This window comes from Lynx rufus, unplaced genomic scaffold (assembly GCF_022079265.1).
Source record: "Lynx rufus isolate CCGP_SWC_20201006 ecotype Redwood Valley unplaced genomic scaffold, mLynRuf1.p SCAF_20, whole genome shotgun sequence".
Taxonomy (NCBI): domain Eukaryota; kingdom Metazoa; phylum Chordata; class Mammalia; order Carnivora; family Felidae; genus Lynx; species Lynx rufus.
Window position 1 is genome coordinate 8,840,256 of NW_025814835.1, and position 72,089 is coordinate 8,912,344.

Below are 72,089 nucleotides of genomic sequence, written 5' to 3' on the forward strand. Positions count from 1 at the left end.
CTGTTTTTTTCACCTGTAAAAAACCTTTTCATGTTTTTGTCTGAAGTTGTACAGGTTTGTCTATTTTTAGTTGATTTGGTAGAAAACATTTATGTTTCGGGAAAATCCTTTGACAGACCTACATCTTTGTCTGTCCTTGATAATTCTGGCCTATTCCTACATTGTTAAGTGCCCTCCCTTCCGAAAACATGAACTTTACCAATTTTGTGTGGCTAGAGCATCTGTTGAGTTGGTTATGTTTTTCTCTTTCATTCTCAGTGTAGTCTGGTATTTTTTAAAGTTATTTCTTTATTTCTTTACTTATTTATTTGAGAGAGACAGAGATAGCACTAGTGGGGGAAGGGCGAAGAGAGAGGGAAAGAGAGAATCCCAAGCAGGATCTGTGCTCAGACTCACGAAACCATGAGATCTTGACTTGAGCCAAACCAAGAATCAGATGCTTACCCTACTGAGCCACCCAGGTGCCCCTCAGTGTAGTCTAGTACTTTTTAATTGAATTATGCATGTGTTCCTTGAATAAGCCCTCTATGTTCAAGCCATATTATTTCAGTGTATAGCTAGATACAATTTCCTAATGTTTAGTAGATTTGCATCTGTTATTTTGAAATTCGTCAATACTTTTCTGTGTGTTTGTGTATGGCATTGCTTTCGCTCAGATTTATTTAAATGTTCTGTTTAAAATTCTTTGCTCCAGAGAGCTTTTCTTTTATATTTTAAGACAGTAACTTATTTTCCCACGTGGAATATTTTTGTTTTTAAGGCAATGAAATCAGTTAAGTCTACATTGTAAAAAAGGGGAGAAAAAAGCAACCTAACTCACTAAATATAAATCTTAGATTTGCTATTTTCTAGCTCTGTAAACTTCTGACATTAACATACTAGCCTATTGTAGGTATGGGTGTCTTCTGATAACGAAGTAAGAAAACGTAGTTAAAATTCCCCATCAGCTTTTCTTTTTTATTTGTTCATTCTTAAAAGAGCAAGTAAAGCTATAACCTGGCACATTTTATCAAGTGACTGGGTAGAAGTAGCCTGGCAGGAGATAAGACCATGGACAGTCTCACCAGCGTCTAATTTCAAACCTTATCTGTGCTGCTCACTAGCTTGTGGTCTCGTGGTGCTTATTATATATATATCTATATGCCTCAGTTTGCTTACTTGCAAAGCATGCAAGATAATAGTAGCTTGCTGGGGCGCCTGGGTGGCTCGGTCGGTTAAGCATCTGACTTCGGCTCAGGTCATGATCTCATAGTTCGTGGGTTCGGGCCCCGCATCGGGCTCTGTGCTGACAGCTCAGAGCCTGGAGCCTGTTTCCGATTCTGTGCCTCCCTCTCTCTGCCCCTCCCCTGCTCGTGCTCTGTCTCTGTCTCAAAAATAAATAAACATTAAAAAATTTAAAACAAAAATAGTAGCTTGCTCACAGATTTTGCCGTGTACATTAAAATGAGTTCATATTTGCAGGGCACTTAAAGTAGTCCTTGGTACATCGTAAGAACTACCTATGGGATTGCTAAATAATTGATAAACAGGATGCATGGGTACCTTTTCATGTCCCTTGCCTCCCCACCTGATGATGCTAGCACCACCTTTTCAAATCCTAACTGTAATGTAATTTCAAATGTATGGCTTTAATGTACTTGTCAATTTCTATAGGCATATGTATAGCACACTTTCTCTCTCTCTCTCTCTCTCTTTTTTTTTTTTTTTGGCACTGAGATGAGTTGCTTTCTGACTCTGTTTTTTGGTTTGCTTAGTATTTTAGACGTAAAATAATTTCCTTCTCTAATCACATCTCTCTGCTCCTTTCTGCCATTATTTGTTACTGATGCCGTTGGCTCTGGGTTATTCCCCTCCTGTCTCACTTTTCTCCCGACAGACACAGTAAGTGTTCTGGCCCTTCGTGTGACTTCCAGGTATTCACAGGGAATCTTCGGTGCTGAAGAGCAGTGGCTAGTTTGGAGAGAGCCCCTATGCCTTTCTACTGAGGCTGCATCTCTGCCCTTGTTTTATTTTGTTTTCTTCCACACTTGGGGAGGGCATCATGAGGCCCATGAAAACTCTTCATCTTGGCATTGCTTCTGATTAGAGATTAAAGAAGCTGCTTGTCTATCCGGTCAGTTCGATCCTCAGATAAAACCTGGGGGAAAGCACTTCTACCATGAATAATGTATAGGGGTGCACAAACGTAGTACACCAAGAACTAGTTAAAAGTGTGTAAAATGTATTTATTTCCATTTCTCGTTAAAAATGACTAAGTCTGATGACATGTGCAGATGAAATTCTTATATATGAAAGATCACTTTTTTTCTTTATAACTAATGATCATGTTTAGATTAAATGTGATGCAGAAGTTTGTTGTCATTGAGGGAATGGTATTCCTTTTCATCTGATATCATGCCTCTAAATAGAGAAATGCCACCATGATAGGGAGTGTGGGCCCCCCATATGTCTCTGTAACTCACATTTTTATAAACTTGTGCTCAGGCTCATCCTACATGTGTTCCACCCTAGGAATAGAAATCTACCCATGAAAACTACCTTGCCTGCATTAGCCATTTTCAGAGTAAGGTATAATTATCTTTCATTGTCTCTTTCCTGAACTAAAAATAGTTCCAGCTCTTCTAGAAGAACCTCGGAAATTTCAACTTAATGGTAAAAGTCAGTGAAACAACTGAGAGAGGAGTTCTTAGAGTAAAAACAAAAACCACTTTCACATAAAGAATAATCAAAGCCTTCTATGATATGCCAATAGTTGCAGAAAAAAAATCTATTTTGAAAAAGAAAAAAGAGAAGCTTTGTCATTTCAGTCCTTACATGGTACATTCCATTATCGAGTCTTTTTCCAAAGTGTTTTCACCAAAGTTTGTTTTAATCTGTAGTCAGATGTCAGGACTGTTTCCATAGGTTTTGAATATTGGGGCTCTTTATTCATATTCAGCCTTATAAATGGAGTTGTCAGGAAAACACGGAACACAGCATCTCACAGAAAAGCAGGAGCCAAATTCATTTCATTAGCGAAAAAAGCTTTTTAAATGATAATACTATGTGTTGGAATCCCCTTGGTTACAACTATTTTCATTTTTATTTTTTACTTATTTAATATAATTTATTGTCAAGTTAGCTAACATATAGTGTATACGGTGTGCTCTTGGTTTTGAGGGTAGATTCCCGTGGTTCATCGCTTACATACAACACCCACTGCTCATCCCAACAGGTGCCCTCCTCAATGCCCATCACCCATTTTTCCCACCACCACCACCACCCCCCCCCCCCCGATTACAACTCTTTTCAGACTGGACAAGGAATGTACCTTTGGGGCTCCCCCTGCCTTTTGAAGTACAGTTGATATTTAGGTGTCTGTTTGAAACAAGTGATTTTCTTTAAGACTCTCTCAACCTTTAAAAAAAATTACTGTTACCTTTTTCAGTTCATAATTCAGTTCATAGCAGAACATAATTTGTTCTCTTTACAAACACACAAGTAGCTTTTGTTTTAACAGCTCCAAGAACTAGACCTAATGACATTAATTAGGCACCTCCTCGCCTTTTAATTTTAGGAATCGGAAATGGGCTTGTAGGGCCTAAATAAAGGCTCAATGCAGTCCTATGTTTTGACCCTCTGACCCCCTAGCTGCAGGTTCTTTCAGACAAACCGATGTGTGAGTCCGCACCCCCAAAGTCGGCCAGAAATAATGTGACAGGTGATGAGTATTGATCTGGGCTTCCAGAAAATGATGGCTGTACTTCCCTTTTACCAAAATCACCATACTTGAAGATAGTTTTCGTCACTATCTACACCTTTTCACATTTTTACTCAAAATTTATTAAGATATTCATGTAAGTGAGTCTGTATACTGATTCTAATGGTTAGGCTTTCCATTTCGATCTCTGGGAGGGCCTGTTTTGTAGACCATATTTCTCATTAGGTAACTCCCGGCTTTTACTGTTGCTAATTTCCTTTCTGTCTTCCTCCTCTTTGCTTTTCAGCGGGCTTTCTCTCCTGACAGTCTTGTTCCACAGAGCCCCTCCTATGGGCTCCTGTGCACATCTGCCCTCCTCTGACATGCCCAGGGCTCCAAGACTGTTCATTCTCTCCTGCTCTTTACCCACAGCCCCAAGTCCCCATGCCTCCCCAGCTGATTTCACTTTGTTTTAAAAATGAAGTCATGAGATTAATACATTTGGTGGATATCGTTTACAAGAGAATTATTAACCTGAAGAATTCATAATTGATAAACTTTGGGCTACACCCAGCTTCCTGGTGCCCTTAAATCCTATCTCAGGCACCTGCCTTGTCTGAAGGAGGCGACACGTCCATGCACAAAGGGAAGCTGTGCACATCTACTCTACTAGGTACCCATGAACGTGAGTCATTTTCTCTATTATTTCTGTCCACTGCTATTCATTTCTTCTTCCATTCTGATTCTTGAAGCTTTAATTTCAGACTACTCCAGACAGGAGGAGTGGACTGTGCGTCTTTGCAAAAAACTTTAGACTCTGCTGAGGGACCATGTGTACGGATTGGGTTAGCAAGTTTGGCAGAAGAGCGGTCATTTGGTCCTACTCTGATTCCAAAAGGGCACATCTGAATATATGTCTGAAACACGATACTCCAATGTGTTGTTTGTACATGGTCACATTAGAATATATACAACCTTTGCAAAAACTGTATGTATGTGTATGTATGTATATATATACAAGAGTGAGTTGGAGAAGGTAAAATGAGCAGCAGAGACTAACTCTCCTCCTGATATTCTTAGTTGAGAGAGAAATGGCCCAAAAGAACAATCTTTGGAAAATTCTAAATAAACTCAAATTCAGCCCAATAAAATATTAATGGCCTAGATGAACATGAAACTATTACATGTTCACTATCACATTACTATCACCATTATGGCCTTTCATTGCTCCATCTTTTGATGAAATCAAACTCAAGTAAAATAGGTTCCTTCTACTCTAAGGTTTGAAATGAATTTGTTTCAGCCCCTCTGTGGTATGGCAATCTATGAAATCATAGCATTTCCAACCATAACACTGCACCTAGACAACTACTGATTAATAGCACTCTCTCTATGTTTTGAGGTAGAATTGACATGATATTTCAGGTGTACAGAATAATGATTCAAGATGCGTATATACTGGGAATGATTACCACAGTAAATCTACTTAACATCTATCACCGTACTAGTCACAGAAATATTTTTTTCTTGTGATAAGAACTTTTAAGATCTATTCTCTTAACAACTTTCAAATATGCAATGCCGTATTATTAACTTGGGTTGCCATGCTGCATATGACTTAACTTATTTTCTACTTGGAAGTTGTACCTCTTGACCCCTTTTTTCCTCACCCTTTACCCCTGCCTCTGGCAACCACCAGTCTGTTGTCTGTATCTATGAGGTTGGCATTTTGTTTTGTTTTTAGATTTCACATATAAATGAGATCAAATCACATTTTTCATTTTCTGACTTATTTCACTAAGTGCAATGCTCTCAATTCCATCCATGTTGTTACAGATGGCAAGATTTCATTCTTCTTTGTGGCTAGGTGATATTCCATTGTGTATATATACCATATTTTCTTTATCCATTCATCCATTGTTGGTCACTTAGATTGTTTCCATATCTTGGCTTTTGTCATAATGTTGCAGTGAACATGGGGGTGTATATATCTTTTCCAATTAGTGTTTTCACTTTCTTTGGGTGAAAAAATACCCGGTAGTGGAATTATTAGATCATATAGTAATTCCATTTTTCATTTTGTGATGAGCCTCCATACTGTTTTTCATAGTGGCTGTACCAATTTACATTCCTCCCGACAGTGTGCAAGGGTTTCCATACCCTGGCCACTTTCTCCATACCTGGCCACTTATTTCTTGTCTTGTGGATAATAGCCATTCTAACAGGTGTGAGGTTTCATTGTAGGTTTGCTTTGTATTTCCCTGATGATCAATGATGTTGAGCATCTTTTCTCATACCTGTTGGGTATCTGTATATCTTTGGAAAAATGTCTGTTTAGGTCTTCTGCCCATTTTTTTAAGCATATTGGTTTTGTTGTTGTTGTTGTTGTTACTGAGTTTTATGAGTACTTTATATGTTCGGATATTAACCCCTTATTAGATATATGATTTGCAAATATTTTCTTCTATTTGATAGGTTACCTCTTAATTTTGTTGTTAGTTTCCTTTGCTATGAAGAAGGATTTAGGTTTCTGTTTAAAGCCCCACTTGCTCATTTTTGGTGCCTCTCCTTTTGGGGTCAAATTTAAAAAATCATCCCCAAGACCAATGTCAAGATGCTTTCACCTACCCGTGTCTTCTTCTGGGAGCTTTATGGTTTCAGGTCTTACATTAAAATCTTTAATCTATTTTGAGTTAATTTTTGTGTACAGGGTAAAATAGCGGTCCAGTTTTATTCTTTTGCACATGTCTGTCCAGTTTTCTCAGCACCATTGGTTGAAGAGATTGTTCTTTTCCTGTTGTATACTTGTGACTCCTTTGCATAAATTAATTGACTCTATGTATGTGGTTTATTTGGGGGCTGTATTCTTCTTTAATTGATCTGTGTGTCTGTTTTTATGCCAACTTTTTTGATTGCCATAGCTTTGTATACTTTTCTTACGAGTGTAAAATAAACTGAGTAAAATAATATATCCAATAAAATAGCTTAATAGATACTCTGATGTAGGAAAAAGACTCTGACCTTAAGCTTCAAATTGTCTCTAATTTTTGTGATGCATTGTCCATCATAAGAGAAAATGCACGTAAACAACAGACTAAGAAAACAGAGTCAAAAGGATCCAAAATGGTGGAATTTCCTTCCACTATACAATAATTAAGTTTCTTATGCTTATGGATGATAACAGATCTCCAATTTTAAAATTTCGGCAAAAATCTAGATACCATTGAGCTATTGCACAATGGCAAGAGAACTGAAAATATTACAATTGGAAATGGCAATGCTCATGATCAACAAATCAATAGGCAAGTCTAATAGCAAACATACATATCTGATGAAATATCACTTTCAACCACTTTCTGAAAGGGCTAAGATGAAAAATTGTAACATCAAATTTGGTAAGAATCTGCGGCAAGTGCAGCTCTTATACGTTGCCAGAGGAAGTACAAAATGGTCTTATCACTTGTAAAAATAACTTTTCAGTATTTGAGAAGACTTAAAATATATCTACCTTATGACCAATGAAGGGAAAAAAGAAGAAAAAAAAACCCTCCTTATAGTAGAATCCAACTACTGTAGATGGAAGGATGGAATAAATGATGACAATACATAGAACAAATGATTTACTAACAGGTGAGATATTGTTGAGAAATAGCATACTCATAGAGACTCAGATATCTTCCCAGATACTAGTTTTTAATTAAAATTAAAAAATAGTAATTTTAACGATAAAACAACTGGCAGGAAACACTCTAACAAATTATCAAAACCTATCATCACCAATATTGGGAGAAATTGATATCACGTACCTCCAGACATTATATACTAAGAAGGAGACACTGTTGATTCAGACGAATTCTGTCAAGAAAGTGGAATCCTGATTTACATTTTGGGATACTTTATATATAACTCTCCTATAATCCAAAAAAAAAGTCAACAAGCACAAAGAGAGACTTAGGAACTGTTCTATAGTAAAAGAAACTATACAGAAAAGTCAATTAAATGCAATATTAGATGTGAATTGGATCTTGAACCGGGGGAAAAAAAAAGCTGTGGTCATGGATGGTCATGGCAGAGAATGTATTTCTCACAAGAACAAGGACATTCTCTGCCATGACCACAGTGCAGTTATCAGTTTTAGAAACATTGAGACAATTATTATGTAATCCACAGTCCATATTTAAATTCCTCAGTTGTCCCAATATTAACTTGCAGAGTCACTTTTTAGTCCTTTTTAATTCAGTCAATATATATATGAAAAGAGGCATGATGCTTCCAATTTATTCATTTGATAACAAATGAACATTTAGTATCCATATTACATGTTTGTATTTGTGTGTATATAGTGTGTGTATGTGTATATATATATAGCATGTGTATGTGCATATATAGAACATGTACATGAGAGAATGGACAAAATAGAAATGATGGATTTTGTTAATACATATGTGAGAGTTTCTTTTACTGTTCCTGCAAGTTATCTGTAAGTTTGAAATAATAGGAAGAAATAAGTTAATATTTTAAAAATTCATCAATTTCAACAATATGTGGCAAGAGTAACACATCATAACAAGCCATCTGTTCCACGTAGACAAGGTTGGATTACCGTTCTAGGAATCATTAAATCAATTCATTACATTCAGAGATTTAAGGAGAAGAACCATAAACACCTTAATATATGAAGAAGGGCATTTGATCAAATCCAATTGACATACCTAACGGAATTTAGAACAAAGTAGGATAAGAATGTAACTTCCTAAATGGGATCCATACGCCTTTAGCAAGTTTCCTATTTCACGATAAAAATATGGTAGTTGTGTGAGGAAGAAGCAATCAAGCAGAATAACAGAGGTCCCGGAAAGTCATTGGTGTGTGTGTGTGTGTGGGGGGGTGGTGTGCAGTGTGTGTGCATGTGTTTGTGACAAAAGTGCCACTGTCACATTGTCTTTTCAATAAATTGTACTATTATAGTTGTTTATTTTCCTGGGAAAATAACCCAAACTTTGCTTCTTACCATACACCTGTTTAAACTCCTTTTGAATTGCAGACCTACATTTGAATAAGCAACAGTGAATCTCTTAAAAGATAATATAAGAAAATATTCTCAAGGCTTTAGATTCTCAAAGTAATTCTTTTTTTCATGTTTATTCATTTATTTTAAAAGGTTGATACTTTTTATGATATCCAAGTTAAAACTTCTCCTTATGAAAAATCACCACTAACAGAGGCAAAAGTCAAAGCTATAGAGGAGAAGATGTGTGTGATTGGTAATACAATTTAGAAAATAATCTCATACATACCAATAAGAAAGTGATATGGGACATGAGAAAAGTAGGCAAAAGCCTTGAAATTACATTTCAAAATAGAATGAAATGCCCAATAAATATATAAAATATATAAAAATATGATTGATGCCATTAGTAAACTAGGAAATAAAAATAAACCATAATGAGAGAGCACCACACAAATACCAGCATGACTCATGTTAAAATGGTTGCTAGACTTTGTGCAGATGAGAACTACGGGAAGTCTCATGAGTTGGAGAACTGTTTGATCTTACTTACCAATGTCAGATACTCAAATACTCGTATGACTGACCGTGTGACTTCCCTCCTTGGTGTTTATATGATAGCAACTTGAGCATATATGTACCAAGGGAACCTGCACAAGAACTCTCATAGCATAATTACTTCCAAGCCCCAAACAGAGCAAATGAAATGTAGAAGACATAAATAGTGATAGAGTCATATACTGGGATGCTCTATAGCAAGATAAATAAAAGAATTATAGCAACATGCCATACTGGATAAATCTCATAGAAATATTGAGCAGAAGAAATACTCAAAGGAATATAGACCGTTTCATTCATGTTTATATGAAGTTCAAAGAAGACAAAAATGAATGGTTGGGGATGCATACTTAAGTGATGAAAATAAAAGAAAAAGCAAGCAAGCGATTTCTAGAAAGGTTAGGAGAGTGAGTGCAACTTAGTGGTTGGATTCTGTGGGAAGAAGCTGTAATCCAGCATGAAAGCTGTATCCACTTCTTGATTGGGGTCCTGTGATAATGGTGTTCTCTGTGTGTTCATTTGTTAAATTGTATACTTTGACTTATTTTGTAAGATGATTTATTTTGAGAGAGAGACGGTGAGAAGGGGAGGGGTAGAGAGGGAGGAAGAGAGAATCACAAGTAGGCTCTGTACTGCCAGCACAGAGCCTGACCCAGAGCTTGAACTTATGAACGGTGAGATCATGACCTGAGCGGAAATTGAGTCGGACGTTTAAGTGACTGAGACACCCAGGTGCTTCTGTACACTTTGATTTAAAGTTTTCCTCGACTTGTGGTATTTGTCCAATTAAAAATTTAATAGTTACCAAAGATTAGCTTAGCAGAAAAATTCTGATAAATGAAGAAGCAAAAGTAAGATGAATTTGGATAAAAATCTTAAGTATTTACTGATTATTTTTTAAAAAAGAAAACCCAAACTCATAGATACAGAGAACAGATTGGTCGTTGCAAGAGGTGGGGGCTGGGGGAAGGGAGAAATGGGTGACCTGTTTTTTTTTTTTTACTTTAAATATATTGAATAAAAATAATAATAGTTAAAAAAAAAAAAACCCAAAACCCAGCCAGCCTCCCAGCCCTGCCCTAGCAAGTAACCTTGAGCTCTGTAGTCGGCCAGGGGAAACATTGCCTATTAGATAGGTTAGTGCTTGTGATTGGTCATATGCCTTGTACCCAACACCCAAAAAATTAAATATAAAATAACATAGCAATGCTGAAATAAAATTTCCAGCTATATTTAATCTAAGGGACAGTCAAAGCAATCTAATGTTTTTATTTCTCTAGTTCGGGTTGGCCCTCAAAATAAATTTGAAAAGTCAGAATTAGAGATAAAGAATTGATAGAAAACAGAATCATTATTGTTAACTCTCGACTATACATATATACATGAGATTCATGTGCCCAGGCTGGAATTATAGGAAACAAGAGAAATGATCTTGATAAGATAAGCATCTCTTATATAGTCTAAACCCCAAGTCAAAATACACAAGCTTAAATTTAGACGAATCTTGATCAATATTTATACAAGCTTGTTGATTTAATATCACGTGGCTAGGAGCTAAACTGTAATTTCTTGAACTTTGTTATATTGGTTTTCAAATATTTTTCAGATCTAACTTTTAACAGAATATCAGATCACACGATTGATTAATAACACTGTAGCAAGCATGTCCAAATGTGTACCTATTTTATACATAGAATTTACAGTAGAAGATTTTGATTCATTTGAATTTTTTGGATTAATGTTTATATTGCATATGTTATGAAGTATTACTGATATCAAAATGGCACAACATTTAAAAGGAAAACATAGCATGAATGGTGACAATTTAGACCGAAAATATTTTAAAAGTTAATGATTACCTTATGTTTAGGGTCAAAGAGTAGGACACGTTTTCCTTGGCTGACTCGGGTACATGTAATTGCTCTGTGATTGAAAGCCGTAATTAGCTCCTGTAGGATTTATAAGACAATGAGGTAAATTCAGTGTTTATTCTTAAGCTTTTTGGGTTTTTGCTCCAGGCTATTTTACTTGGTATTCATTTAGGTGGGATTTTAGTGAATTCGGGAATTCAAATTAAAAATATGAATTCATCTTAAAGGTATCATTATATCATCGGTGTGGACATCAGAAAACACAAGTTAATTGTGAGCTAACAAAATTCTGTTGTTTTAAGGCATTCAGGTTTGGTACTTTGACTTTTTCTCTTGATATGTGTCATATATGACACCCAGAACTGGCCCGGCAACCACAGGAAACTCATACAGAATGGAAGGGAAGATCATCACTGTGCATCCTGTGCCTTCAGTGTCTTGATCAGGCAGTAATTATGTAGAAGGAATTGTCTTTGCTCTCTCAGCCCCAACTTGAATTCTTCTCATGATTCTGAGTTCGCCTCAGTTGCAGCAATGCTATGAGAATGTCTTGTACTAAGTAGATTTTCTGATATTTGCACTGATTTGTTCTTGTTCTGAGTTTTGGAGCTACAGAATAGGAATTGAATATACATTAACATGATGGCTATTAAAATATTTGAAGGAGCACATTCCCTAGGTCTTAAATCTCCTCTTTTTCTCGGCATACTTGGAATGAAAGGTATTGAAAGGCTCATAGTTATGTAGTAAGGGAGGTAACTTACTGATCGTTATTGCATATGGTGCACACACACACATCCCACCAAAAGTTGCAAAGCAGATTTTGAAAGAAATCCATTCAGTTGCAAGAGTGATATGATAAAGACTGAAGTGATAGCATAAAGAAGCTTAAGTCATAAAGTTCTTAAAGGATGTTTCAAGAACCTCAGTTACAAGAAGCTGCTGCTAGACTGGGAACAACATGGCGTCAAGATTAAGACACGCCTTTAAATAGCTCTTGGTGGATGTAATGGCTTAAAATAAGCAAGCTCTGTGCAGAGACTAGTTCAAAGGGGCACATACTTTGGGTCCAAGTTAGGGAGAAAATGCAAAGTAGTATTTACCCTTTCTTTTGCATGATCATTTGTTGGAATCCATAATGAATAAAAAATCATTACACACTTAAAATACATGGGCTATAGAAGTGCTAGCAAAGCAAATCAAAGCCTTCCTAGTCTGCTTTGTCCTTGGTTCAGGCAGCTGGTTCTCTACTGCGTGGCTTGTCCAGATGCAGAAACATAAAGTGTAAATGTGCGTCTCTATTAACTGCCAGATGGTGTTCCTTCACGATTTTTTTCATTTTTCTGTTTGAGATTCATGATGTGTTTTCTTGCTACATTAATCTCTTAAAGTTCTTCAAATTAAAAAGAAAGACAAACTGTATTTGTGTGTGGGTGTGGATGGATGGATGTGTCTGTGTCTGTGTAATAAATAGTCAAATAGCCTCTGTTACCAGCATTTTCCTGGAGGCTTTATTTTAGGACTGTCTGACTCGTAATCCACCCCTGCATGAATCTGCAGTTTAATGTCACTCCAATAGTCTGTCCAGCTTTGCCTTCTTATGGTCTTCTACTTCATTCTTAGACTATGCATTGACACTCTTATCTCGTGTTAAAAGTCCTCATGGCACTCACAATAGAACCGGTTGCCTGTCCTTTTGGTGGCTGAAAGTTTTGAATCTGTGTCTTCCCTTCAACCATTGGATAGTTTGTTCCCTATTCTTCATAATGATAGTAAGATATCAATAGCAATGAGTAAGATTAGATCATTAAAGGAATTTGCACATCCTATATATCACAGTGGCAAACATCAATTACCAACCGAGTTTGGAATTTATGGGGAAGCAGAAAATCCACATGCCTATTTCTTCACTGGATTATTTGGGTTTTGGGTATTGAGTTTGATAAGTTTTTGTAGATTTTGGATACTAACCCTTTATCCAATATGTCGTTTCCAAATATCTTCTCCCATTCTGTAGGCTGCCTTTTAATTTTGATGATTTCCTTCACTGTGCAGAAGCTTTTTATCTTGATGAGGTCCCAACATCATTTTTGCTTTTGTTTCCCTTGCCTCTGGAGACATGCCAGGTAAGAAGTTGCTACAGCCAAGGTCCAAGAGGTTTCCTCCTGTAGGATTCTGATGGTTTCCTATCTCACATTTAGGTCTTTCATCCATTTTTGAATTTGTTTTTATGTATGGTATAAGAAAGTGGTCCAGGTTAATTCTTCTGCATGTCAATGTCCAGTTTTCCCAACACCATTTGCTGAAGACACTTTTTTCCCTTGGATACTCTTTCCTGCTTTGTCAAAGATTAGTTGGCCATCCATTTGTGGGTCCATTTGTGTGTTCTTTATTCTGTTCCATTGATCTATGTGTCTGTTTTTGTGCCAGAACCATACTGTCTTGGGATTGTGATGCCGCCAGCTTTGGTTTTCTTTTTCAACATGACTTTGGCTATTTGGGTTTTTTTCTGCTTCCATGCAAATTTTAGATTGTTTATTCCAGGTCTGTGAAGAAGTAGGTGTTATTTTGATAGGGGTTGCTTTGAATATGTAGATTGCTTTGGGTAGTATAGACATTCTAACAATATTTGTTCTTCCAATCATGACCATGGAATGTTTTTCCATTTCTTTGTGTCTTCTTCAATTTCTTTCATAAACTTTCTATAGTTTTCAGTGTACAGATCTTTTACCGCTTTGGTTAGGTTTATTCCTTGTATCAAATGGTTTTTGGTGCAATTGTAAATGGGATTGATTCCTTGGTTTCTCTTTCTGAAGCTTCATTATTGGTGTATAGAAATACAACAGATTTTTGTATATGCATTTTCTATCCCATGACTTTACTGAATTTGTGTATCAGGCCTAGCAATTTGTTGGTGGAGTCTTTTGTTTTTTCTATATGGAGTATTATGTCATCTGAAAATAGTGAAAATTTGACTTTTTCCTTGCCAATTTGGATACCTTTTATTTCTTTTTGTTGTCTGATTGCTGAAGCTAGGACTTCCAGTGCTATGTTGAACCACAGTGGTGGGAGTGGACATCCTTGTCTGACTAAAAGGAAAAGCTCTAAGTTTTTGCCCATTGAAGATGATATTAGCTGTGGGTTTTTCATATATGATCTTTATTATGTTGAGGTATATTCCTTCTATCCCTTCTTTGTTGAGGGTTTTTATCATGAATGGATGTTATACTTTGTCAATGTTTTTTTTCTGCATCTGTTGAGAAGATTATATGGTTCTTACTCTTTCTTTTTTTTAAATGTAGTATATGCACTGATTGGTTTGCAAATACTGAACCATCCTGGCAATCCAGGAACAAATCCCACTTGATCGTGGTGAATGATTCTTTTTTTAAAAAAAATTTTTTTTAACGTTTATTCATTTTTGAGAGACAGAGAGAGACAGAGCACGAGCAGGGGAGGCGCAGAGAGAGAGGGAGACACAGAATCCGAAGCAGGCTCCAGGCTCTGCGCTCTCAGCACAGAGCCTGATGCAGGGCTCGAACGCATGAACCTTGAGATCATGACCCAAGCTGAAGTCAGACGCCTAACTGAGGCACCACTGAATGATTCTTTTAATGCACTGTTGGATTCAATTTGCTAGCATTTTGTTGAGAATTTTTGCATCTGTGTTCATCAGGTATATTGGCCTGTAGTTCTCTTTTTTAGTGGATTCTTTGTCTGGTTTTGGAATCAGGGTAATGCTGGCCTCATAAAATGAATTTGGAAGTGTTCCTTTCATTTCTATTTTTTGGAATAGTTTGAGAAGGATAAGTATTCACTCTAAATGTTTGGTGGAATTCACCTTGGAAGTTATCTGGCTCTGGACTTTTGTTTCTTGGGAAATTTTTGATTACTGATTCAATTTCTTTGCTAGTTATCAGTCTATTCAAGTTTTCTATTTCTTCCTGTTTTAGTTTTGGTAATCTACAAACAGGAATAAATTTATAAATTCCTAGAAACACATGTTTATAACACATATTATAAATTTATTCCTGTTTGTTCAATTTGTTGGAATATAGTTTTTCATAATATTCTCTTATAATTGTATTTCTGTGATGGTGTTATTTCTCCTCTCTCACTTGTGATTTTATTTAGGTCCTTTCTGTTTTCTTTTTGATAAGCCTGCTTGGGATTTATCAATTTTATTAATTCTGTCAAAGAACTGGCTGTTAGTTTTGTTCTACTGGTTTTTTTGTTTGTGTATGTGTGTGGGTGTTTTTGTTTGTTTGTTTTTAGATCATTTATTTATGTTCAAATTATTTCCTTTCTTCTGCTGGCTTTATGCTTCATTTGTTCTTTTCCCAGCTCCTTTAGGTATATGGTTAGGTTACATATTTGAGACTTTTCTTGCTTCTTGGGGTAGGCCTATATTGCTATATACTTCCTTCTTAGGACCACTTTTGCTGCATCCCAGAGGTTTGGGACCATCGTGTTTTCATTTTCATTTGTTTCCATGTATTTTTAGATTTCTTCTTTAATTTCCTGGTTGACCCATTTATCCTCTAGTAGGATGTTTTTAACCTCCATGTATTTGTTGTCTTTCCAAATTTTTACTTGTGGTTGACTTCAAGTTTCATAGTGTTGTGGTCAGAAAATACATGTGGGATGATCTCAGTCTTTTTTCTTGTTGAGGCCTAGTTTTTAATGGGATCTATTCTGAAAAATGTCCCATGCACACTTGAAAAGAATGTGTATTCTGCTTTAGGATGAAATGTTCTTCATATATCTGTTAAGTCCATCTGGTCCAGTGTGTCATTCAAAGTCATTGTTTCCCTGTTGATTTTGTGCTCAGGTGATCTGTCCAGTGGGGTGTTAAAGTTTCCTACTATTACTGTATTATTTTCAAGGAGTCCCTTTATGTTTGCTATTGTTTTATATATTTGTGTGCATAACTACAATTTCTAGATCTTGGTGGATAGTTCCTTTTATTATGACATAGTGCCCTTCTTCATCTCTTGTTACAGTCTTTGGTTTAAAATCAAGTTTGATATAAGTATTGCTACTCTGGCTTTCTTTTAATATCCATTTGCATGATAGACATTTCTCTACCCCCTTACTTTCAATTTGCAAGCATTATGAGGTCTAAAATAAGTCTCTTGTAGGCAGCAAATAGATGGGTCTTGTTTATCTATTTTGACACCTGTGTCTTTTGATTGGAGCATTTAGTCCATTTACTTTCAGAGTGATTATTGATCTGTATTTAGTGCCATTTCATTACTTGTTCTGTATGGTCTCTGGAGATTTTCTGTTCCTTTCCAGTGTTTTTGCTTTTGGTCTTTCTTTACCACTCAAGGAGTCCTGTTTAATGTTTCTTGCAGGGCTGGTGTAGTGGTTGCAAACTCCTTTGTTTTTTTGTTTGGGACACTCTTTTTTTTTAAATTTTTTTTTCAACATTTTTATTTATTTTTGGGACAGAGAGAGACAGAGCATGAACGGGGGAGAGGCAGAGAGAGAGGGAGACACAGAATTGGAAACAGGCTCCAGGCTCCGAGCCATCAGCCCAGAGCCTGACGCGGGGCTCGAACTCACGGACCGCGAGATCGTGACCTGGCTGAAGTCGGACGCTTAACCGACTGCGCCACCCAGGCGCCCCTGTTTGGGACACTCTTGATCTCTCTTTCTATTCTGAATAGATAGCCTTGCTGGATAGAGTATCCTTGGCTGCAGATTTTTTCCCATTCAGCATGTTAAGTATATCATGTCATTCCCTTCTGGCTTGCCAGTGGAGAAATCTGCTGCTAACCTTATTGATCTTCCCTTGTAAGTTAGAGACTTCTTTTGTCTGCTGCTTTTAGGATTTTTTCTTTATCTCTGTATTTTGCAAATTTTACTGCGATGTGTCTTGGTTTTGGGCTGCTTTTGTTGATTTTGATGGGAGTTCTCCGTGCCTCCTGGATCTGGATGTCTGTTTCCTTCCCAGGTTAGGGAAGTTTTCAGGTATAATTTCCGCACATAAACCTTTTGCCTCCTTTTCCTTCTCTTTTCTGGGAGTCCCATGATGAGAATGTTATTAGGTTTGATGGAGTCACAGAATTCCCTAAGCCTACTTTCATGATCCAAGAGTTTTCTTTACCACTGTTGTTCCATTTCATTATTTTCCATAATTCTCTCTTCTATATCACTTATTCCTCTGATTCTCATATCCTTGTGGTCATTACATCCAGCTAGTTTCAAATTTATTTATTTACTCGGTTATCACATTTTTCCATTTCCTCCTGATTCATTTTTAGCTCTGTGGTCTCTACAGTAAGGGTCTCCTTGATGTCTTCCATGATTTTCTCAATCTCAACTAGTATCTTTATGACTGTTGCTTTAAATTCTGGCTCAGGCATATCATATCTGTTTCCATTAGATCCCTGGCCATGACCTTTTCTTTTTCCTTCTTTTGGGATGGATTCCTCTGTCTTGGCATTTTGACTCAGTTTCTGTCTTCTTCTCTGTTTTAGGAAAGCCTATGATATTTCCTGCCTTTGAGAGTAATGGCTTTAGGAAGAATAGGTCCTATACTGTCCAGGGCCTGGTGCTTCAGGAAGTGTCACTGGTGTGTACTGTGTGCATTCTGGGGTGGTCTTATGAGCTCCCTGTCTCTCGGGTCAGCCCCCTGCAGAGCTTCTCCTTGCCTGGAGCGGGGAGTGTTTGTACCGTGGCCAGAGTGTGGTGAGTTTTAATTAGGTGTGCTCTGGTCTGCTTGTTAAGAGACCTGATGGCATTTACACTAGAGCTGAAGCTTTGTAGAAGTCTATGGTCAGTGCATGCAGATGTGTGTGTGTGTGTGTGTGTGTGTGTGTGTGCGCGCGCGCGCGCACGTGCTTGTTTTCTGGGGGAGGGGTTGGCTTCTCTGGTTGTTAGGCACACTTGCTGGGGAGAAGCAGTGCCAGCACAGTGCAGCAGGGGCAGGACTCGGTGTAAGCAGGTTAGGCAGCCAGTGTTGATGCTGTGCTGTTTACTGAAGTTAGATTAGGTGAGGGGAAGGGGAGAGAAATGGTGCCTACCAGGTTCTTTTGGATGACTACATTTCAAATAACAAGATGCCAGAGCAAAGACAAGTCCTGTTGAGTGAACCCTGACTAGCCCTGCCATGCTCAGCAAGGCTTAGGTTCATAGATAATTTTAAAAAGGCACACACAGTCTTAGTTTTATAGATGCAATATGAACACAAAAGGAAATGTAAAAATATTGTGGTACTTTCTCATTTTATTATAAGCCATATACAATGTAGTAAGTTGGTACAGATGGCATAGTATGAAGCACGCAAGTTGTATCTAGATTTTATGGCTTACAAAAAGAAGATTGTGCACTAACAGAACATAAATTTGCTGAATTTTCAGAGTGACGCAAATGCTCCATTGTGGTTTTCACTTATCTGGTAGGACTTTATGGTACACAGATAGAACACCACCAGTGAGAAGCCTGCCTCTTGGGGAGAAGTAGGCATGCCTGGGACGTCAGACTTTAGCAGTGTTCTCCATCTTAATGACAGTTGGAAGAATGCAGCTTCTCACAGTCAAGGATTACTTCTGTAGATTTGTGTAGCTGATGCTCAATTTGGGAAAGATCGAAGCCCAGTTATTCCTGGCAGTTCTTCCTTAGGAAACCAAAAATGATTTCCTGGCTTATGCATTAATAGGCTAACAGTAAGACGGTGGTTTCCCAATTTTGGGGGATGTACACCAGTCTGGAACCCCCAATATTGTGGTATTGCTCACGATCTTAGTCTTATTGGTAGCATCTAGTGTGGAACAAAGTGCATATAGGTCATTCGTGGTGGAGATTCAGTGTGGTTCCTTTACCATAGATGTGTCCGTGTAACATCCATAACAGACATATAGATTTGGGTTTTTTTTTTTCTTGTGAGGAGACCATAAGAGTAAGTGAGATTAACTTGTCCAAACAGCATCCTAGGAATTATGAGAGCTAGGACTTGATTCTCTGACTAAATGTTTCACATACTGGGGCTTCTGTAAATGCAGCATCCATTCCTGCGTTCATCTGGTCATTTGTTTGCTTGGTCATTATATATTTGCTTACTTATTTATTTGCCGATTTGTATTAAGCTTTCCCAATGTGACTACTGAGTACTCTTGATAAAAGTTTTTATCAGGGTAATAGTATGGTGATTGGGTTCGTTGAAAGAAAAATCACAGTCTGCAAATCCTGAAAGGATTCATCCTAAAATATACACATATTATAGATACATTTTGTCTAATTAGAATGTGTATGCTGCTTGATTGAAGATTTTCAGATGAACCTGTGGAGAGATTCTATTCCGTGCCTATGATCTCTAGAATAGGTATTTAGGGAGAAATCATCAGCAAGCTTGTCTACGTTCCTTGGGCACCCAGCTGTTGGTGAGAGAAACCAGTAAGCTGTCCTCAAAATCCATTTCTGTAGCACTCTGCCAGATCCTAAGATGTCACATAGGAACTGGGAAGTTGTACTGCCAGCTAGGGCTGTGTGTGGGTGCCCAGCCATCAGTGCACAGGCCTGGACTCGGACCAAATTTGCCCTACTTTTACTGGTTTTTTTCGACAGCATTAAATGGTGCCATAGTTAGAATGTGTTGAGTGAAACTTATACTGAGGGGCTGTATGCACAAAGCAAAAAAGATAACCTGAAAAAATACATTTGGACAATATGTAGGAACAGAATTAAACTCAATTTTCATAAATGGCTAACACATTCATTTATCATGTATTTCTCTTCAAATACTGGAACTCAATTTCTTCCACAAGATTCAACATGCAGAAATTTGGAGAAAAAAAGATTGAGAATGTTTGAGAGGCAGTACATTTCAAAGGCAACCTTTGGGGGGAACTGAAGAAACTATATTAGCTGTACAATGTTGAAGCAAAGAAAAATGATCTCAGAAGAATGATAATCTTTGTATTTCAATAGAATTTTAGAAGCAAACGATGTAAAGACAACTTCTGAGGTAAAATGCTTAATTAGGAAAAGGTTATCAAACAGACAAAATTTTTCCTGTGTGTAGGCTACTTTAAGTTTCTTTTATGCATAATAACTTCGTTAGCAATAGTCAAACCCTTAATTTCTGGGACACTAATCATCTGCTTCATCAGCATCGAAAGCTTTCTCTGGAAAGCCTTTCTCTTGGGACTCACCCCTCTGCTTTCCATACTCATTGTGAGGTTGAGCGGCGGGGGGGGGGGGGGGGACTGGCCATCACATTATAGAAGCAAACACACAGAAGAAAGAGCAGATATAATGCCAATTCATCCATTTTGATATCTGTTGCTATTTTTGATGAGCTACCTAGTAATGAGCATGACTGACAACATGAATTTTCAGACATTTTTATAACTATCTATTTGAAATTAGTGGAAGAGATCACTTCTTTGAAGTCAGTTTAAGAAAGAATATTGTCTAATAAAATATGAAAAATATCCTTTACATTTCTCATCAATGATGCTAAGAATTCAACCCAAATAACGGTTCCTACCTGTGGTTTGAGTCTGCACATAGGAATCAAAGCATCTGTTGTTTACAGCCAAGATATTTTTACTCAGAGAATATTAACAAAGTTAGTACTTCTTCAAAAATGGTACAAGTTGCAAACATTTTATTTTATACTGCCATAACATTTTAATGCTTCTCAATATAAAAAAAACCTGTCATAAATGATTTCCAAAAATTGGGATGGCTTTTCATACTGTAAGGAAACACTGCTTAAGCAATGAAAATTGTCCATTTTTAGTATTAATTCTAATGAGCTAGCGAATATACTTGGGCACCAAGTTCGAAAAGTCATGTGTTAGTAAGCACTAGATTTAAAAAGGAAACTGCAAGTTCTCCTGAGATGTCAAGCAACGTTATATATGCACAAACGATAAAGATATATCCACCGTGATTGCAGGAGTAACGGGCTACACAGGAGACGATGTCCCTTGTCATGTGACCACCATTCCTTCATCCAGAAACAATGGGTTTATTTTTATTTTTGAATTTTCAAACTTTCTTGAGATATAATTGACATATAGCATTGTGCAAGTTTAAGGTGAACAGTGTGATTGACTTGATCCACGTATATATCATGGAATGATTACCAAAATAAGATTTGTGAGCACGTCCTGGTGGATTAATTGTCACTAAAGCAGAGCAATGACTCGAGCTAGTCCATTGTGTTCCAATGGATACAAAACAAATTACTCCAAAATGCGTGCCATAAAACAAATATTTATTTTGCTCAGATTCCATTGATTAGAAATTCAAGGAGAGGAAAAAAAAAAAGCGTGAATTCTCTCTGCTCCATGATTTCGGAGGCCTCTTGAAAGGCATGAAGACTAAGGTTATGGAAACTCACTCATGGGTTTGTTGCCTGGAAGTTGCTTTCCGGGACACCTCAAACAGCTGGAAGCTTGGCTGCCTGGGCAACTGTCATTGTTTGGCGTGGTCTCATGATCCCTCCAAGGTGGCTTCAGAGGCAAGATATCTTACATAGTGACTCGGGACATGTCTCAAGAGACAGCACGTTAGGTGGAACCTGTATCACCTTATCTGGCCTAGCCTTACAAGCCATACACAATATCGTCCAGTGCTTTCTCTTTGCTCCAGGCACAAAGCCTGGCTCATATTCAAGGAGAGAAAAAGTGGACTCCACTCTTTACCAAAGGTGTGTCAAAGAGCTTGTGGAATGTTTTCAAGCTATCTTACATTGCTAAGACAAAATTCATTTATAGTTACAAAAAAAATGGGAACACAGACATGAGATGTTTTTCAGTCTTTATAACGTGCTCTTTTTCACTCTACCAAAAAAGCAAAAGTAATTGCATGACATCACTGACAATCTTGAGATAAAAAAGAGAGGCAAGTTATTCTGAGAGCAGAAAGCTGTGATTAGATCACGCACAGAAAGAAGGGTGCATTTCTATCACTCCTATTTAGGACTCGAACGGAAGGATGGGAATCTCCAAATTCTGCTGGAAAATTAAAAAAAACATTTCAAGAAAAGCAGAGGCCTTAGAAGTCAGGAGAAGTAATATTTGATCCTCATTTTCTGTTTCCCTGAACAGAAAATAAAGGCAATTTATTCAAAATCCTTCTGGCAGATAGAACTCCTTGCTTTCTGACTTTTTTTTTTATCCATTGCCTTTGAAAAATGTATTTATCAATTAATCTGTGCCCTGCATACTGGACTAGAGTTTCTCCTGATCTTTGGTGATAAATTCCCATAAAACCCAAGGGAGATTGGTTAACATACGTATCAATAATTTGTCTCCAAAGTCACACATTGCTGTGTCATTTTTCAACGTCCCAGACTTCACCTTTGTGTCCAGTGCTCTAAAGTAGATGATCACAACTTTATGTGACTTTCAACAAAAGATGATGTAGATCTATATCCTGGTCACTTCTAAGGGTGCATATGCTAAAATTTGGATAATCTGTATCTGAAACCAAATATGCAGTAATATCTGGGAAGGACTACAAGAGCATGGAAACTTAAAAATTCAAAAATTGCAAAGGCATTGCAAATGAAAAATGTAGATACATAGGTGCTTACAAAATTGAAAAGGTGCAACATCAATTATATGCCTTGATAGTAGAATAAGAGCTTAGAGTAATATCTTTAAGCAACTTGTTGAGATTATATTATACTCTTCAAGTGAAATTCTATTACATAAATACTGTAAGAAAGGGGATGAATGCTTAAAGTATTTAAATATAAATTACCTGGGAAGTGTCAGAGCTGTTAGTTTTTTTTTTTGTTTGTTTGTTTCAATGTGTATGTACTATTTCTAATTGTTATGGACCTGACATCCTAAGTGAAATATCACAAACTTAGGTAATTCAAGTCAGTTTTGCTAAAAGAGTACCTGTGTACACATCCAGTGGCCAAAGATACATCTGCATATCAACTAATTTTAAGTTGTATTTGTTTACCTAGATTCTACATTTATAAACAGTTATGTGTCCTTCATTGAAATGTTTGATGTATCACATTGTGCAAATTGAATATGTACAACACGTTAATTTCATATGTCTATATATTGTAATACGATGCCAACTGTAGCAATGACTGGCACCTCCATAACATGACATAATTATCATTTCTTTTTAGTGGTTAAAGTTCTGGCCTCTTCGCGAGCTTGATGATTACACCACTCCCCATCGTGTGCATCTGATTTCCAGGACTTAATCACTTCTAAAAACAATTTTTTTTAATGTTTATTTATTTTTGAGACAGAGAGAGACAGGGCATGAACGGGGGAGGGTCAGAGAGAGAGGGAGACACAGAATCTGAAACAGGCCCCAGGCTCCGAGCCATCAGCCCAGAGCCCGACGCGGGGCTCGAACTCACGGACCGCGAGATCATGACCTGAGCCGAAGTCGGCCGCTTAACCGACTGAGCCACCCAGGCGCCCCCTTAATCACTTCTAATTGCAAGCTTGGCCCCTTAAACAACATCTGTCCTGTCACCACCCCCGTCTCCTGGTAATGGCCATTTACTCTGTTTTTGTGAATTTGGCTGTTTTAGATTCCATCACGTGCGTGATAACAGACAGTATCTGTCTTTGTCTGTCTGACTTACCTCAGCTCAAATTCCATCCATTTTGTCACGGATGGTAGGATGTCCTTCTCATGTTAAATAATATTCCATTGTGTGTGTTGTGTGCCTGTGTGTGTAAATATAAAATCACATCTTTATCCACTCATCTGTTGATGGGCACTTAGGTACTTTATGTGTCTCAGCTATTGTGAATAATTCTGCAACAAACATGGGAGTGTAGATATCACTTCAGTATCCTGTGGGTGTCCACCCAGAAGTGGAATTGCTGAATCATGAGGGAGATCTATTTTTTAAAAAAATTTTGAGGAACTTCTATGTGCTTTTCACAGTGGTTGGACCAATTTACATTCCTACCAACAGAGAAGGGTTCCCTTTTGTCATCACCATCACTTGTTAGCTCTTCTTCATGATAGTTCTAACAGGTGTGAGGTGATATCTCATGGTCTTGATCTGCATTTTCATAATGATCGGTGATGTGGAGCAACTTTTCATGGACCAGTTGGCCATTTGGGTGTCTTTTTGGAAAAATCTAGTTCCTCTGCTTATTTTTTAGTTGGAATGTTTCTGTTTGCTATTTATTGAGTTAGTTTTAGGCGTTCTTGATGTATTTTAGATGTTGACCCCTTAACTGATATATGGTTTACAAAATTTTTCTCCCTTTCTGTAGGTTGCCTTTTTATTTTGTTTCTTTTGCTGTGCAGGTTTCATTTTTCTTAAATTTTTTTAATGATTATTTATTATTGAGAGACAGAGAGAGACAGAGCATGAGCATGGGAGGGACAGAGAGAGGGGGAGACACAGAATCTTGAAGCAGGCTCCAGGCTCTGAGCTGTCAGCACAGAGCCCGACGCGGAGCTCGAACTCACTGACCGTGAGATCATGACCTGAGCCGAAGTCAGATGCTTAACTGCCTCAGCCACCCAGGTGCCCCAGGTTTCATTTTTCTTAATTATCAACTTTGTATTAAATGTAACAGTCAATAAATATTAAATAGTTTTAGAATTATTGCGAATAAATATATGAGCATTTAAAGACTATGCAAGTGAATATATTTACATTTTAATGGTAAATTCTAGTTTTGTAAAACAATTTGATTTGTTAAAGTGGTGGGGTCCAAGTGCATGGGGGTCTGCGGGCAATTTCCTCCAAAAGTGACTTCTAACGATTCATTCTATTGCTATACGATCAGCGTGATGAGTGTTGTCTGTTTCCTGCTCATTGGTTCATCGTCATCCTCACTGTTCGCTTGGAGATGTAGAGTATGGCACCCTTGATGTGCTGTCTCATTTTGGTACTAGTCCCCTGAGAAGTCTGATGGCTTCCATTTCCCTGAGCCACCTTGTAAGAAGCTGAAATGCTATTTTAAGCCACTCAGTTTTGTTTGCAGCAATTTCTTGAGAGATAACAAATACGTAAAAATATAATAGCTACATTTTACATACAGAATGTCCAAAGGTACCAGTGTGGTGTATTTAAGGGCTCCTGAATTTACACACAGTGATAAAAAGGACAGCATTTATCAATTTGTATTTGGGGAAATGATGTGGAAATTAGTCTCAGGGCTCCTGGGTGGCTCCGTCGGTTAAGCATCTAGACTCTAGATCTTGGCTTGGGTCATGGTCTTGCAGTTTGTGAGTTTGAGTTGGGCTTTGACCTGACAACAGAGTCTGCTTGGGATTCTGTCTTTCTCTCTCTCTGCCCCTTCCCTGCTTGCTCTCTCTCTGTCTCTCAAAATAAATAAATAAACTTAAAAAGAAAATACACTGTTAAAAAAAAATAGTCTCTATTAAAGTTCCTTTACATAAAACTTCCTGTAACTTAATGTGCCCTTGTTGATCTCCAAGCCTTAACTTTTGGTGGGTTTTCTGGAAGTTTTCTGGGAAGTTCCCTTTTCTCCCCGATACTTGCGTGGTTCCCTCTTTCACTTCGTTCAGATTGCTGGGACATCAGTCTTACTAGAGTGCGTGTGTCTTACCACAACGAGTGAAGTACTTTCTTCATGGTGCTTCACATTCTGGCGTGCAACATAATGCAGTTTTTCTTCCCTTTTCTGTGGGAAAGAAAGCTTCAAGAGAACCACAGGGCGTGGGTCACCACTGCTTATGTCCTTGCACTAAGCAACAACACCTGCCGCGTCCTGTGAGCTTTCGCATGATTGAACAACTGGAATGATTCCACCAGGGAACACAACATTAGAATTCTTCAGGAGTTTTATGTTTTTCAATAACATTTTTACCTCTCTAAACATTTCTGAAGTTAAAGAGGCCTACAAGGGAAATTGTTTACCAGGAAAACCGGAGCTGAGTAATAAATTCTAGATCCCCGTTTCAAGCACAGAACAGGGTCTGTGTTCAGGGACAGCTCAGCATTAGCTAGTCCCTAACGGTTATTGTAATTGAAACCCTGCATTTTTCAAATGACCGGAAGTTGAGCTGTCAGTGAAATTTACCTAATGAATATTTTCCTTAAGCCTAACCCTTTTTGCCTTTACAGAATGTGGGATCAATTATTCTTAGTTGGGTCTTTTATAAAAAGGAAGGGTCAGCGTCAGAGTACAGCTTGGGTTTCAACATCTGGTAACTCCTTGTGCTTCAGGGCCTTAACCCCCTGCAGGGCACCTCCTACACGTTGGGGAAGGGGGGCCCAAGGGTCACTTCTAGGATTGGAATTTAAAAAAAAATGGGGGGGGGGCACCTGGGTGGCTCAATCTGTTGAGCATCTTGATTTCAGGTCAGGTCATAATCTCCTGGTTTGTGGGTTGGATCCCAGTCAGGCCTCATAGTTGGCAGTGGGGCACCTGTTTGCGATTATTCTCTCTCTCCTCTCTCTCTGCGTCTCCCCCCCCCCCATGCTCCCTCTGTTTCGAGATAAATAAAACTTAAATAATTAAATAAAAATCAATGGATAAAAAATTTTTTAAAAAAAGTCTTTTAAACTATTGAGTAAATTGGCTGACTATAAGTAAAAAAGAAACGAGATTTATGATGGTAACACATATTTTGTATGAAGTTTTAGACCCTGAATTTATTTTACCAAAATTAACAAAATATTTATGAAAAACTGTCTTTCATATGTTGCCTCTCATATGTTTCATGAAGAAATAACTCAAAACTGCTTCTTCATAAGTGGGGAGAGATGTTTATATATAATAAAGGCCAGAGATGTTTCTATCCAGAAATGTTTGGGTAGTTTCATTTTTGGTTTAAACAGGGCATTGTGTTAAACATTAATGAATTCGTCTTGCATTTTAATTTTTTTAATTGGTTAAATTTTGTTAATTTTCCTTTACACATTTTTAATCCATTGTGGAAGTATTTGCTTTAGATACAGGCAATTTTTCATATACGTATTTTTTACCAAGGTGTGAAGCAGGATGCTAAATGACTAGAAGTCTCCTAGATAGGAAATAATATATGAACATCAAATATATGTGTGCACTGTTTGCAGATATTAACTAATATCTAGTAAGGAAAATATGTCAAACTCCTTTAATCATATTTACAGTATAAACAGTGAAAGTATTTCAGGGCCTCTTTTAGGTCCTTCTGAGCTATGCTAAATTACACAGCTGATTTAATATCATTTATCTCATTTTAACTTTCATGATACCATGGTAACATTCTCAGCTGAAAATCTGACCCCTGTTGCCTATTGGCAAAAAAGTTCCTTTAAAGGGAAAGAAACTGGTAAATTTCTTGATTACAGGGCAGATCTGACGAGTATACATCAACGAAAATTCACACATTTTATGAACACGTTTCACTCAGAGTAAAAATTCTATCAGTGCTCTGTTGTCATGGATATTAAGTCATGGTCAAGAAGAGTCTGTGAATAGGGAAATAATCAAGGAAGATCAGAAATGCTGATAGATTAAAATGATGATCCGGGGTTCAGTACATATAGATCAGCTCGAATGCTTTCTTCAACATCCGCCTATACCTGGGAACACACAGGTATGGAATGGTAGTCACCTGATTTTTACAAAGATTATTTCTCAATGGTAGAATTTGGGTTTTTCTGAATGAGGAGACCTATCAAAAATAACTTTTATTATTATGATTTTAATACTGCTCGGAACTGTATTATAAGGAATATACATATTACTCTAAAATTGTATTACTTTATTGCTCTTAAAAATCTATTCAAAAGGTTTGTTTCCCATGATGTGTACTAATTTGCCATGCTACTATCCTCCAAAAGTTTCATAAAACTAATATAAAATCCATAAGCAAGTACAGTTGATATCAAACAGGATAATGATGATAGTTTTGGAAATTTCTGGAACTTTAAGTGTGGTTGGCTTTCAATGAAACAGACAGGTGCCACTATCTTTGGGGAAATAGAAATCTTGTAAATGCAGCTATACTTATTTTTAACATTTTTATTAAGATATAATTGATATACAATTCTGTAAGTATTTAAGTTATAACACTTAGTAAGTTTTGTCATCTATACACTTTATAAAACTGTGATCTCAGTTTAGTGAGGGAGCATACCTCATCAGCCCCAGATGTATCCTCATGAACTTTTCTCCCAACCGTCCCCACCCTACCATCCCTGGCAACTGCTCATCTGCTTTCTTTCAGTATAGATTAGTTTGTATATCTAGTATTTTGTAGATATCGAAGAATACAACTATGCGCTCTAATGTGCCTGGCTGCATTTACTCGCCAGTATTGAAAACAGATTAGAGACACCTTTTTCAAAGCAGGCTTTCGGTATTCTCGAAATAGTGTAACGGTAACTTTACTCCCTGTGGCATATTAGTTTTGTGTAGGTTGGATTTTTGCAATGGGCAGAAAGATGTCATGGAATGTTGGTCACCTGGACAGAACAAAGTATTGAAATAAAACAGTTTGGTAGCTAGAGAACAGGCTATTAAGTTATGAGCAATCATATTAAGAACAACATCAACTCTATCAGGTGACGAAAGATTGGTTCACTTTACAGAAACGCTATTTTTTTAAAATAATTTCAAGCCATAAAGTATTTCAGAAAAATGCATGTACTTTTGATTTTGCTGGAAGGTCAGCCTATATAAACGTGATATTGGGCTTATTGATGATTAAACCCACAAATGTCTGAAAAATAATGGTGCTGCCTATAATCGATAACTTCTTCTTAGTTATCATTCCATTATATATTATATATATATATATATATATATATATATATATATATATATCATTCTATCGTATCTCGGTCTCTGCAAGGCCACTATGTGCTCTCGCTCCTGCATTGCCCCAACACCTCCCCACCAGCACCCTTACTGCTGCGTATTACAACCGCCCTCTTTTTTCAGATGTACTCCCAGAATATGTTGGGTCATGTCTCTGCTCTGCCTGAAGCCCTGCCACAGGGACTCTGTATTTACCTCTGAGCAAAAGTCCGATTTCGGCACTGCCTTTGCTCTCATCTATATTAACTTTGCCAATAATACAGCTAGGTTTGACAGAACAATTTTATCGAAAGATGGGTGGATCTCAAACAAGGCAAAGTCGCTAGTATACTTTCCACCTGTGAGATTCATTGCTTTATATGTTTCAGGGGCACTGAAACAAAGCGGAAACCTAATTTAACAACTTTCAGAGAATTCTCTTACCTTGCCCATGGAAAAACACAAGAGTTCATTATGCAAACCAATTTACTTTGGATTCATACTAAATATTTTTCCCATTGGTAGAACTTTGGAAGGTCGTTTAAAGGCATCCATGGTGACTGGGCTCTAATAAATTTCCCAAGAAAATGTTGCCTTATCAATGATTTATTAACTGAACCCAGAATGAGAGCATCATTCATTAGAATTGGTGTAGCTTTTACCAGTGCGTCCCTTTGTACTCTAAGGAATTTGGGGATTGGTAGCTGCAGGTACATCGCAGTTAGCACAATTACATGGAGGTAAAAATGAATCACTGACAGGGAAACATCAGACTGAGATAGAAAACCTTAACACAAAATTTAGTGTGACTTTTAGAGTTGTTTACCTCTTGTATTTTAAAGCTATGTCCGGAAGTACGAACAGCATCAGCTCATGAGTGAAAATGAAATCTACCTTCCCTATGTTCCATTTAATTGTTTACTCCTCAACACGTACACGTATGCACAGACACACGTACACAGTCAGACTCCTGGGCAAGAAGGTACAGATTGAAACTGGGAAGACTGGAATTTTCTTCTAGAAGCTGAATTTCATAGGCTCCTTTCAAGGAATGACTCCTACAAGCGCATGAGAAAGCTCAGCTTTGTCTTTTTAATTTTTGATTCACTCTCTTTCCCAAATTCTTCATTCCCATAATTCCAATTGCTGAAATAGGGCAACAAAACAAAAATCCCCATGGGAAATACTGAATCGCTTTTAAAAAATGCTGTTGTGCTGCGGGCACTGTGAGTTTAGTAGGGGGTGTGAGGATTTAAAGGGTAAACAGTGGTGACCTCTGACACCCGAGATTTCAGAGGATCTTTCACCTTTGAGATCATATTATTTTTTTTAAATCTGTGGAATTACGGATGATTTTACACCTCAGTTTTGCTTTTCTGTGCCTTTCAAATACAATTTAAAACTTAACTCCATTATTGGTTTACAGCATGTTCTGTGATGTTTAGGTTTCTATCTTGGTAGGTGAGCTATTTTCTTTATCCAGGTGACTATTTATCAAACTCAAGCTAATCTATGGAATAGATGTGTATTGCAAAAAAGGTCCCTTTTGCGAAAGTCCTCGGTTCTCTTTGAAAAGTTAGAGGAGTCCTCAGATGGATAATTCAGAGTGAGAGGAAGGGCACTGGAAGTCCAGTTTAAGCAAAGTCCCAATCCCATGAAATGCTTAAATCTTAACTTACCTGTGCCTTTCTTATCTTTCTGATAAACCTTAAATGGTGAGGAACAAATGGTCTCCAAAGGGCCTTTGAGCTAGAATCCCCAGAAGCCACTAATTGTGCTGTAAATTATCATGCCATTAATACCAGCTATGAAATGTCTCCCCTAAGCCTCAGCCTACAGTCTACAGTAAGTTCTCTGAACTCCTTGTGTCCTCTTCTTCCCTTTGATCCTCCTGATCAGGGCTAGAGCATCTCTGGGTTGATACCTGAAGACACCCACACCTTCTTGTTATTGCTTTTGAAGAGACTGCTTGTTAAAATGGGAAATGAGGGCATGGAGTTGATCTAATGCTCTCTGAATTCACACATCTGCGTAAGGCTACTTCATAACTCTTTACATCTGAACACACATTTTTCAGACAGTCCACATTCCACATTGTGCCAATAACATTGGAAAAAATCCTTATTATTGGCTCATCTTTTTCAAGGGCCTATTAGATGCAAGATTAAAATAAGTACAAAGCTGATCCTCCAAAAAAGGACGTACAATTTAAATTCAAAAGAAGGAATTTTGTGATGCTTTATTTATGTAAATACATAACACACCCCACATGGGGCTTGAACTCATGACTCCAAGATCATGAATTGTAGGCTCTTCCAACTGAGCCAGCAAGGTGCCCTGGAATTTTAAAATTTGATAGGAATTCCACGTATCTGCCAGAATAAAGTCACAATGACTTTTTTATTTAATTACAATGACAAAGAAGGGCACCTGGGTGGCTCAGATAGTTAAGTATCTGACTCTTCGTCTCAGCTCAGGTCTTGATCTCAGAGCCGTGAGTTCAAGCCCCGCACTGGGTTCATTACTGGGCATGAAGCCTACTTAAAAAAAGAAAAATGTCAAAGAATTTTGGAATTGACACCTCTTAAGAGGAGGTAGGTACTGAAGGCATGCTGTAATTCTATTTAGTTAGAAAGTGTTGCGAAGGTAAATTGATTTAGTCTGAGTCCAGTATGTATAGTGAAGACTTACTTGATACACAGTTGTAGCAGATTGTCATCTACGATCCTGGCTGGTACTCCTATTGAATTAAAATAGCTTTCTTTATGGATAAATAGATCCAAAACTGATTCAGAAATGACCAATTTCCTTGTTTTTGTTTTCCTATGGTTATGTTATTTCTTAAAGATCATAGACCATTTTTTTTAAAAAAAAAAAGGATACTTAAAAATGATCCAGAAGGAGCTAACCCCCCTTATTTTGTAAAATGGTGAACTGAGGCTCTAAGACCTAATCTAGTAACTCTTACACATCTTGTTCCTGGAGTAGCGGCTGGAATCCAACTCTGTCCAGAGACCCTGCTAGTACCTGTGTGTGCATCCGCACGCAAATACTCTTACACATGTCGTAGTCTCCTTGGGCACTCTTGCCATATGCTTTACCTGCTTATACGTATTTTATATCTATAGTTATCAAATGTAATATATAGTCTTATACACGAATATAATATCTTAAATACATCTGTGCTTACATACTTATATTTTTATCTACTTGTAAATATTCACTAACCTGTGTTTCTAAAAGTTGCACTTACTTATATATTTAGTTTTTCCCAAGAAGTATCTGACAGAAACCTGTAAGCCATCTGCATGTACAAGTTGACACAATACACCCTTACAATTAATATGCATTACACATACACTTCATAATCATGAACTGGCTATCCAGAAGACTGAGAATAATTCTTGATTATAACCAACAGCTCCCTGTACCCAGGTACAGGTTTCTTAAATTTAATTCACACAGATATTTCTAAAATCCATCTTGTACTGACTTACACTGTAGGAGTACCGCCGAGCTACACAAGCACTTCTGGTTTACTTGGCTCACTTCGGTTTACTCTGCCTGCGTGGACATTACGCAGACCGTGGGTGCCATCTTATCCACAAAGGAAAAGCTACACGTTGCATGTGCTTTTGGTGCTACAGAATAACAATGAACCGAGGGCCAATCCTGTTCATTCTTTCCCTTCTGTGCCATTAAGACTGAACACAGCCACGCAAAGTACACCATGACTCAGCTAAAGGCAAAGATAGCGGAATCAACTCAAAGGAATCTGGAAGCCCGTTCTCTGCCATACTAACCAGGGGGCAAGACTGTTCAGAATACACTGATTTTCAGAGGAAAGGGCGAGAAAATCATAGGCTTGAACTTGAAAATTGTAGGTTTTGATATTTACCCCAAATAAACCACACTCCCTCACAACTATAGATCACACTCGCAAGACATCCGGACAGAGAAGGATCTAGAAAAGCATATTCTGCCTGGTAGAGAAAGATATTCGTAGAGATTGTGAGAAAGAGATGGCACCCCCTTTTCTGTGCAGGACGTTGGGGGTTGTTACATGAGTGTGGTACTGAAATTGCCTGGTAAGAACAAAATGTGGGTTCTCTGATATGGCAGAATTAGGAACAATCGTAAATGATAGTCGTGTTTATTGCACTTTAACATTAATTTTAAATGTGCTGAACTGAAAAAAATTCCCTGGGGGGATTAGTAAAGATGAATGCCATACAATTGTTGTTGTTGCCTCTCAATATCCATTGTCATTTTCTTCTTTAGTAATAATGTCCCAGTTGTTATTCCTGTTCATCACCACCTGTTACTATAGACTGCCTGGCTGCTCCGTGGGTCCCTGTGACTACACTCCGGTCGATGGGACGTCCGCAGCATCGTGGGCTCGCAGTTTCAGGACGTTGCCTTAGCATGGGGCATGTTCATCATGCACTTTAAAACCACTTTTTGTTAGGTTTATTTTATTATTTACGTATTCATTCATTCATTCATTCATTCATTCAGTGAGAGACAGACAGAGCGAGCGAGCTGGGGAGGGGCAGAGAGAGAGGGAGACAGAGAATCCCAAGCAGGCTCCTCACTGTCAGCATGGAGCCCAATGCAGGGCTTGAACTCACAAAAACTGTGAGATCGTGACCCGAGCAGAAACAAAAAGGCCAACACTCAACTGACTGAGCCAGCCGGGCACCCCTCATCCTGCACTTCTAACCCCTCCTCTGTGAAACCACACGTGACTGCCCAATGTCTAGCAGTTATGGAAGATTATGAACCTGCAGAAATGTGGAAGCCAGGGTTCCTGCCAACAAACTGAAACTGCTTTACCGGGATGACATTACCCATCTAGAAATTAATTCTCATTCTCATTGTAGAATGAATTACAGTTCTTTCTTGTTGAAGGGGCCTTTTTTCTTTTTTTTTTTTTTTTTTGCTTGCAGGCACACCTACCCTAATTAGGTGTTTTTACTGGTAGCTCAAGGGATACAACACTTACTCAGATGGTAGAAATTCTTTAACAACTTCATAGGAGCATAATGATAACATAATTTATATTTTTATGGAAATTTAGAGTTAGGATATGTCTCCTATCTTCAGACTCCAAATTTAGTCACTATGGGGAATTGGCAAGTACGTAAACTTATGAAAATGCAATAAAATTTTACAGATTGTGTTTTTCTGTCAAAAACACTCCTCAGAAGGGGAATTCAAGTCTCATTAATTACCTCTTTATAGTGTCAAGGGGATTCACTCCAGCAGATAAACCCCAGTTATCACCACTAGGACTTCTCTTTCTTGAGTGTGCTAAAAATACCCCATTTCCAGGCTGTTGATAATACCACTTAATTTTCAGTATAGATGCAAATCCCTGTAGGTAGAGGGGATTGTCATTCCCTGTAGAACTAGATCGAGTTTCTTGGATCATAATATAGAACAAAATATTCTTTATTTACGTAAATGGGATTATAGGTGCTGAAGCTTGTCACAAAGCTCTAGGCACTATGATATTTATAGTATGAATTCAATAGCTTTCGTACTAATGGGATTGATAGAGTGCTTTGCGTGGTCGTCTGAGGCTTAATTTGCTTCTTCCTGTTAGATATTTTGCTTGAGATTTGTTGGGATTCAGTGTAATAGATAAAAGGGGATTTGGGGTTTGATTAGCGTTAAATCTTACAGTACATTCACCATCATCATTAAAGTTGCTTTTAGTACCTAAGCAGGAAATTTCCGCCTTTGTGGTTCTACAAAGCAGATCAATATTGTGGGTGCATATTTATATTTAAATTGATGCTGGAATGCAGACCCTGTCACCACTCACATTTCACTTTTACTGAAAACTCTTGTTATGTCCTTTCAATTACCATGGCTCCTGTGGTATTAGGAAAGTAGTACAGTGAATTAATCATTTGAATAAAATGTGACTTTCTTAAAAGATAATTATTGAATGGATAATCATGGCTTATCAGCAAAATATTAGGTTCTTCTCTTGACATTAATTTCAAAGTTGACTCATCTTAAAGATGGTTGAGTACTTTTCATGTTCTTATGTGTTAGTTTTATTGTAATTTCCAGTTTAAAACTAGATTAATTTTTTATCCCTCTCTAATACCAATTCAAAGGATGTAAAACTACTTAAAACCATACAATGTGCTATATCTTTATTTTATTAGACAATTATGTTTATTAGTTATATTAAAGCTTTCCAGAAAAAAACCAGTGATGGGTTAATAGGCATGAAATTTGTTCTGTGGCTCTTGAAAACAATGCTAATTTTTCCATTTTGTCAAGTAAAAATCTCAATTCCTTGACATTCAAAGATATATTTCTGGTCATTCCAGTGATGACTAGTGCATATCCACATTTAGGAAAAAAGTTATATAAAATTAAACACTGATTTTCCAAACCAGTGAAGCATAATATTTGAAAGGAAAAAAAAAATATCTATCCACTGATTATATATCCAACTAAATTTGTCTGGTTCTTCATTTCTTAAACAATTTTACTGACATATAATTTACATACCACAAATTCTCACACTTGAAGAAAAGCAATTAAATGATATTTAGTAAGTGTATAGAGATGCAACCATTTCTACAAATTTGATTTTATCTACAAACCTAATAAGGGAAATAATAAGCCAATGAAGGAACCAGATGGTAGAAAGCCTTGTTAAAACAAAGTATAGTCCTAGAGAGATGGGAAATAATTTTCATTTGATAGACAAAGGTATCTAAATCAGAAGATTTACTTCTGTTACTTCAGTTAATGTTTTCACTATAAAAATTTAGTGACCAAATCTTAAAGATAAAAATTTAAAAATTAATATTATAATGGTGGACTTTTGGTTTCCAATTCCTCATGTAATGAACTTGGAAACTGCTATTCAATCCTAACAAGTGAAAATCAGGACAGTTTGAAACATCATCAACTCTTTTGGAATCTGAGAGATTCCAGACCAAAGAGGACACAGGTCAAACCACTGCCCCCAGGTTGAAGCAAGAGGTGAATACAGGGAATGACTGGGAAGTGTGGCAATTCCCATGGGAATCAGTGCTGGGTAGGAATATCCAAACTGAACTGATGACTTGCTGGGGGCTCAGTGTAAACAGCTGAGTCACAACTCCAAGGAGACCCAGTCACAAGATGGGCCTGACATATTGTGAGACGTACCTCCAGGACCTCGACCAGAGTCCCGCAATAAATAGTGGAGGAAGACCACCATAGGCTCCTGGCAGGAGGGGAAAAAAGAACCATCTGAGATAGGTAGAGAGCAGTTGGTTCTTCCTAGAAAGTCCTGTTCTCGGGACAGACTAATTAACCAGAGCCTAACTGACATTGGGAAGGAAAATACCCAACTCCTGCCCACCCTAGCCATCCTGTCCCAGCTAAAGGGGGAGGAAAAACCTTGAGAAACACTTATGATGTTCTCAGTCCAAGCACAGGCTCACTAAAAGCCTGAGATCTAATCCCAGGATTATGATCTTCTCTGCCCATCATATCGCTAATTGCCTATCTACAGCAGTTCCTTTTATACCCAGTACATCATGTCCAGCTACCAAGAAAAAATTAAAGACATACTTAAAGGCAAGAAGCACCACTTGAAGAGACAGGGCAAGATTCAGAACCAGACATGAAAGGAATGTTGGAATTATCAGACTGAACATTTTAAACAACTGTGATTAATATAGAGCAGGCCCTAAAGGATAAAGTAACCAGTGTGCAAGAACAGGTGAGCAATGTGAATCCTAAGAAAGAACTAACAAGAAAATCTAGAGACTTAAAGAAAAAAAGTAACAGAAATGAAGCACCTCTGGGTTTATTTGTAGACTGGACATAGCTGAAGAAAGGATCTCTGTGCTAGACACTGCATCAAAAAACTCCTCAAAAGGCAGAGAGAACGAAAACCCATAACAGATTATCCAAGGACCATAGCACACTACAAAAGGTATCCTATCCAAGTAATGGGGATACCAGAAAGAGAAGAAAGAAAGAAATGGAAGAAAGCTATGACACAAAGATTGAGAATGTCTCCAAATGAATGTCAGACACAAAACCACACATCCCGGAAGAGCAGAACAGTAAGCAGGATAAATGTCAACAGAAGCAAACAAAACAAACCCCCCCCAAACCCTACACATAGCTTATAAAGCATAATGAACTAAGGGCACCTGGGTGGCTCAGTCAGGTAAGCCTCTGACTCTTGATTTTGGCTCAGGTCATGATCTCACCGTTCGTGGGATTGAGCTCCCTGTCGGGTTCCGCATTGTCTGTGGAGCCTGCTCAGGACTGCTCAGGATTCTCTCTCTCTCTCTCTCTCTCTCTCTCTCTCTCTCTCTCTCTCCCTCTCTCCCTCCCTCCCTCTCCCTTTCCCCCTCTCCCTCTCCCTCTCCCTCTCCCTCTCTGTTCCTACCCTGCTCACTCTCTCTCAAAATAAATAAACTTTACAACAAAAAAGCATCATGAACTCAAAAAGACAAAAATGGGAAAATACAGATTCTCTGTGTATTTAATCCTATTCCCATTTTATAAAGGTAAACTTAATTTTATATAAAACTTTAAAAAATCTGAATACTGAACATGGTGTAATTTCATGATGACATAGTACTTCTATCACATAATAGAGGTGACCAAGCATCTTGACTGAGCAGTAACTTCTCTGGTTTTAGGAAGATTCCTGGATGTTGATAAGTTAAATGGCATTCATGCACTTTTAATTGATTATACTTGAGAGGGTTTTGTGCACCTGGTGAAATTCTAAGCAACATTTACATGGTATGAATCTTCAAGAATATAAATTGACAAGCAGCTGCCTCCGAACAGTAGTTATTAAACAAGCTGATTCACAGAATTTTAACACCTCCACTCCTGCCCAACTTGTCATTTATTCTCTTTATAATAAGGTAGATAAAAATAAATTAACACTTCTTTCTTCTAGATTTGAATTTATAGACTCTGTCCATGTGTACCATATATTATTTAGATACCTCTGTTTTAACATCTTGCATAAAACATGAACTGAATAAACACATAAGAAATTTAAATAAGATGTTGTGACTAGCCTCTTCCTTAATTGCACATGGACGTTTGTTGCTATAGACGTTAATTCCTTAAAGTTTATTTTATTTCTTTTGAGAGAGAGAGAGAGAGAGAACACAAGTGGGGGAGAGGGTCAGTGTGGGGCCTGATGCCCCTATAGATGTTAATTCTTAAACAATGACTGTGGCTGTTTATTTGAATGTGATTCATAAATGGAATCAGAAGATATTTATATGCCATCTTAGCTCAATTGGACAGGGAAATCGCAATGAGAATTAGATGTGCAGGTAATTATAGGGACAATAAAACAAATGGCTTTGATACAGCTTGAGTCACAGAGAAAATTCCCAGATGCAAGACTGGGTATAATAGGAAAAATAGACATCAGACAGTTGACCTAGACTGTAAAAGATTGGGGGGGGGGGAGCTGTCTGGGTGGCGCCATCTGTTAAGTGTTCAACTCTTGATTTCGGCTCAGGTCATGATTTCACAGTTCGTGAGACTGAGCCCCACGTGGGGCTCTGTGCTGACAGTGCGGAGCCTGCTTGGGATTCTCTCTCCCTCTCTCTCTGTCCCTTCCCCACTAGTGCATGAGCATGCGTGCACACTTGCTCTCAAAATAAATAAACATTTTAAAAAAGACTGTATAACATGGAGAAAAGGCGTCAAGGCCAAAGGGTGCACAAAGGAAGCAGCATTTGGGTCGGGCTGTCGTCTGAACACAAAGTCATGACACCAGAGACTAGTCCTAAGAATCGAACAAACAATGGAATAATTTGAAAGTCAAGTCAGAGAACGAATTTCAAAGAAACTTACTTTGCCAGCTGGACCTAACCAAGAAAGTTTCTGTGAGCAAAATATGTACTTTATCATTCATAGTGTAGTTTGTACACCAAGAATATGGTTTCTTATACAGTAAATAAATGCAGGAAAGATTATACATCTCTGTCAGTATATATCATAGGTTGTTTAGATACCCCTATGTTAAAGCATGAGGTGAATAAACATGTAAGAAGAGTTGGGGAGCCTGGGTAGCTCAGTCTGTTAAGCGTCCAACTTTGGCTCACGGTTCGTGGGTTTGAGCCCCCCATTGGGTTCTGTGCTGACAGCTCAGAGCCTGGAGCCTACTTCAGATTCCGTGCTTCCCCCCACCCCTCAAAAATAAATAAAGCATAAAAAAATTAAATATGAGAAGAGCTGGGGTGGAGATTGAATTTCTGGAGGTTTCAGTGGTCTCTTGGTGAGTGTCGACAGAGCTCCGTATGGGAGAAGCCCTCATGTTTCCTCATGGGGACATCCTTTCTGCTTTGTATTTTATGAGGCTGACATTGTTCACAGGCTTCAAGCATTTTAGTGTTTAACTAGGTAGCTATATCAATGGAGAAAATGTGTATATTGCTTGATGGTGATTATTGGATATTCTTATACACTATTCAGTGAAAGGATAGAAAAGCAGTTAAATTTCAGAAATGATCTGTTATGACCCCATGAAAGGAACAGATGGCAGGTACCGTGCGAATTCATACTGATGTTTCTGAAGGTTGACAATGACTGCTCAGTTGCAGGTTTTGATGTAAACAATAATCTAATTACCAACAAACGTCTGCCCGTTACAATAGGAAGATAAAGTGCAATGGGACAGAGCAACTTTCTTCTCAGCAACAGCTGCAGACACTAATCAAACCAAACAGTGCTAATTAAAATTGGGAAGGAGTAGAGCAGGGACAAAAAACGAACGGATTTTCTAGGATGGCAACCTACTTAAAAACGGACTTCATCTGATGAGGCAGCCAAAGATACCGTCTACTACGGGAGGATGGAGATAAAGTAATGCCTTTGTGATAACTAAGTAAAAGGGATTAAGCAGTAGTCTACAAGTAGAAAATTGTTTCAGAGAAAACTATTCTTATTTCAGAAGAAATGTGGAAGATTTAAACATAACAGAAACTAGTTAAAGCTAGAATTCTATAAGCATTCAATGATGTCATCTGTAGGTTTTACAAAAGTACTGAGAAGAGAGGGGTGTCTGAGTGGCTCAGTGGATTGAGGGTCCCACTCTCAATTTTGTCTCAGGTCATGATCCCAGAGTCGTGGGATCGAGCCCTGTGTCAGGCTCTGTGTTGAGCATGAAGCCTGCTTAAGATTCTCTCCCTCTCCCTCCCTCTCTCTCCCTCCCCCCCTCCCTTAGCCACTTGTACTGTCTCACTTTCTCTCTTTAAAATACAAAAAAAAAAAAAAATTAAGTAGTGAGAAGAGAGAGCCTTCAGGAGATTCACACAAGGAAATCTAAAGTCTTCAATAAACATTAGTGCAATTTTCAATTAGATTCTCTGACACTGAGACTCAAGTCATGGTCTACATACATGGATTCTGGTCCTTTAACAAGACAAGGAATTTGTGCCAGAATATAGAGCAACTGCAGATAAAGCGACTATATAGTGTTGACTTCAGCTTTTTCAAATTATCTGTATATCAAGACTTTGTTGATGAAGAAATGAGTGTGTTGATTTACATTTTAGATTCATATCTTGCTGCAGAGAAGTTTCAAGCAGTTACCTTAGAAGTACCTCTAGAATTCATTTCATTTAGTAATGACAGTAATAAGTAACACTGATATGTAATGCTTATACTAAAACAGTTTTGTTTTTAAATAGGCCCATTAATACTTTAGATATTGTAGCTTTTTTCACTAGGATACGTTTTTTTCAAGGGCCCTGTTATATGTTGCAAACAAACAAACAAGATCTGTAGTTGAGGTAACATTTATTACATGCATGTGTGTATATATACACGTGCAATCTCTGTGTGTATATTCTGTATACTCAGAGTCCAGTAGAGAGACAAACACCACACCAGTATCTAGTATGGTATCTGAATAGGGAATTAGAAATTCTAAACTTTTATGTAAAATAAAAATAAAAATAACAGCTTTTTAGGCAATTAAAAAGAAAAGGAAATTATTACATTGACTGACTTTGGTTTTATGAGAAATTCCCTTTAAAGTTTCATAATAACTTATGTTTTCGATAATTCACAGGTAATAAGCATCATTGTAAAATAAATATTCAATTTACCAAAGAAAACCCCATTTTTAGTAATGCTTCCAGGGAAAAAATTGGTAGTTATTTGCTTTATAGTTTCTCTATAGTTTACACATTATCTTTTATATTCCATATATTGAGTTTCTAAATGCTATACACTGAGCTTTACATTTAATGCATGGTATCTCCAGACCTTGTAATTATTTTTCCGTGTGCGCTTTGATTCATTTGGAACATCTTAGCAAGTCAAGTCAGTGACCACAGACCAGGCAGATCATTGTAGATCCAATAAGGACATTCGTTATATGAACTCAATTTCCCGTATTTCCAAAAACATTTCATGACATTCTCAGTCCTCACACTTTTTAATCCCATATTATGTACTAGAGAGCAGATAATTTATTCATAAACAGACAACCTTCTGTATATTTATGGTAATAAAACCATCATTAAGCCATACAAAATGAGTTTTCTGTGACAAGATTTTTTGACAGAAATTTCCATCATGTTTAATTGATCCTTTTAGGTTAGAAATTACCCAGTAAAACTTATGCATATCAAATGAAGTAGAAAACTATCATTTTAATTATGTAATCATTAATTATCGCCATATATATTACCTCGTCCTTAACTAAGATAAGTGTAGAGTTAGATCAGTAGGCTTCCTTTTAAAATTAGTTACTGAATTAATAGACAAATACGGAATTCATTCCCATGGTGTCACCTAAACCACAAGTAAGAATGGTGCCCAAAGCTTCGTAAGAAGACGAGTGCATGGAGTACCTTGCTTGATCCAGTCCACAGGCCCAAGGCTTACTCTTTGATCAAACCCCACTTAAATTACTCTCTGCTGGTCCTTGCCTGAAATATCAATTGTTGAAAATTTACCATCTTCTTTTAATTTTTTAGATCTTCCTAAAGTAGTCTACTTCTTACTCATTAGTCTAAATCATAAGTATTTTAGGGCTAGGAATAATGCTCTGGGTCACATTGTCCCCCAATGACCTGTGGCCTATTTAGTTCTTATTTAGTAGCCACTAACGAGCAAAGCCTTGCTGTCACCCAACTAAGAGGTAAAGTCAGGACCAACAGACCTTTTGATTCCCATACTGACATTGAACAACATCATGTGATCAGATCATTGTAAGCAATCGGTTATTTTTGGTCCACACATAGTGATCTATATGTTGCCACAGTTACTGTAAGTGCATTATCAAGAGAATCTGTTGTGTGTCACTTCCCATTGTTGTATTACATGCATTTGAAGAACAGTAGTAGGGAAAGACAATAAATACAAGTAATTATCTCCATGTAATCAAGGCAAAGAGCTTCTGAGTTAAGTAATGAACTCTGAACATTTAAACAATTCCCAGAACATTCTCCGAGCATAGGGATCCTCTTAAATCATCCCTTTGTATAAAAACCTACTATCTTTTCTAAACACAACAGAACTTAGAAGAATCTTTTGAACTGTTTTTGATACATGATAGGTGCCATATAAACAAGAAGACCAGAGCAATGTATTTTCCTTTTTCTTTTTATAAAAACTCATGAAAAGCAAACGCACTTGTTAGATACTGGAAATCTAAACGGATAAACAAACATAACCCAGAATATTTCCTGATACCCATCATAGTGCGGATACCCCTTTCCAAATAAAGTTCCAGTGTCAGATCGCCCTATGGTTGTATGGCAGCCATGGCGGTAAAATTACCTGGCGCATCTCAAGCCTGCTGTTTCAGGTTTGGAAACTTGGAAAAGACCATAAGGATCAGAAAGCAGTTGTGATCTCCAGTTGAAGTTACGTAGCGTCAGTTTATGTACTATTTATAGTGACATAAATCTAGCACTTTATAGTGCGATTTTAAAAAAGAATTTAAAATTAAAAACAAACTGTTATCTCTTCTTCATTCTGAAAAGATACCTGTGGCATGCCTACAGAAGGCATATAGTTGATAAAATAGGCTATATCTCATCCCCAAATACTCTCTCCTCTGCTCTTGGGCCCTCTACTTCCATCTGTGTGCTGGCCATATTCATAGATAGTACAAATCAACATTCTAACATAGAGTCATCATTTGTCCATTCTTGGTATAAAACCTCTACTTCCTGTATCCCTTTATGTATTTACATGTAAATATAAAATATATTTATAAATTTATATATGTGCTTATTATACACAGTGCAATTGTGAAATGGGTGAACTAATCCTAATGTAGACTCTCCTTCGTTGTGCTCGTGACCCTCTCCCAGTTCAGAATTCAGGACATTTCTAGACCTGAATGTTTTCTGAATCCAATTCTCAAACACTGATCATGTCTCACCTAGAGTCCTGTGACTGTTGTAACTGGTATCAGTACTTAGAGTTCCCCTGCCTTAATTAAGCCCTCATTATGTTAGACTTTCCAACCCTACACTTAGTGCAACTTAGACCATATATCCTATTTTTCCAGATTGCTAGGGTACAACAGAAAGCTAAAATGAAAAAAAAAAAGTGCCTCAGATGTTCAAGTGCCCTAAAATAGGTTGATAAAGTAAGTTTGAGATCTTTCCAAATTTGTCAAGCCAAAATTTTTATTGAAATCATTTGCATCCCAATTTACTGGAGGTAGTAAGTATATATACAGTTTTTTTCATTAAACCAGCTTAATTGTAGCAGGGATGACTTCCAGCCGCACAAAAATGATCATGTTTTTCCTTCTATAATCTTTATCTTTTAATCCTGGTATCAAAGCCTTGAGACTGGATAATTTTCATAATGAAATCACATTACTTAGGTGAAGATAAATTGTCATTATTAAAGATATAACAGCCCTGTGTTAAAATGTTGATTTAGGAGAATAATGTATATTTAAAATCAGATGCACACATGTGTGCATAAAGGGCATTGCAATATAAGGTTGGGTTTGGGGTTTGGTCAGATATACAATCTGAAAACTATGAAGAGCTGGGGAAAATATTTTTTATCTGGGGATATATAGAAATATGATAAAAAGTGGAAATGACTGAAATATTGTAGTATTCCTCCACTCCTTTATATATTTTAGGTATATATACTTTTATTCCTAAAGGATATAAGGTGAATTCATAAAGTTCATCTCTAGATATAAAAATCTGACTCTATTTTCATATGAATTTAAATATTGAAACACATGTTGCAACACAGGAATGAACTTTAAAGGATCAAAAACTATTAGAAGGAAATGCTTTTAAAAAACACCACTAATATTGCAGTTATTAATGTGTACTTATCATTAAAAAGGTAAATATAAAACTAAGGAAAATAACCCTTAGGTCATCGATGACATATGATGCCACAGGAATCCATACGTGTTATATTTTGTGAAGTCCTACTCTTACTGGCTTCTCCTTATTTGATTTATTTTGATCCGATTTATATAAGACACAAGACATTAAAAAACAAAGGATAACATGAAATTTCTTAAATTCCTTAATATTATACTTCATTTGTTGATTCAACTTATGTCCAAGTATATGGTGATTCTTACAACGTGGTAATGATTTTGTTTAATTAAATATGGGGAGGAAAGTTCTCTGTAGCCAAACACTTTGTTCAGACCTGGGCTTGGAGAGGGAGAGGACGAAGTAAAAGAGCTATGGTTTGGGGTTGACACACATCCCCTGTAGGACCCCAAACCCCCAACTTCAGGCCCACAGTGTTCAGTGCAGATTTCTATCACCTTGTCCTGAAATTTGAGTTTACGTATCTTCTGTCTTCACTGGAATATAGGTTCCAACAGTGTCTAAATTTGTCTAAATCCAGGTTTTACTGTTCATTCCCTAGCGCCTAGTAAAATGCATGGCTTATTGTAGTCTCAGAATAGTTCTAGAAGGGTGAATGAGTGAATGAACGAATGGGGTGCTTTATGACTTACTCATAATCCAGACATTTCTCACACAGTTAAGTGTCCAATAAACATTTTTTTAGTGGTACCGTCTGGTACTTCTATCCAAACTGCAGAAACTCAGGTTGATTATAAAATATTGAGCAAGGCATCACAACACAGCTTTAATTGAGTTTACTTATTCAATTGTCAATTTGTATTTCTTGAAAAATTTTGCTACATGTTTTGTATATTTTAAAATATATGTGCATTATTATAAGAGTTGCTATTGAGTTAGATATCTATTGCTTATTTTCTTAGCGACGTCAGTTCATCCATTGTAATCTCTAAATTGGAATGAATGAGTATTAAAATTGACATTTCGCAAATGTGTTTTTAAAGGTTTTAGTTGTTGAAAGGATAGAGATATTTTTTAATTTAGTGTCAGCTCGGCTGGTCTGCCTTTGTTTTTATTATCATTTAGTCCATTTGAGAGAATAGATGATATATATTTGAAAAATTATGAAAAGCCATAGGAAAAGTACTGACAACATTTTGATTCTAATGTTAGGAGATAAAAATAAGGAATAGAGAACAATTGTACAAGTTTTACTGAATATATACCAAAATTGGATTTTTTGCTCATTTCCAGCTCCGTATATTTTAAACAACGTGTTCATAGCCAAATTATGATTCTAAGCCAAGCAAATACTACAACAGAAAGGTTATTTTGCAGAAATAATAGTATTTTAACTTCCTCATCTCCGGGTGAGTTAATGTCTTCATGAAGATCCCTTCCCCATTTAGATAAGAGAAGATAAAGGAAATTGTATTGCAATTTTAATATTTCCTTTGTCACTGTGAATAAAATCCATTAATGCTAGGGCTTTTACAAAGCCATCCTATGTGGACAGAAAATACAACCAGGTTATTAACTGAATGTAATTGCTTGGTGATAACAGAGTCTTTGAGTCTCTATTTGAAGCTTATTTAACTTCAAAAAGGCTATCAATTAGGACACCACATTTAAAGCAAGTGGGAAAATTATGCGTGGACACTTTTAACAATAAGGTGACACTTTCATAAAAGAGTACATATCATTTTAGAATACCGACCTCATTCTTTAGTATTGTTTAAAAGTAAGAGAACTTAATATGGGTTCTTTTTTTCTTTTTTGGTCCCCTGGTACCCAAAGGCCCGAGAGAGCTAGACATTCCCAAGCCTCAAATGGTGGGTGGAGGGGACATCCACAGTCATGTTGCCCCTACTCCTGGTGAGTACCTCCAAACAGCTCAGGCAAGGACTACAAACTACAGCGTGCACGTGTGGGGGTGGGTTCTAAGTATCCCTAGCAACAAAACATGTTAATTGCAGCACTGAAAGGTGAACGTATGATGTCATTCATATCTGCAGTCTAGGTGGGGAGGGTTTTCACATGGAGCGGAAGTGGCGGTTCATGGGAAAACACCGACTTGGATAGCAACCTGAGCATTATAGAAGGTCTACTTAAGATCATAGTTTTGAGGGATTCTTCTGTGACGGGCACTCTTCAAAACACATGATAAATATCCTATCATGAATTTCGACAATCATTTTTTTTTTCAATTTGGCAATGGATTTTATTTTATTTTATTTTTTTACGTATTTTTGAGGTGTTTTATTTTTTTAGTATTATTTTTTTAAATATGAAATTTATTGTCAGATTGGTTTCCATACAACACCCAGTGCTCATCCCAAAAGGTGCCCTCCTCAATACCCATCACCCACCCTCTCCACCCCCCCCACCCCATGAACCCTGTTTGTTCTCAGTTTTTAAGAATCTCTTATGCTTTGGTTCTCTCCCTTTCTAACCTCTTTTTTTTTTCTTCTTCCCCTCCCCCATGGACTTCTGTTAAGTTTCTCAGGATCCACATAAGACAATCATTTAAGTATGAGTTTCCTCCTTTATAAACATGTTAGATTAGAGGAGATATAGTTAGGAAGAAGTTCTCATGAGCTCTACTCAACACGGTTCTTCCTCTGTACTTTTTCTCTCTCTTAAAGATGGAACTTAGTCTAATCAGTCTAATGGGGGCATCATTAGATGGGGGGGCATCTAATGGGGGCAAACCCCATATTCAGGAGGGACACTACACTTTCAGAGATCAGTTTGAGACTGTGACTTCTCCTATTCCTGTTCCCATTTCCTCCACTTATTATGGGTCAGGCATCATGCTTATCTTTGGATGAACTGTCATCAACAAGATGATGTGGTCCTTGTCTTCATGTGTCTGAGAGTTTCCCTGTCTGTTTCCCCCTCAATAAGATTAGTAAATTGACTTCTGAACTGTTTCTCTGGGATAAACCTGGCAATAATTTGTCTCTCCATCCAAAAAGAAAAAAAAAAAAAAGTTCACTGCTTCATCACATGCTCTTTGACTATCCATGAGTTGGACCATGAAAACCAAACCTGAGAATCCTTGTCTTTGGCAGGGTTAACAAAAATGCAGGAATTTCTTAATAGATATTTTACACTTGAAGTTTGTACATATTTTTCTCAAGCCATAAAAATTAAATAGACAACCATTTCTAAGCCTTAGTTTGAGATACATTTTAAAATGCTATTTTATGTTATGCATTCCTTTTGAAATTTGATTCAGATGACGTTCCAAGAGAGATGATAGGGGCTGCTGAGCCCCTATTTTTGCAACTGAGCAACTTAGATGTGAACAAACAGGTACTATCTGGAGGAGAACCCCTGGATCTTGTGCAGAAAAGCTTCAAAGCCAAAAGGAGCTCGTTTGCAGCTCCCAGAACATTCTAGTATTCTAGGACTAGGGTATCTCAGAACTGTATACCATTTTATCCTGCTTATTTTTGGAGGAGGCACCCCCCTCCCCTTCCCACAAGCCTCTGGAGGGATGCCCAACTCAAACTTAGAAACAGAATAACCCATGACCTCTCCATCTGCCTTCAGTTTCCTGTCCATCCAACCGCATGCCCTGTCATTTCCTCAACACCACATGGAAGCTGTCTTTTATGCCTTTGCCATGCCTTTTGCATTTTCTCCTCAGATCCTTTCTGATGGTCCCTTCTTTTTATTCATCCAAAACTTCTTGAGGCTTACATGCACAGCCCATACTCACCTCCTCCATGTAACCTTTCTGAAGCTGTCCATTCGACACGGATTATCCTGTCTCTGCATTCCTACACACTCAGTACATATGTTTGACACCCAATAACCTGTCACTCTGTGAGGTGTCCTCTTGTTCTGTGTTGTGGCAAAGCTGCCGCATTGTGAGACATACGCCTCTAAATCTGCTCTCTTCTCTCAGACTCCTTGAATGCTTCAAATGAGGGTCTCCACTACAGTCTGAGGCTCTTAATAGTAATTCTGAGTTAGTAATCCCAGATAATTTTTTTTCCAAGTACTTTTGATAAGTGACCCTCAGTATTTATGTCATGCACGTGGGAGTTAGGCACAAGCTCTCATGGTCAACATAGGGTCCGAATTGGTACATGCCTGTTAATTATATAAGATAATATGATTTTTGAATATTAATAAGTACTAGAATTTATTTAAAAGGGACAAGGAGCCAAACTATTATCTATTTTTAGGATGAGACATCTGAAGCTTCATGAAGTTTATGTCCTTTCTCTAAGTTACACTTCAAGGATGAGTCAGTACTTAAACCCAGTCAGACTTTCTCCAAAATATGTGCTGTTTCTTAAGAAGTTATCTGGGAAATAAATATGCTCATTGGTAGAACATAGGGCGCTGAATTTTCTGCTAATACTTCATTCGCTAGATCTATCTGAAATCCAAGAAAAATTTTACAATATCGGCTGTTACTGATAACGTGGACAACTACTGCTAAACCAGTTTTGTAGATGAGGAAACTGCATGCTTAAGTAGTCAAAGGACATGTGCACTCTGACCTCTCAGCCTGAGATCTTTCCGTGATTCTAGGCAGTCTTGCCAACAAAGGGATGTACTTCCTGTATCTCCAATGGCTCTTCTTTACTTAGTGATTGCCTTCCCATCCCGATGGGACTCAGCAGACATCACTTTCATTACAGTTTTCCCCAAACACTGTCTCTACAAATAAATGCGTTTTGTTTATTTTTGTTTTGCCGGCATGTGGTAATTCTGTGATGAGCTCTTCAGGTTCAAAATGATTCTGCAATTTCAATGTTGCGTATTTAAAGTTCACTTTTCTTTTTTTTCTTATTTTTATTTATTTTGTGGCAAAATCTTTTGTAGTCACAGCCTTCAAATTCAAATTGAGGCTGTTATTTCCCTTTAAGCATTACTAGCATTTTATTCAGGGATCTTTTCCCTTAGTGAGAAACAGTAGAAGTTGGCATCATACCAAGTAGGCTGATTCAGCAAGAACTCACCTGGCAAATGGCCCATTTTGTTTTATACTTTTAGGTTTTCTGTTATGAGAAGCTATAATGGGTCGCGGTAACTGGGGACAGAATGCTCATGCAAATTAGGTTTTAATTCCTTACTGTCATTTATCATCTATGTTGATTCTTTTGTATATACAGAAGCCTTACATATTTCTTGGCTATGTATGTCATACAAGTAAGACTTCTATTTTATTTTAATTTTTCCTTGTATACATTTCTCCATTTGTAGAATTAAAAATTAAACCCGCACGTAGGAGTCATTGGTTTGGACAGACCCTTATAGGTAGTTGATTTTTAAAGGTAGAAACACTGCTTCATAAATAGAGGATTAAATTCAGTAAGAGACAATAAATGCTTTAAAATACATGATGGAGGCACATTCTAACTCAAAACCTTAAAAACCATTGCCTATCGTAACTACATAAAATGTTTAGTTTTACTAGCTCTTGGCTGAGATTTAAGAGCAGTCCATATATGTCCTAAAAATAATCAATAGTAAACTAAAATTTATATGGTTCCTGCCCTGTCCCAGCAATTATGCTAAATTTTATACATTTGTATGCATTATACTGTCAAAGTAATTTGATGGAGTGGAGATGATATCCACGTTATAGATATGGAAGCAGGAGTTAAGATCAAATTCTCAAAGTCACGCATCTTGTGAGTAATAAACCAGGTGTGGGACTTCCAAATCTATGCTTACTGTTTGTCCTCAGTTTGGTAGAGAAAATGTGTTATGGTAATGGGACTTTCAGAATAATCTGTAGTTTAAAATTTTACTTGGGTTTTGTAAGCACAAAGACTGTGACCCTGAGATTTATGATTTGGAAATATAACCGTTAGTATGGTCACATGTGATACAAATAAAACACCATTTCTTATATCCCCATTATTTCTTTGCTGGAGAAAGAATCGATACGACTGTATCTTGGTTAACGATGTCACTAAGAGTATGTCAGAAAACAGGAAGCTTGATGAAACCTTACTCTCAACGACACAAATAGCTGTGAATGGTTTTCAATATTTCTAAACGGAAGTGAGTGTGAATTGGTGTCTTAAAAATTTTAAACTTTTAAAGGTAGAGTAATTGTTTCTCTTTAATGTGTATGAAGGTATTGATTACATTGAGAAGGACTTCATGTTGGTACTGAAAATAGCATATCACTTGGCCATAATGAATAGGGGATTTATATCTGGCCAATGAAAAAGAATATTGATATATATTTTACTACCACACTACTGAAGGAAAAAAAAACCTTAGCTTGTCAAATTTTGAATAAGCAAGAGCCAACTATTAGTTTACAGTCCTAAAAAATTCCCAATTGTGCCGTAAATAATGTTACTCATAATTTTTTTTTATATCAATGATAACCCTAAACTTCTCTGGACAAAAATGCACTGATTCCAAAAATTTCTTCTGTAAGAAAACACATATGCCGAATCCAACTGAATGATTTAATATTTTTTGCTAAGTTCTATTAAAAACTCCCTTTTCAGATGTCACTTTCTTTGTCAAAACCCTAAGCTTTGCAACTGAACATAAATAAAATTAAGAAATGTGAAATTTCAAAAATAGAATGAAATGTGATATAAATTAGTATAAACTGCCAAGGGCCAACAATGTAAATGATACAGTAAAATGCATTTGTTACAATAACTAATCATAAACATGTAGTCTATGCTGTTTGTATTGTAACAGTTAAAATTTCAAGCCAGAAACTCAGAATGTAATGTTAGTGTTGAAAAACTATATGAAATATGTATGTTTAAATATTAAATAAGGGGGCACCAGGATGGCTCAGCTGGTGGAGTGTCAACTCTTGATTTCAGCTCAGGTCATGATCCCACAGATCATGGGATTGAGCCCCACATTGGGCTCCACCCTGAGCATGGAACCTGCTTGGGGTCCTCTCTCCCCCTGTCTCTCTCTGCCCCTCCCCCTGCTTGTGCTCTCGCTCTCTCTCTCTCTCTCTCTCTCTCAAAAATAAATAAACATTAAAAAAATAAATATTAAGTGACAACTTTGTAGACTTCAAAGGAAAATAAAATCACAGGTAAGAACATACGCGTCATTCTAATTGAGGGTCAGATCTACGGTAACATGTTTAACATAATTACAAAATGTTCTGAATCAAAAGTTGATTTTCTTAATTCCATAATAGCAATGTCACAGGGCATCTCTCATGAAAATAAAACTGAGCATCAGACTTTCCCCCTATTCTCCTTGAGGTCTTTATACCAGGGCCCAGGTTTGTAGTATCACAAATGGATAGAAACTGGACTACGGGGTCTAGTAGACTTGGGTGGGGGCATTGAGTGAAATAGGTGATGGGGAGTAAGGAGTGAGCCGTGATGAGCATCAGCTGATGTATGGAAGTGCTGAATCACTATATTGCACACCTGAGACTAATAAATATTCTACTGTATGTGAACTAGAATATAAATAAAAACTTGAAAGAAAAAACTTAAAAAGATACATGCATTTTATAATAAACAAAGATTAATATTTGCACAAATAAGAAAATCCATTGCAAAGCGATACTGTTACAGGAAGAGGTCACTTTGCTGCACAGGCATTTTATATCTATGGCAGGTGCAGAAAGCATACACGGGACTAGGTCAATGGTTAGTAGGAAACTCTTTCTAAGCCTTGCCATAAATAAAATTCTTGTGAGTCTTTCTAGTAGACTATTTATAAGTATATAGTGAGCTTTATGCTTATATTTGGCATATGTAGCTGGAGACAACTTCCAGAAACATCTCTGGGTCAGCTCAACTCAGTACCATGTGATGCAGTGGGAAGGCAGGGAAATGGAAACTGCAATTATCCTGTGACTCAACAATATACACGTATACAACCAAACACAGAATTAACTGTATCCCACTTTTAATGCAATAGAACAACAGACTTAAAATCTTTTAAATACTTTATAAATGTGATGTGTCACACGCAGTCGGAGAGGATATCTGATTTTCCAAACCAAATAAAACGATTAATATAATATAATAGAACCATGGTACCCTATGCAAAATAGGATAGAAAAATGAAAAATCATAATACCAATAAAGTTCATTATTGAGACACTATGATACATCATTAAACGCACAGTTGGAAAGTTGGGAAAGTATAGCAGAAACAACCGGGGTGCCTGGGTGGCTCAGACAGCTGAGCATACGACTTCAGCTCAGGTCATGATCTGACGTTCATAGGTTCGAGCCCCGTGTCGGGCTCTGTGCTGACAGCTCAGAGCCTGGAGCCTGGTTTGGATTCTGTGTCTCCCTCTCTCTCTGCTTGACCCCTCCTTACACTCTCTCTCTCTCTCTCTCTCTCTCTCTCTCTCTCAAAAATAAACAATAAATAAATAAATACAAAAGAGACAACAGAGGCAGGGTAACAGTTACAAAACAGTATTTAAGCTTTTCTATTCTACTTTTAAAGTTTGCAAGACGACAATGGTATACCTGAAGGCATCATCTAAAATAAGATTTAAAAAAATGATCATCGATGCACATAGGAAGTCAAAATAGTAGCAGGCCAGATGGAAGTATTTCTTCCCATTGTTGTTTTCATGAGTCAAAGTAACACTGAATTTTGCTGTGGCGTTAGCATGTGCTCACAGGAATAGCTATTATCCTCACCCAGAAAATACCCTCTGACACCGAAACTTACAAAACCTAAAAGACATTGCTGAATACATCCATTATTTATTGTATAGAAAACTGTATCTGACTTTTTTAAAGTTTATATATCTTGAAAGAGAGAGAGAGAGAGAGAGAGAGAGAGAGAGAGAGAGAGAGAATGAGCAGGGGAGGGGCAGAGAGAGAGGGAGAGAGAATCCTAAGCAAGCTCCGGGCTGTCAGTGTAGAGCCCCACGTGGGGCTCAGTCTTCCCAACGGTGACACGACCTGAGCCAAGATCAGGAGCTGGATGTTTAACCGACTGAGCCACCCAGGTGCCCCTAAATGTATCTGATTTTGGACTTGAGCTTTCTCTAAGATCTATTGGAACAAAACACAGCCTTATGTGTATATGTGAAGAGACCACTTGAACTTCTGAGTGCCTCATAAACACAGGAGTAAAGCTCTTAGTCAGAGTTGGGTGTGACGCCCTCTGACAGAGGCGCAGTGGATTCTAAATGCATTGCTAGAAAGCATGCGTAAATGCAGAGGTGGTAGCGTCTGAACATGGCAGGAGTTTGGTCAACTCCACCGCATCGTTATCGTGAACCTCGAATGGTCATTGTGGTCAACTTACATGTTCAATGGCATCGGCACACCGTACCACTCTGTCTCATGCTGGCACTGCAGGGAGTCAAGCAGGAGAACAAGAAGCCAGGGAGGGTTATGGGGGGGCTGTTGCTGTGGTCCGAACTTCCCCTATGACTCCATGACTCCACATCCTTCCACACAGTGTGATGGTGTTAAAAGGCAGGGACTTTGGAGGTGATTAGGTCATGGGGGGTGGAGGCATCATGAATGGGATGAGTGTTCTTACAAGAGACCTTGCAGAGCTCCCTCACCCCTTCTACCATGTGAGGATACAAAGAGAAGTCTTGCCATCGAAGGAGAGCCCTCTTCAGGCCATGCCAGCACCCTGCTCTCAGACATCCGACCTCCAGAACTGTGACAATTAGGCGGTTTTGTGTATGTTTGTAAGTCCCCCAGTCTGTAGTAATTTCCTATGGAAGCCTGAACAGACTAAATTAGATGTAGAGGTAGGAATATATATACTTTCAGGAATGAAGCAGAAGAAAAATGGAATGAAACATAATTCATGTTAATCGGTCTCCCCTCTCCCACCCTAGGATAGAAACAAAGAAAGTCAAGGAACAGGAAAAAATGATACGTTTTTTAGCGATACTAATGATCTTTACTTCAGATTGAAGGAAGAATCTATTCATACAATTACTAGGATTTTTTTAAATAATCTAAATAGTATCTTTTGACACAAGAAACGTTAAACTGTTGAAGTATTTCCGATGTTAAGACTATATGTTTTAGACAAAGAAAATAGAACTAGGAAAAGGCCGAGTTTACTGCTACAAGAGATTCTGGACGGCTGAGCAAGTGAGTTTGTAAAAGTTAACAATGAGATCCTGTGTGCGAATGGGACATCCAGAGCTGTTCATTCCTTTGGTTTGATCCAGAAAACTGGGATTCTTTATTTTATTGCACCTCTGTAGTTCTCTCTCCCCTTCTCTCCCTGCCTCCCCGAACAATAATTTCTGTATGATCAGTCATGACTCTGTAATTTCTTTACTGATGGGAGCTTGTCTTCTGAAGAAATGAAAACACAGATTCTCTACCCAGAATAAAAGATTACCAGAATGTCTAACTGCAATAATATATTTAGGAAATAGAGAAAGCATATATTTCCTTTTCCAGCTAATGTATAAATATTAAGAATGGTTTCTCACTTCATAAATTTGGACAAAAACACCATTTTCCATTGGCAGAGGAAGCATACAAGAAAAAATTAAACATCACTTTTCAAAAAAAAAAAAAAAAACTTGTGGTAGATGTTTTACCCGTCCTGCAATGAATGTTTTACTTCCCTTGAATTATGTAATCGCTTTCAGGGGATTTGAAAATAATTATTTCAGTAAAGGGCGTAGAGCTCCTGAACTTGCATAATTTCCCATAAGAAAAATTAAATCAGAATTATAGAAGTATATCACTACAAATGCAGTTGGGCCTGAGGCAAAGCCTGGAAGAAATAAGAAGGCACTAAGCCACAAATATCAGGTTCGCCTCGAGCTCTGCTTGTCCCCAGCAATCTGATTTCAGTGATCATTTGGTCAAAGACCACAGGTGCATAAAGTACCCATGGCGTTGACAAGATTTACAACTGAAAAGCAATGGAATATTTTAGCAAGAACCCAAGCAAACTTAAAAAAAAATGAACAGGGAGAAATAGATTATATTAAAAGTAAGGGGTTTGGATCATATCTAATTCAAGAGTGACCTTCAGGAAAGCTGAACAATTCATGGAAGAAAACAATTAGAAAAGAGAGTTGGATTATCTGAGTGGGCAGTCTACAGCTACAAAATTATTTGTATGGATGGAAATTTCTCCTTCCAAAAGAGAGACACAGATTTTTTTTTTTAATTTTTTTGAGACGGAGACAGAGTGAGAGTGGGGGAGGAGCAGGGAGAGAGAGAGAGAGAGAGAGAGAGAGAGAGAGAGAGAGAGAGAATCTGAAGCAGGCTCCAGGCTGTGAGCTGTCAGCACAGGGCCTGACGCAGGGCTTGAACCCACAGACGGTGAGATCATGCCCTGAGACGAGGTCGGATGCTTAACCGACTGAGCTACCCAGGTGCCCCAAAACACAGGTTTTTAAAAAACCCTTTAGATTTCCTGATCAAATTAGTGTTCTCAGTCATGATATTCTATTATTATAAATAACATAAAGCATAAAATAGCCTCGACCAGCCCACTAATGTCCATATATTATCCTTGATATTTCCTGTTGAGCATTCAAAGTAGTGGGGAATTTTAATCAGATTGCATCAATTTTTTGGCCACAATGTCCCACCTCCACACACACACTTACTGTCATACCCAAACATCAGTGACCATGTCTGCCTGTCTACTCTGTTCCCAGAGGACAGCATCTGTGACAGGGGATGACAGTTACATATCTCTTTATTTAATGAATGGCATATGATAGATTTTGAGTTAATGCTCTAATAGCAGTGGAAATTAAAATCTTTTCTTGAGAGAAAAGCAGTTTCTCATTTCCAGGAGTTTCTCTGGGGTTAATAATGAGAAATTAGAACAGAAGTATATGCATCGATATTTATTGCCATAGTACTCATAATATTTTAAGACTTGAAAGTTGGAGACGAGCTCCCGGGGGCCTCAGTTGGCTCAGTGTCAAACTCTTGATTTTGGCCCAGGTCGTCATCTCACAACTCTTGAGTGCGCGCCCTGCATCAGGCTCTGCATGGGCAGCATGGAACCAGCTTGGGATTCTGCATCTCCTTCTCTCTCTCTCCCTCCCCTAATTGCTAGCACTCTCTCTCTCTCGTAAATAAATAAACATGAAAAAAATTTCCAAATACTCAAAATATAATTTTGGTGAAAAAGCAAGCTCAAATATGCACAGATATCATAATTGTGGTTATAATGTATAGTCATGTATTTAAAATCTAGATATAATTTACCATTTTACGAATCTGTGTGTGTGTGTTTGTATGTGTCCAGGGAGCGGTTGTATAGAACAGACATAGACATTATGAGCGTGAACTCTGAATGTGAATCCCAGTTTTGCCACTTATTAAGTAAATTAGAGTATATTTTTATAAGAAGGGAATGTATTAAATGCAAATGTATTTTACATTTGATCTCTGATGTAATTTCTCCAATATATGACTAGTCCGTAAAGACTTTCAGAAATTAAATAGGAACCTCGACTGGCCATCCACAAGTTTTAATATCCTCATGTGATAAGGTCTCTTAGTATCCTAACCGATGTTCATCAGATCTGTAATATAGTGCTATTAAAATCCACCAGATGCCCATTGACCCCTCATTGAGAATATTTGTGGGAATTCTTTGGTCTGTAAACTTATATATGCAAATTTCATTAATGCTGAATCAACACTTATCTTTTTAAAAATGCATTATTTTTAATAGCACAGACTAAATTTTAGGTTCTATGGAAAACCCCTAAATTTTTTATTCTGCAGCCAGAATTAATCTTTGACTTAAATAGATGAAGGCATTTATTTTTATGCACCCAGAGGTAATAGACTTATTTTAATAAGCCTGATGAAGCTAACACTGCTAAAATGTATCTTTAAGAGAGTAGAGTTCAGGTTCATTTAATGGGATGAGGTATAAGATAAAGAGTAGATTTAGTAGTGTAGGTTTATTTTAATTCTTCATTTTACTGTCTTAAAGTAGCCAAAAACAACTTAGTTTTTCTCCTTGCCCTCCCTCCTTCTTTCTCTCTCTCCTCATCATTACATTACGTTTTTTGTCTCTGCACCAACAATGCTATAATACGTAAATAAGGCACAAATATTATAAAACAGCTGACTTTATTTTCCATAAAGAGATAAAAAGTGATAAATAGAATAAAATACAATTCTATGGGAGTTATATTACAAATCACTTGCATTTATGAGCTTGTCATTATTGTCCATGGAAGAGGAAATTCCAGTTTTGTGTAGGCCACTGAGACTTTTCTTTTTTGCTTACTGATGAAAAATGCGAACTATCGAGGGAGGGGAGGGTGGGTGATGGGTATTGAGGAGGGCACCTTTTGGGATGAGCACTGGGTATTGTATGGAAACCAATTTGACAATAAACTTCATATATTCAAAAAAAAATGCGAACTATCAACTTCCTGCTTTATACCCACGCAGATTTACCCATGTAATTTACACCACTTTCTTTTTACTTGTTATCGACATTTTTCAAAACGGGAATCTCTAAAAACGGAAGACATATTCTTAAAATTTGAATGCTGTGTCACCATTAATTGTTGTTACTGGAGGCTGTCAATTGCACATGCCATAGAAATGGTTGTCAAAATTTAATAACCAGAAGTAAACACGCAGCATCAACTGTGCTACTAGAAAATCATCTGTGATTGAATCAATATTTTTGTCCTCACATCTGACTGTGTAAGCAAGTTTTACAGAGTTCTGTAGTGTTCTTGACAGACATAGCAATAATAAGATAATATTGCAAATCTTGAAGTAAAGAGGGATATGGCTATTCGACTGAGTTTTCTTAAGTGCCAACTCCCTTGTGCCTACCAATGGTGTAAAAATCAGAAAGACAAATTTGTGTAGTATAAACACTGAAGTTAAATATTAATAAAAATATACCAGCATGGGAGATGACTAAAGATGTAAAAATCAACAGCATATTTTAGTTCATTGACATTGTCTGCATTTAGTTCTTATGAGAACAAGTTTAAAGATTTTTTTTTTAACGTTTATTTATTTTTGAGACAGAGAGAGACAGAGGATGAACGGGGGAGGGGCAGAGGGAGAGGGAGACACAGAATCCGAAGCGGGCTCCAGGCTCTGAGCCATCAGCCCAGAGCCCGACTTGGGGCTCGAACTCACGGACCTCGAGATAGTGACCTGAGCTGAAGTCGGACACTTAACCGACTGAGCCACCCAGGCGCCCCAGTTCTTATGAGAACAAGTTTAATAGAAATACCTAAATTATAATTGAAGTTATTGAATGGTCATAGATATGGTTTGAGAAATATACTGTATATAAAATGCTTAAATAAGGTGAGAGGAAATGGAAATCTATACATAAAGGACATTTTCAAAGTGAAGAGAGTGTGTGGAATTTAATGGGGAAATAAAAAATCATATAACTTCTGTTTAATATTAAGAAGACAATAAATGTAATGAAAAGATGTTAATAAATATACACTATGATAGAGTAAAATTTAGTAATTCAATATTCTAGATTCCTAAAAGAATCATAGAATACACTTGGGTGTAAATAGTTTCTTTATTTTATATTAGAATTGAAAAGCAATGTAGAATCCAAATGTTCCATTACCCGGCATAATTTTTAGTTAGCTTAATCTGGTTACTATGAAGAGTTGGACACTTACCCTTGAATTCAAGGCCATTTCTCTTACCTCCAGAAATCACTGTGGCTTCAACAATAGGTGAAGTATTTTTCTATGTAAAAATCTAGCAATGAGCTAAGATACTATAAGAAATGATGAAGATAATATGTAGAGCAGTATTTAGAGGATACAAGTAAACGGGAATACAGTACAATATGAAACGATAATCCAAATGATAAATTATATTCTTCTATCGAAATATAAATTATAGAGAAATCACATATATAAAGTAGTTAGGTCTATACCTTTAAACTGCTCCCCCCAAAAATTTTTTAAAAAATGGGGTGCCTGGGTGGCTCAGTTAAGTCTGTTAACCATCCGACTTCGGCTCAGGTCATGATCTCAAAGTTTGTGGGTTCGAACCCCACGTTGGGCTCTGTGCTGACAGCTCGGAGCCTGGAGCCTGGTTCGGATTCTGTGTCTCCTCCTCTCTCTGCCCGCCCCTCCCCCCATGCTTATGCTCTGTCTCTGTCTCTCAATAATAAACAAACATTAAAAAAATTTTTAAACTGCTTCCCATCCCTCAATTCTTTTCAACAAATTATATTTAACTTACATATTTTAAAAAATAGAAGTAATGTCTATATATGTGTGTATATTTCTGTATATCTAAAAATAGAACATTTCACAATGTCCTGCTCCTCCTCCGCTTGGGCTCTGTCTCTCTCTCTCTCAAAAATAAATAACATTAAAACAATTTCCGATACATGTGGTATGTTACAGATATTGTTGTAGGTGTTGGTCATAAAGCAGCAAGACAAATAATATTCTTGACATCACGAAGCTTACAATCCAGATATAGATATCCTATCTGTATCTATAAACCATACATGTGTATTTATTTATTATTTTATTTATTTATGTATACTTATTTATGTGTATTATTTATGTATGTGTATTTATGTGTATTTATTTATTATTTATTTTTCACTGTGAAAACATTGCACTCACAAAAAAGGAAAAGACCATTAGCATGCTGGTATTTGGTTATGTTTAGTATTGTTAGTTCATTTTTATTTATTTATTTATTTATTATTCATTTTTAAAGTGATATAAATTGTCAGAAGACACAAAGCTCATTGCCCAAGTTAGTTTTAAATACGCACATTGTAAAATGGCTAAAAACATCCTAGGAAAATATTAGGGGCATTCTTATAATATGTTTGATTTATTTAATGGAAAACACTATTCAAAGGCTATTTCTCCATGATTTAAGTTGAGCATACTTTACTTGCTATAAAATGTTTTGCAATACCAGTAAACATGGCACAACATGCATGCAATCAGTAGACATTGTCTTAATTATTATAAATAACTGTCTGTATCTGGTGATTGAAGTAATTTTTAAAATTTGTTTTCAGAAATGGCATAGTTATTCTTGAAATTTACATTTTACTTTCTTCTATAGAAACTTCACTACAAGTTGACAAGTCCCTTGCAGATTTTTGTTGATATTTTGATTGGAAATACGTAAATGTAAAGACTACCACAGAGAAACCTGATGTTGTTATTACAATGTATTACCCGTGAATGCAAGATAACTTCTAACATTTAGGACCCCTTTCATGACCTATACAAATTTTCATAAACTTCTCAAAAGGAGTTCTGCATACATAGTTGATTTCTTCAAAGGCATCTTAAAAAATGTTTGTTTGTAGATTTTGAATTATTGAAATTTTTCTTATGTTTTAAAATTGGTTTGAACTTTGCCGGAAAACTTGTTTATGTTCTTTTTATATAAATGGACTGTACATGGTGTTGGACAGATACTTCGTTCTGTATGTAATAGCAAAATTATCTTTGTAATGAGTGTTTCCTGTTCCCCTTGCATTCTTACTGTGTAATCTTGCTTTACTGAGGTAGAGCACTGAATGCCAGATTGACTGGCCGTCCTTGTTGTTCTTTTGCTTCTGAACTTGATGAAAGGTTTGATGCTTTGCTGTGAAGAGCTGTATTTTTATTTTCTGTATATATTTTTAATGCAGACGTAATTAACATGCAATGTTATTAGTGTCAGGTGTGTAGTATGGGTTCAAGATTCTATACATTTCTCAGTGCTCATGTGAAGAACAATATTTGATACAGGCTTCAAGTAGAGATTCTAAGTAGGTAAAGGAAGGCTTTATGTTCCTAGCTTTCATCATGAACGGGGTTAATATCTTTAAATTGTTTTAACATTTTGATGTAAAAACCATGCTGTTTTTCTCAATTCGAGTGGTGACATAAATTAATCCATTTCTGATAGAGAACCCTCCTTGAGTTCTGAGAATAAACACCATATGGTCATGGTGAATGTTTTATAACACTTCCAGATTCCATTTGCCAAGATCATCGCTTAGGATTTTTGCACTCATAATCATAGATTAATCTATAATTCTCAAACTATTTTCATCAAGTTCGTTTCAATAATTTGCCATCTCATAAAGTGTTAGGAAATGTGTCCTTTTGAACTACTCTAAAGCATTTTAAAAATCCGTTTCTTAAGGTTTTGCTAAAACTCATCTGTAAAACTCAGCTATAAAACTTGGTTTGTTTCAAGAAGGAATAAGGAGTTTGATGCATGAGTGAACTATTTAATGATAATTACTCTATCCGATTTCTTTTTTATTTTTTAATGGAGTACTGGAAATTACATCCTAGGAAATTTCAAGTATCTACATTTTTAACTTTAATGCATTAAAATTTTTCAGAAACTTCACGTTTTTAAATGTCAACTGTAACGATAATTAGATTCTGTTTCTAAAATTTTGTGGGTATGTTCCCTCTTTTTTCTTGATTGATTTTGGTAACAGTCTTTTGATGAGAAATTTGGGGGATTCTGGTTTATCTTGAATGTCTTTCTCCTTCCCCCAACTTTGCTTTCTAAGGAGTGACTGGTCGTTGTCACTCTCAAGGTCATGCTCCAGGCCCCATGACCCGCATTTGGATCCAGCAATAGGCAAAGCCCTAGTTGTAACTACTCTGCTATTCTGGCCAGTGGAGTGTTTTACTTGCACATTGAACATGCCTATGTTTCTTAGTGACTTATTAAAATAGGTTTTATTGCTATGCTCAGAACAGAGAAAAGACAATAGATGCATAATCTTATAATATCTTGACACGGATTGCTTACATATTCTTATGTCAGCAATCATTTTACATTTGAATATAAAAATGATTTGTCTTATTAGATTTTAGTATAATGTCTAAAACACTATTTTGTCACATTTGGTTTATATTTTTATTCAGCCAGGATCATAAAAGGATCAGATATGTAATTAGACTACCAAACACTTCCATTTTCCTAGATAAATGACTGTCCGTAGACAGCAATTTGGAAAGTGTAATTTATTGTGCTGAAACAGTAACCTTATATAGCGGCATCTAAGTGACCTATAAAAGTTAATGCAATTTTAGAGGTGTCTAATGTAGTCCCAAAGAAGAGCTAAGGGAAAGTGGGTCATTCTGTAAGCAAACCTCTACATCCTAAAGAATAGTGGTGATAAAAATGATTTAGAAAGAGGGACAAAGAACCAGAGTAACAAAATAATTCAATTTTTCAAATTGTTTCATGCATATAAAACCAAGCAATTGTGCCTGGGAGTTTCATTTTATTTATTTAAAAATGTATAACAATTAAAAAAATTATTTATGATTATAATGTACAGTATTAGAACAGTTCACTTAAAATTTGTTAAATGCTTTCAAATACATTTTCTCATTTGATTGCCAATACAAATCTGTGTGAGAGAGAATATAGATGTTTCTAAATTATATATATATATATATATATATAGAGAGAGAGAGAGAGAGAGAGAGAGAGGGAGGGAGAGAGAGAGAGCGCACACAGATGCTGAGCTAAAGTGGGCAAGTATGTTTTCCACATTGTATACAAGTCTTCTCATTGAGGCAGTTACTCTATTCTAATGCATACATACACATACAAAGATCTTCATTTCTTTTGTGATAAGACAATGGACAGATGTGAATAGTATAAAGCCTTAAAGGATATTTTGACATATCTTAATGTTAGCTACACGGAGACTGCTTTCTTCCTCTAAATTTGGTCTTTAAAATCTGTATTTTCATTCTGAGTGAAATCCAAAATTTCTTATTTGTAGTGCATTCAAATATGGGCCATTAACTGTGCATAAGGATAAAGAAAGAGACCCAATATATAGCTTAAAGAATCCCAATGGTGACAAAGCATCCAAAAAGGAATGTCATTCTTTAACATTCAATGAATTGTAAGAATTTTCAATTGCATCTCTTGGTACTATAATTTCAGAAGTTGTCACAAAAAGAAAGAAAGTGTACGTATCATTGTTTTCCAAATTCTTTTCAAAAGTAGAGAACTATTGCTGTAAGACAATAAGTAAAACAATTCAATAGTAGGTTTAAATTATATTAAATGTAATAGGAAATACATTTTTTAAATAATTATAACTGTCTGAAAATAGAATATAATTCCTTGTGAAATAGTGAGCTCCCTAGTACGAAACGGATTTAAGTGCAGGTAATGTTATCAGAAGGATTATTACATTAAGGTGATGATTGGATAGGTAATCTTGGTGGTTTCTTCTAGTCCCAATTCTCTAAGATTTTTTTGGAAAATTTTGATGCTCTGTTAAGCCTCCAAGTATTGATTTTAAAGACTTTTCTTCTGAAGTTTAATATATCTCTTCATTAATTCGATGAATATTTATGTAGCCCCTATTGTGTACCATGTACCATATAGCTGCATTGGGCATACAGTGGTAAATCAAACAAGGACACCTCTGTCCCCATGATGCCTACACCTGGCCTAATAGATAGATGTTAAACAAAAGCATGTACTTATATACAAGTAGGAAATCACATCTGGTATGTGTGACTAGAATGAAAAGATCAGGTGGTTGTGAGTTTAAGGGTAAAGTTCTCTATGTGATTGAAATTGCCCCACCAAGGATGTGACACTTAAGCTGTCACCTAAAACAGGAGAAAGAAGTCAGGGGAAGAATATGTTTGAAATGCCATGGCCATAAAAAATAGACTGTGCTAAAGTATAGCTATGGGTAGATCTTTGCAGGTTCAGGAAATTTAAAAAAAAATTAATGCTGCTGAAGCATAAAGGGGGAACAAGGAAGTGCATAGAAAATGATTTCAAGGGATTACATCATCCCAAGTTTTATAGGTCATTGTAAGGAGTTCAAATATTTATACTAAGTTTAATGAGAAGCTATTGGAAAGTTTCACCTGGAGAGTGACATAATATAAATTGTGTTTCTAGAATCCCATTCTTTAAGTATATACTGGAACTGGAAACGTAAGCCAGGGTAGGAATCCAGGGAAGAGAGAATAATGGTCTAGACCAGAGTAATGGTGGAGTGGTGGAGAGCAGGTGTAAAGTTAAAAGAAGATTTAATTGAATTTTCTGATTTATTAGGGGAGGCGTAGGAGTGATGTCAAGAACTTAATATTTTCTGACCAAGACAAAATAGCTCACATCTGATTGATCCAACCGTGGTAAACAATTACCAAAATGGGGCAAAAATGTAGAAGACTGTATAAAAACACACTTAAAAGCAATGCACCATACTATGAATTTTAAGGGAGGAAAGGCCGTGAAGTGAGACCCACATGAACCCTGGACTTCTCACTGGGGGAATTTTTCAAAATGCCACACAGACCATTAGACTGGACAAAGAGCCCTTGTTTCACTGAATGGAGAAAATGCAAGCTGAATCCTCTAGGGGCTGTGGAAGTGGCTGGGAATTAGGTGGGAAAATATTGGAGACTAGAAAAGGATAGAGAAGTGCTCCAAACATCTGCACAGAATATGCTCTTGGCCCGGCGGTGCTTCCTAAGCAGAATGTGTGCAAGGCAAGATTCTAGAAGGTCGAGCAGAGAACAGATGGAGAGAAGTAAGGCTGAGAGTTTCAGGGGTCGCCCAGTACTGGAAAAATGTTGAAGTTCCTTCCCAGGGATACTGTAGAGTCCTTGGTGCACATAGTAGGCACAAAGACACCAGAAACATTAAATGAGACACCAGAAACCTATTCTCTACAAGTAAAAGCATGCCTTAGTAGTAAAAGCTCTGCTCAAACATGGGAGTAAATTAAAATACATCTATGCTAAAATGGATTAAAACCAAGCATTGACAGAGCATTATATAATTGGAGGGATATATGAAATGCATTTAAATTTGAGTAAGTCATAATTTAAATAATTCTTCATTTAAATATTTGTAAGCAAGATACTGTAAGATGCTATTGACATGCAAAATTTCTTTTCCATGAAATTTTTTTTTTTCAAAAATGAGACATTCCAGAAAGTTACTACTAATAATAAAACATTTGGGACAGATTTATGACTGATAATATTTCTCAGTACAGGGGCGCCTGGGTGGCTCATTCGGTTAAGCGTCTGACTTCAGCTCAGGTCATGATCTCGCGGTTCGTGAGTTCAAACTCTGCATCGGGCTCTGGGCTGATGGCTCAGGGCCTGGAGCCTGCTTCCGATTCTGTGTCTCCCTCTCTCTCTGCCCCTCCCCCGTTCATGCTCTGTCTCTCTCTGTCTCAAAAATAAATAAACGTTAAAAAAAAATTTCTCAGTACAAATATAAGCAATTACAGAATTCACTTACATGCTCACGTTTTAGAGGGAGGGCACAAGAGACAAAGCTTTGAAGAGAACAGTGGTGGGTAACATGTGGCTTGGGTGGCAGATGACCACTGTAAGTAGTCCAGATGGACATGAAGGATAATGAGGAACATAAAATATGAAAAGGTAATCAGAAAATTTCTTGAATGTGAATGATCAAATTGTCATATTGTGGGTGTTCCTCTCTCCCCTCTTCAATCCTTAAATAAGCAAAGGTCATAGGTCTATGAAGTCATGGAATACTTTAACAGGCAAATATATATTTTCACTCTGTATCTTGGCAATACCCATTTAGTTTTGTGAAAACACATTGTCAACAAGAAAAAGGGGAAAACCTATAATAACATGACATCCAAAGACATATTCCAATTATTCGCATTAATTATTGATCCACAGAATCCTATTACACATAAATAAAACATAAAAAGAAGCGCAGACAATATCTTTCATAAACTCACCCAACAGATCATTTAAAAAAATTGTGAAGATTATTAAAGTGAACATATGTGAACACATTGGTTCGCTGGCTGAACACATAGTCAACAAGAGTGGTGGCTATTCCTACCTTTACCGTATTTCCCCAGAGATTCTCTCATGTTAATAAGCCCTTTGTCAAGTTTCATCTTGATGCTGTTTTTAATTTATTAAAGGCTTTGTCACATAAGAAGAAGTCTTTATGTTAATTATCAAATAAGTGCCAGAGTCTATGCCTGTTCTTATGTATTATTTCCAATCTCCGTAACAACCACAAAATCAGTAGCATTACATATTTTGAAAAGAATTTGTCCAAGATCAAATAACAGTAACTGCTAGAATTAAAATGGAAATTTAAAATGAAATCTCTCACTAAACCCTGCCACATATAAGAGAAAGTAAAATAAAACAATTCAGAAGGGGCATAGCTACACACACACACACACACACACACACACATACATATATATCACACATATATATATATATATATAATTTTTAACATTTAAAAATATGTTCTACTACTTTGACTGCCTTGAAGTATGTCAATAAACCATCTAGTTAAGTTAGTTTATCTAGAATAGACATTGAATATGTTTTGCTTTTCTCCTCTTAAAATTATTGAAATAGCTTTATATGGAATAGACTTTGTATTAAAGTAAATCTTCCCTTTTCTCAAATGTTTACTACCACTTGTGAAAGGAAAGAAAACGGAAAAAATTTAAATATCTGTGACTCAAAGGTTACTCCTGCACTTTCTAGTATGGTAGCCCTTAGCCACATACGGCTATTGAGACACAGTGGTGAGGCTGGTACAAATACAGATGTGCTGCTCAAAGTATAAAATACATTTGAAACATTGTAAATACCTCTTTTTGAAATTGGGGTATAATCAACATGTAACTTACTAGTTTCAGGTGTACAACATCATGATTCAGTATTTGTACCTATTGAGAAATGATTAACACAGTAAGTCTAGTTAATATCTGTCACCATGTTACAAATTTTTTCTTGTGATAAGATCTGCTCTCAACAAAATTGCAACACAGTAAACTATAGTCACCATGCTGAACATTATATCCCCGTGAGTTATTAATTCTATAACTGAAGTTTGTATCTTTTGACCTTCTTCACCCATTTTGTAGACCTCCCATCCCCTGCCTGTGGTAACCGCAAGTATGTTCTATCTATGTGCTCTGTTTGTTTAGAGACCACATAGAAGTGACATAACAGTCCCCTTTTCTCTACATCCTCACCAAAACTTGTTCCTTCTTGTCTTTTTTAAGTAATAATATTCATTCTAATTGATGTGAGGTTGGTATCTCATTGTGGTTTTGATTTGCATTTCTCTGATGATTTAGTTATGTTGATCATCTTTTCGGTACATGTTGAGCATATGTGTTTCTGCTTTAGAAACATGTATATTCAGATCTTCTTATTCTTAATCATATTTTAAATAGACACAGAATTAATTTATTGTTAACATGGAAGAAAGAATCCTACTCATTTACCAGAGAAAAATGAGACCTACCATAAAGAAAACAATATGTATACACAAGGAGCATGATCTCTAGGTTCCATCTTGGATTCAGAAGACATGGGAAAAAGTTTTGTTTTGTTTTGTTTTGTTTTGTTTTGTTTAATTTGGGGGCACCTGGGTGGCTCAGTTGATTCAGTCTTTGACTCTTGATCTCAGCTCAGGTTATGATCTCACAGTTCATGAGATTGAGCCCTATGTCGGGCTCTGTGCTGACAGCGTGGACCCTGCTTAGGATTCTCCCTTTCCCTGTCTCTCTGCCCCTCCACTGCTCATGCTCTCTCCAAAATAAATAAATAAACTTAAAAATTTTTAATTGAATTATGATTAACATAAAGTTCTACTTTAGTTTCCGGTGTACAAGACAATGATTCAACAATCCTGTATGTTCCCTGGTGCTCATCACAATAAGTATATTCTCAAATGCCTTTATGTATTTCACCCATCTTCCCACCCACCTCCCCTCTGGCAACCACCAGTTTGTCCTCTGTGTTTGAGAAAGACAGATATCACATGATTTCACTCATATGTGGAATTTGAGAAACTTAACAGATGATCACAGGGGAAGGGAAGGAACAATAAGATAAAATCAGAGAGGGAAGCAAACCATAAGAGACTCTTAAATACGTAGAACAAACTGAGGCTTGATGGGGGTGGGGAAATGAGTGATGGGCATAAAGGAGGGCACTTGTTGGGATGAGCGCTCAGTATTATATGTAAGTGATGAATCACTGGGTTCTACTCCTGAAGCCAGACACACTGTATATTATCAAACTTAAGGAAAAAAGAGAGAGAGAGAAAGAGTCTGTTGTTGTTGTTCATTTGTTTTGTTTCTTTTTTATTGTTTAATTCTTTTATTTTTCCCCCAAGTTTTATTTAAATTCCAGTTAGTTAACATACAGTGCAATATGAGTTTCAGGTATAGAATTTAATGATTCATCACTTACGTAAAATATCCAGTGCTCATCACAAGTGTCCCCCCTTAATGCCCATCGGTTATTTAACTCACCTTCCCACCCACCTCCCCTCCAGAACCTTCAGTTTGTTTTCCACCCCCTATGTTCACCTGTTTTGTTTCTTAAGTTCCACATATGAGTGAAATCATATGGTATTTGTCTTTCTTTGATTAACTTATTTCACTTAGCACTGTACCCTCTAGGTGCATCCATGTTGTTGCAAATGGCAAGATTTCATTCTTTTTATGGCTAATATTCCATCACACACACACACACACACACACACACACACACACACACCACCTCTTCTTCTTCCATTCATCTATGGTTGGACACATGGGTTGCTTCCATATCTCGGCTATTGTAAATAGCAATAGGGTAAATACAATAAACATAGGGTGCATATATCTTTTTTAATTAATGTTTTCATTTCTGCTGGGTAATTACCCAGTAGTGGCATTAATAAATCATGTGGTAATTCTATTTTTAACTTTTTGAGGAGCTTCATCCTTTTTTTTTTTCCAAAATAGCTACACCAGTTTGAATTCCTACCAATAGTTAATGAGGGTTTCTCTCTTGCCACATCATTGTCAACCCTTATTATTTATTTTCTTTTTAATTCTAGCCATTCTGACAGGTGTGAGGTGATATCTCATTATGGTTTGGGTTTGCATTTCCTTGATCATTAGTGATCTTGAGCATCTTTTCATGTGTCTGTTGGCCCTCTGTATTTCATCTCTAGAAAAATGTTCAGGTCCTTTGCCCTTTAATTGGCTTTTTTCTTTTTTTGGTATTTTTGGTGTCGAGTTGTATAAGTTCTTTACATATTTTGGATATTAACCCCTTATCAGATATATAATTTTTAAATATCTTCTCCCATTCATTAGGTTATGTTGTCATTTCATTGGTTTCCTTCACAGTGCAAAAGCTGTTTTATTTTCATGTAGTCCCAAGAGTTTATTTTTGCCTTTGTTTCTCTTGCCTGGGGAGAAATATCTAGAAAAATGTTTCCATGGCCAATGTCAGAAAAATTACTGCCTGTGCTCTCTTCTAGGATGTTTATGGTTTAGGGTCTCACATTTACGGCTTTAATCCATTCAAGTTTATTTTTGTGTATGCTATAAGAAAGTGGTCCAGTTTCATTGTTCTGCAGGTAGCTGTCCAGTTTTTGTTTTGTTTTACTTTTTAGTTGTATGAGGAGTTTTTATTATCTATTTTAGATGTTGACCTCTTATCAGATACATGATTTGCAAATAGTTTCTCCCATTATGTTGGTTGACTTTCATTTTGTTGATGGTTTCCTTTGCTGTGCAGGAGTTTTTAGTTTGATGTATTTCCACTTATTTATTTTTGCTTTTGCTGCCCTTGCTTTTGGTATCATACACAAAACAATCATTGCAAAGAACAAAATCAAGGAGCTTATTCCCTATGTTTTATCCTAGGAGTTTTATGGCTTCAGGTTTTATATTCAAGTGTGTAATCCATTTGAGTTGATTTTTGTATATGGTCTAAGATAGTGGTACAGTTTCATTTTTTGCATGTGGCTCTCCAGTTTCCCCAACACCATTTATTGAAGAGTTTGTATAGTCTTGCCCCCTTTGTCATAAATTAACTGACCGTTTACGTGTGGATTTATATCTGAGCTCTCCATTCCGTTCCATTGATCTATGTGTCTGTTATTATGTCCATACCATACCATTTTGAATACCATTGGTCTATAATATGATTTGAAATTGTCAGCATGATGTCTTCAGCTCTGTTCTTTTTTCTCAATGTGGCTTTTGTTATTTGAGGTCTTTTGTTCCACACAAATTTTAGAATTTTTCTTCCTATTTCTGGGAAAAATGCCATTGAAATTTTGGTAGGGATTGCATTGAATTTGCAGATTGCATTGGGTAGTATGGCCATCTTAACAATCTTAGGTCTTCCAATCTCTGAGCGCACAGAACATCTTTCCATTTATCTCATTTTTTATATTTATCGCCTGCTGATAATGGTGATATGTTGGATACATTAGGCTAAACAAGATATATTACAGCTAATTTCATCAACTTCTTTTTTTCTTTTTTAAATGTGGCTCATGTCTGGCTCACAGTTATTTCTGTTGCACACGGATGTTTGAAACTTTAATTTTTCAATGCTAGAAGCCGAGTAGAAGAGAAAATGGATATTTTCCTGATCAGCTCCATTTCTGAGAACTTGAAATATTCTTTAGTAATGCAAATCTGCTGATCTAATCCACTGTAGAAACCACAGGAAAAGTCCTAGAAATAAAAGATTATTCTGCACATTGAACAATTTTCTGTATTTGTTTTTAAGGTAATTTATTATGCTGTTTTATTAACAACTATTCTGTGTTGGCCATGCACTGCATTAAATTCCAATTCCATAGGAATTGACCTACGGCAATGATAGCACAATTCTAGACCATTAGCTACTGAAGAAACATGTTAGCGGTTGACCGTCTTTGCATAACATGTACACATTTATGACCAGAAAAGATTCAAAGTACAGAACTGGGATATTATGAAATAGCGGAGAAATTTTGGTACAAAGCACACCACAATCAGAGCCAAGTAGGAAACCTTTAACTCATAAGGTCTGAAGTCAACTATGTATGTATGACACATGTCCTGAAGTAGTTCCTTTTCTTTTTCTTCCTTGCCAAGACCTCCTGTTAGAACAGGAGGAGAGAATTACTTTGGCAGAAAAGGACAGAGAGCAAAGGTGGAAAGTGGAAATCATTCATTTGGCAAGATCAGAGCTGCCAAATAAAGTGAGGCACACTCTTCTGGAATGAAGGGTGAAGAAGAATTGCAGGTGGAAGAGAGAGCAGACACAGTCCGTTAGGGATTTCTGTAGGACAGAACTAGAGAGAAAAAAACCCAAAACTCAGATCAGGCTTGAGCTGGGCACTCAGGCCCTGCCACTTCCTGACACTCTGTCTCTCTCCATCCCGAAAATATCACAGTATATATTTTTTTCCAGTGCTACTGAAACGTTTTAAGATTTTGCAAGGTTTAATAGGTATTTTAATAGGAAGGTGTCAGAGCATTTCAAATATGACTAACATAGTGCTGCAAAATTGCTACAGATCCCATTGCTTGGAAATCAACAGCTGGAACAAATTTTATTCTTATCCCCAGCCCCTGGGAGTCACTGTCGAAATTGTCAAGGTAACTGTCATTTTTCTTTGAGGTAGTTGTGTGTCCTGTATTCCATTTGGATCACATATTATGAAGGCTACAGAATTTTGAGAAAATGAACTCTTAATAACGTAGGTAACTCAACCTGAATAAATATCTCTTCATATAAGAAAAATAGACAAAACAGAAAAATAAACAGCAAGGACATTTAATGAAAGAAAAATATTATATCAGAAAGGAAAGGAAATAGTATTATTAGAAGTCAGAAAAAATAAGCATTTAAAAAAACAATTTTGAAATTGTATGTGGGGGGGAGAGTGTGTGTGTGTGTGTGTGTGAGAGAGAGAGAGAGAGAGAGCAAGCGAGCGAGTGAGTGTGTGTGTGTGTGTTTCTGTTAGATGTCTCCTACAAGACGCAATGTAAAGTGGCCTTTATGATGAAGGCTGGAGGAGACATTATAAGGAAAGGTTGTGTGTAGTTAATGGCTAAAATGGAAACAGAGACACTGCAAAGAAAATCTGTAAAACAGATTTTAAAATTGTTTTGAATGCAGTGTACTGGCAGCCACGAAAATTGAAC